General features: G+C 34.2%; 4 protein-coding genes and 1 non-coding gene across 7 annotated transcripts; 3 read left to right on the top strand and 2 right to left on the bottom strand.

Annotated features, from left to right (window-relative positions):
• Positions 1 to 34,884: 34,884 nt before the first annotated feature.
• LOC130625671 (dermonecrotic toxin LarSicTox-betaID1-like) lies at positions 34,885 to 39,950 on the top strand. Its single transcript, XM_057440771.1, has 6 exons — positions 34,885 to 35,043; positions 36,725 to 36,893; positions 37,174 to 37,283; positions 37,610 to 37,707; positions 38,480 to 38,774; positions 39,215 to 39,950. Exons 1-6 carry the CDS (start codon positions 34,986 to 34,988, stop codon positions 39,625 to 39,627), a joined length of 1,143 nt encoding a protein of 380 aa, XP_057296754.1. The 5' UTR covers positions 34,885 to 34,985; the 3' UTR covers positions 39,628 to 39,950.
• Positions 39,951 to 50,218: 10,268 nt separating this feature from the next.
• On the top strand, positions 50,219 to 54,146 carry LOC130625670 (uncharacterized). Of its 2 annotated transcripts, none has more exons than XM_057440769.1 (3): positions 50,219 to 50,513; positions 51,156 to 51,450; positions 53,528 to 54,146. In XM_057440769.1, the coding sequence occupies exons 1-3, from the start codon at positions 50,436 to 50,438 to the stop codon at positions 53,938 to 53,940; spliced, it is 786 nt and encodes a 261-aa protein (XP_057296752.1). In that variant the 5' UTR covers positions 50,219 to 50,435; the 3' UTR covers positions 53,941 to 54,146. The 2 variants fall into 2 exon arrangements, with proteins under 2 accessions (XP_057296752.1, XP_057296753.1); XM_057440770.1 differs by having other exon boundaries at positions 50,219 to 51,003; positions 53,528 to 54,142.
• A 1,539-nt stretch (positions 54,147 to 55,685) lies between these two features.
• Positions 55,686 to 60,845, bottom strand: LOC130626080 (uncharacterized). Its single transcript, XM_057441187.1, has 3 exons — positions 60,485 to 60,845; positions 57,864 to 58,072; positions 55,686 to 56,136 (listed from the first exon to the last, which is right to left on the bottom strand). Exons 1-3 carry the CDS (start codon positions 60,540 to 60,542, stop codon positions 56,029 to 56,031), a joined length of 375 nt encoding a protein of 124 aa, XP_057297170.1. The 5' UTR covers positions 60,543 to 60,845; the 3' UTR covers positions 55,686 to 56,028.
• On the top strand, positions 60,132 to 60,203 carry Trnap-cgg (transfer RNA proline (anticodon CGG)). Its single transcript has one exon. It is a non-coding gene; the product is annotated as a tRNA-Pro (tRNA).
• Positions 60,846 to 63,744: 2,899 nt separating the features above from the next.
• LOC130625735 (uncharacterized) lies at positions 63,745 to 68,546 on the bottom strand. 2 transcript variants are annotated; one of them, XM_057440838.1, is made up of 3 exons: positions 67,759 to 68,546; positions 64,535 to 64,746; positions 63,745 to 64,050 (listed from the first exon to the last, which is right to left on the bottom strand). In XM_057440838.1, the coding sequence occupies exons 2-3, from the start codon at positions 64,703 to 64,705 to the stop codon at positions 63,946 to 63,948; spliced, it is 276 nt and encodes a 91-aa protein (XP_057296821.1). In that variant the 5' UTR covers positions 64,706 to 64,746; positions 67,759 to 68,546; the 3' UTR covers positions 63,745 to 63,945. The 2 variants fall into 2 exon arrangements, with proteins under 2 accessions (XP_057296821.1, XP_057296820.1); XM_057440837.1 differs by lacking the exon at positions 67,759 to 68,546 and adding an exon at positions 65,712 to 67,300.
• Between the last annotated feature and the right edge of the window lie 683 nt (positions 68,547 to 69,229).

Here is a 69,229-nt window from a genome sequence, read left to right as displayed (position 1 = left end):
CCTCTTTTTTTCTTTCAGTTCGATTAACTGATAAATTTTTACAGGTGATTCTAAAATAATAATATCTCTCATGTTCAAAAAAAAATAAATAAACAAATTCTAAAAGATCAGCAAAGTACTGTCTCTTCCATTTTATTTTAAAGAATGTTGTCAAAATAAAAAAATATTTGAATTTTATAGTGGCCTAATTCGCACGTAATTACATAAAAACATGCATTTTTAAATTTTAAACTACAGGGCAAACAAAAGTAACGACTGTTGTTTTAAGTATATGGTAGTCATGGACGTAACATATCTATTTCAATCAAAAATATTTCGTGTGTTGTTAGCACCATACTACACCGTACGTTAGATGTCCCTATTTTGTCCAGACAACATTCTCAGACCCGTGCAGTTATTCCTAGCTTTGACCAGTCTTCTGCTACAGCTTCAGCAGCAACAAATACAGTGCCTCCACCTCACCTGCTTTACCACTACCAGCAGCCCTAACACAAAACAATGTTAAAAGTAGCACTAAAGTGAACTATACTACAACCAGTGTAACTTATGGAACCAATAATCCATCTTCTAATCTTGCTAGCTCTGGATATAGATTGTCTTTGGCCAATAAAAATCTGCAGCAAAACATTGTGGCAAGCGACAGGCTATGTTTCAAAAATACAAGAGGCCTGCACCAGCCAAAAAAAAGTAAAACAGTAGTATACAAAAGATATTGTATTGCTGCCATCACCAAAAACGAGTGCAGTACCGACTCACCGATCAAACTTAGAGAATTTGGACTTATACGTGGCTATCTAGTTAACAAATCTTGGGCTGAATTAAAGCTACAAGATGCAATTACTGAATCATTCGCTGAAGTCCCCTTAACGTGCAAATTTAGTTTTGTTAATTCGTGTTATGAACAGATAGTTTCCCCTAACATTGCACCAGGAGTGAAATATTATGCTGCTCGCGTTATTTATTTGTCAGGTCAAGCTGCTATTTATATCAAGCCAACTGTTAACTTAGTTGATCAAGAACCAGAATCTGAACATTAAATAATTATAACAATGACAATGACATCAGTTTAAACATGTCTGACATTGATGAGTTAGATATGGAGATGTTGAAACAATCCCCACTGCAAGAAAAAAACAAGGCAATGATATTTTACCTCAGCAGAAACCAACTTGCAGTAGGTAGGAGAAACTCATGCAACTTACAGATATCTTTCCTAATCATAGTGATGGAAAGATTCACTGTCTTTGCTTCACTCTGTTTCGTCTGCTAACCATAGTAATATTGGTAAAATTTCTTATCCAGCCAACCATACTGGTAATCACCCTGAGGATGTTATAAAAACTATCACTAGTAGAATGAAGAATGTTTAGTCCAATTGCATATCAGTACATTGTTGATGGCAATGTAGAAAATATGATGCAGAGAAAATATGTTTCTGTAGATGACTGTTCCCTTACAACTCAAGAATTTGGGAAAAAGTTTTGTTATGCTGAATATTAAAGTCTGTTCACAAGCTGCGAAGTTTCAAGGTATTAAGTAAGCTATGCAAATAATGTTTGTAAATTTAGGTTGTTTAAGCAGAGAATACGGATGAACTGGATCAGGATGAAGTACTCCAATTCTTTTGCATGAATGCTTAACAATGATATAAAAGTTTAATTTACTTTGTTTATTTTATCAAGCCTAAGTGTTGTGTGATTTGGAATTCAAAATCTATGTATTTTATGTCAGAAATTTTGTAAACCAGTCATTCTTCAGTAAAAAAATCCCTGATAGAACTTATATCTAAATAAACTCATAAAAATAGATTCTGCAAAGTTTCTAAACTTGATGTGACAATTAGGAATAATACTGCTAACATATTTGAACAATTTCTATTTATATAGTATTGCTGAATTTGCAAAATTTCCAAAAAGATGTAAAAACCTTTCTAACTTGTAAAAATTTCAGTCTCTTGTAGTCGTTTGTTTTTAGAATGAAACCAAAGATAGAGTTTTGCGTAGCATCATACTGCATGATGTTATTGGGAAAAGAAAAGTTGTTTGGATCAATTTAGAACATGCTTAGACACACCTGGATTTAGAACTGAGATGAAAATAAATCCAAACATTTTTAAAGAACTTTTTGTATTTAACGAAAGTTTGCTATATGGAGAAAAGGTGTTTGAAATGTTAGTTTTCGCTGATGAAAGAAACGAGAATGCCTCCACATTATGTCTCCCATCATTTGGAGTAGGAAAGATAAAGATTAATCTAGCTGATCAAAATGCAATCCATAGGCAAACTTGCACAAACGAGTTAAGCCTGTCAATTGAATTTGTAGACAAAGTGTCATTTCTATCTACTATTAATGCTGTTATTAACTCAAAAGGACGTTCCTTTAACTGTGTCTAAATATTTATAGAGGTGTTTTTAGAGAGGTGTTTTATGTTTTAAAATCTGTCAAGGTCTAGTTTTTTAGAAAATATGACTTGCCTATTGTCTTGTTTGTTTTCTTCTTCTTCATTTGTTTACCTTGTTCTTATTAAAATATTATTGTCAAGCATGAATTTACCTAAAAAGTTTCATTTACCTAAGATCTGAATTAACAATAAGGTTGGCAAACCTGGCGGAAGAACAATTCGTTAAAATACTATTAAAGTCATTATTGTCATATGGTAAAAACGCACTTGCAAAATCACGAAGCCAACATTTGTTGTGTTATAAGCAAAATCTGCATGTATTTGTTAATAACCCATTAAACCAAGATCGTCTGTTATGGATGAGAACCGCTCGGGGTGAATTTACTTTTTCCCTAACTTTCAAAAATGTTTTCAGAGAATCACTATCTTTGTGTTTGTTCCTTTTGGCACTCGGCACTTAATTTGACTAGATGTTTTCGCTCACACTGATTTGTTAACAATTCCCTACTGTTTATTTTCCCTCAATAATCTTACACTGGAAAATTTCGACGTACAATAACTCTCTTTCTGAAAACTCCTATCTTGGACAATTCCTAAATAGACAATTGCCACCTAGACAATTATCGCCTTTCCTCTACTCCTAATTATCAGCATGAAATATCAGCAAGAAAATAATTAATTGGATGCTATGTTGTAGCAAGTAGCTTTATAGGAAGTAGCGAAGAAATTTGGCAAATAAATGAACCTATTCGTCCAATGTTTTTTAAATAGTACATTACTAAGCTAAAAAAGGATAAAGTTGTAACCTAAATGTACAGACCTTCTTTTGCTGTCCTCATCCAACGTTTTTATACTAAAGCTATGGCTCAGAATCTCCGATGTTTTAGCTCTGTTATAGCTATATGGTTTCTTCAACTCTTTTTTCGTTCGCGTGTAGCAGTATACTTAGTTGTCAACATTTTATTTGAATAGAGAATGGTATTTTTAATTCATTTGGACGAATATATGCTCATTTTAACGCTGTTAAATTGAGACTAGCTAGCTCATGAAATAAGAGTTGATTGTAATAATTCAATGTTTTATTAGTAGAAATTGGTGAGAAATGGAAGGCTTCGTTCGTTCATAAGCAACAGGTTTTTCTAAAAAAGTAACTAGTTTTTTTAAGTTTTTTCTAGAAAAGGTTTTTTAACAAAACAGTTTTTACAAATTCGTTTTCTTTGAAGTACCGATACTATTTTTCAACCAAAATGAATGTGTTTTTTAAAATCCTCATCTGTAGCTTGATGAAACTAGTCAGTGTCCCGTGGAAATATCCATTGGTTTGGCCGTCCTTTAAACAGTTTTCGTGTTTCTGTAACACGACTTTTTTTCACGCACAAACAGACAGACGGTAAGTCGTCCACGTATTACTTCCTGAATATAAAGGAGATATAGTATTCAACATGTGTTAGACCTATGTACGTTCCCAAGCCTTGTGGAGATAATGATGTGCTATTCTCCATAAAGCACAAGTGTAGTAGCCTGTAGTAGAGCGTAGTAGAATGTATTTCTCTGTAGTAAAGCGTATTTCTCTGTAGTAGAGTGTAGTAGCCTGTAGTAGCTTGTAGTAGAGTGTAGTAGCTTGTAGTAGAGTGTAGTAGAGCGTATTTCTCTGTAGTAGAGCGTATTTCTCTGTAGTAAAGCGAATTTCTCTGTAGTAGAGTGTAGTAGCGTGTAGTAGAGCGCAGTAGAGCGTATTTCTCTGTAGTAGAGTGTAGTAGCCTGTAGTAGCTTGTAGTAGAGTGTAGTAGCGTGTAGTAGAGCGTAGTAGAATGTATTTCTCTGTAGTAAAGCGTATTTCTCTGTAGTAGAGTGTATTAGCCTGTAGTAGCTTGTAGTAGAGTGTAGTAGCGTGTAGTAGAGCGTAGTAGAATGTATTTCTCTGTAGTAAAGCGTATTTCTCTGTAGTAGAGTGTAGTAGCGTGTAGTAGAGCGTAGTAGCGTGTAGTAGAGCGTAGTAGAATGTATTTCTCTGTAGTAAAGCGTATTTCTCTGTAGTAGAGTGTAGTAGCCTGTAGTAGCCTGTAGTAGAGTGTAGTAGCGCGTAGTAGAGCGTAGTAGAATGTATTTCTCTGTAGTAAAGCGTATTTCTCTGTAGTAGAGTGTAGTAGCCTGTAGTAGCTTGTAGTAGAGTGTAGTAGCGTGTAGTAGAGCGTAGTAGAATGTATTTCTCTGTAGTAAAGCGTATTTCTCTGTAGTAGAGTGTAGTAGCGTGTAGTAGAGCGTAGTAGCGTGTAGTAGAGCGTAGTAGAATGTATTTCTCTGTAGTAAAGCGTATTTCTCTGTAGTAGAGTGTAGTAACCTGTAGTAGCTTGTAGTAGAGTGTAGTAGAGTGTAGTAGCGTGTAGTAGAGCGTAGTAGAATGTATTTCTCTGTAGTAAAGCGTATTTCTCTGTAGTAGAGTGTAGTAGCCTGTAGTAGCCTGAAGTAGAGTGTAGTAGCGCGTAGTAGAGCGTAGTAGAATGTATTTCTCTGTAGTAAAGCGTATTTCTCTGTAGTAGAGTGTAGTAGAGCGTAGTAGCGTGTAGTAGAGCGTAGTAGAATGTATTTCTTTGTAGTAAAGCGTATTTCTCTGTAGTAGAGTGTAGTAGCCTGTAGTAGCTTGTAGTAGAGTGTAGTAGCGTGTAGTAGAGCGTAGTAGAATGTATTTCTCTGTAGTAAAGCGTATTTCTCTGTAGTAGAGTGTAGTAGCCTGTGGTAGCCTGTAGTAGAGTGTAGTAGCGCGTAGTAGAGCGTAGTAGAATGTATTTCTCTGTAGTAAAGCGTATTTCTCTGTAGTAGAGTGTAGTAGCGTGTAGTAGAGCGTAGTAGCGTGTAGTAGAGCGTAGTAGAATGTATTTTTCTGTAGTAAAGCGTATTTCTCTGTAGTAGAGTGTAGTAGCCTGTAGTAGCTTGTAGTAGAGTGTAGTAGCGTGTAGTAGAGCGTAGTAGAATGTATTTTTCTGTAGTAAAGCGTATTTCTCTGTAGTAGAGTGTAGTAGCGTGTAGTAGAGCGTAGTAGCGTGTAGTAGAGCGTACACTCTACTACAAGCTACTACACTCTACTACAACCTACTACACTCTACTACAAGCTACTACGCTCTACTACAGGCTACTACACTCTACTACAGAGAAATACGCTTTACTACAGAGAAATACATTCTACTACGCTCTACTACACGCTACTACACTCTACTACAAGCTACTACAGGCTACTACACTCTACTACAGAGAAATACGCTTTACTACAGAGAAATACATTCTACTACGCTCTACTACACGCTACTACGCTCTACTACACGCTACTACACTCTACTACAGAGAAATACGCTTTACTACAGAGAAATACATTCTACTACGCTCTACTACACGCTACTACACTCTACTACAAGCTACTACAGGCTACTACACTCTACTACAGAGAAATACGCTTTACTACAGAGAAATACATTCTACTACGCTCTACTACACGCTACTACGCTCTACTACACGCTACTACACTCTACTACAGAGAAATACGCTTTACTACAGAGAAATACATTCTACTACGCTCTACTACGCGCTACTACACTCTACTACAGGCTACTACAGGCTACTACACTCTACTACAGAGAAATACGCTTTACTACAGAGAAATACATTCTACTACGCTCTACTACACGCTACTACACTCTACTACAAGCTACTACAGGTTACTACACTCTACTACAGAGAAATACGCTTTACTACAGAGAAATACATTCTACTACGCTCTACTACACGCTACTACGCTCTACTACACGCTACCACACTCTACTACAGAGAAATACGCTTTACTACAGAGAAATACATTCTACTACGCTCTACTACACGCTACTACACTCTACTACAAGCTACTACAGGCTACTACACTCTACTACAGAGAAATACGCTCTACTACGCTCTACTACACGCTACTACACTCAACTACAGAGAAATACGCTCTACTACAGAGAAATACGCTCTACTACACTCTACTACAAGCTACTACACTCTACTACAAGCTACTACAGGCTACTACACTCTACTACAGAGAAATACGCTTTACTACAGAGAAATACATTCTACTACGCTCTACTACAGGCTACTACACTTTACTACAGGTTACTACAGGCTACTACACTCTACTACAGAGAAATACGCTTTACTACAGAGAAATACATTCTACTACGCTCTACTACACGCTACTACGCTCTACTACACGCTACTACACTCTACTACAGAGAAATACGCTTTACTACAGAGAAACACATTCTACTACGCTCTACTACACGCTACTACACTCTACTACAAGCTACTACAGGCTACTACACTCTACTACAGAGAAATACGCTTTACTACAGAGAAATACATTCTACTACGCTCTACTACACGCTACTACGCTCTACTACACGCTACTACACTCTACTACAGAGAAATACGCTTTACTACAGAGAAATACATTCTACTACGCTCTACTACACGCTACTACGCTCTACTACACGCTACTACACTCTACTACAGAGAAATACGCTTTACTACAGACAAATACATTCTACTACGCTCTACTACACGCTACTACACTCTACTACAAGCTACTACAGGCTACTACACTCTACTACAGAGAAATACGCTTTACTACAGAGAAATACAATCTACTACGCTCTACTACACGCTACTACGCTCTACTACACGCTACTACACTCTACTACAGAGAAATACGCTTTACTACAGAGAAATACATTCTACTACGCTCTACTACGCGCTACTACACTCTACTACAGGCTACTACAGGCTACTACACTCTACTACAGAGAAATACGCTTTACTACAGAGAAATACATTCTACTACGCTCTACTACACGCTACTACGCTCTACTACACGCTACTACACTCTACTACAGAGAAATACGCTTTACTACAGAGAAATACATTCTACTACGCTCTACTACACGCTACTACGCTCTACTACAGGCTACTACACTCTACTACAGAGAAATACGCTTTACTACAGAGAAATACATTCTACTACGCTCTACTACACGCTACTACACTCTACTACAAGCTACTACAGGCTACTACACTCTACTACAGAGAAATACGCTTTACTACAGAGAAATACATTCTACTACGCTCTACTACACGCTACTACGCTCTACTACACGCTACTACACTCTACTGCAGAGAAATACGCTTTACTACAGAAAAATACATTCTACTACGCTCTACTACACGCTACTACACTCTACTACAAGCTACTACAGGCTACTACACTCTACTACAGAGAAATACGCTTTACTACAGAGAAATACATTCTACTACGCTCTACTACACGCTACTACGCTCTATTACACGCTACTACACTCTACTACAGAGAAATACGCTTTACTACAGAGAAATACATTCTACTACGCTCTACTACACGCTACTACACTCTACTACAAGCTACTACAGGCTACTACACTCTACTACAGAGAAATACGCTCTACTACAGAGAAATACATTCTACTACGCTCTACTACACGCTACTACACTCTACTACAAGCTACTACAGGCTACTACACTCTACTACAGAGAAATACGCTTTACTACAGAGAAATACATTCTACTACGCTCTACTACACGCTACTACGCTCTACTACACGCTACTACACTCTACTACAGAGAAATACGCTTTACTACAGAGAAATACATTCTACTACGCTCTACTACACGCTACTACACTCTACTACAAGCTACTACAGGCTACTACACTCTACTACAGAGAAGTACGCTCTACTACAGAGAAATACATTCTACTACGCTCTACTACACGCTACTACACTCTACTACAAGCTACTACAGGCTACTACACTCTACTACAGAGAAATACGCTTTACTACAGAGAAATACATTCTACTACGCTCTACTACACGCTACTACGCTCTACTACACGCTACTACACTCTACTACAGAGAAATACGCTTTACTACAGAGAAATACATTCTACTACGCTCTACTACACGCTACTACGCTCTACTACAGGCTACTACACTCTACTACAGAGAAATACGCTTTACTACAGAGAAATACATTCTACTACGCTCTACTACACGCTACTACACTCTACTACAAGCTACTACAGGCTACTACACTCTACTACAGAGAAATACGCTTTACTACAGAGAAATACATTCTACTACGCTCTACTACACGCTACTACGCTCTACTACACGCTACTACACTCTACTACAGAGAAATACGCTTTACTACAGAAAAATACATTCTACTACGCTCTACTACACGCTACTACACTCTACTACAAGCTACTACAGGCTACTACACTCTACTACAGAGAAATACGCTTTACTACAGAGAAATACATTCTACTACGCTCTACTACACGCTACTACGCTCTACTACACGCTACTACACTCTACTACAGAGAAATACGCTTTACTACAGAGAAATACATTCTACTACGCTCTACTACACGCTACTACACTCTACTACAAGCTACTACAGGCTACTACACTCTACTACAGAGAAATACGCTCTACTACAGAGAAATACATTCTACTACGCTCTACTACACGCTACTACACTCTACTACAAGCTACTACAGGCTACTACACTCTACTACAGAGAAATACGCTTTACTACAGAGAAATACATTCTACTACGCTCTACTACACGCTACTACGCTCTACTACACGCTACTACACTCTACTACAGAGAAATACGCTTTACTACAGAGAAATACATTCTACTACGCTCTACTACACGCTACTACACTCTACTACAAGCTACTACAGGCTACTACACTCTACTACAGAGAAGTACGCTCTACTACAGAGAAATACATTCTACTACGCTCTACTACACGCTACTACACTCTACTACAAGCTACTACAGGCTACTACACTCTACTACAGAGAAATACGCTTTACTACAGAGAAATACATTCTACTACGCTCTACTACACGCTACTACGCTCTACTACACGCTACTACACTCTACTACAGAGAAATACGCTTTACTACAGAGAAATACATTCTACTACGCTCTACTACGCGCTACTACACTCTACTACAGGCTACTACAGGCTACTACACTCTACTACAGAGAAATACGCTTTACTACAGAGAAATACATTCTACTACGCTCTACTACACGCTACTACACTCTACTACAAGCTACTACAGGTTACTACACTCTACTACAGAGAAATACGCTTTACTACAGAGAAATACATTCTACTACGCTCTACTACACGCTACTACGCTCTACTACACGCTACTACACTCTACTACAGAGAAATACGCTTTACTACAGAGAAATACATTCTACTACGCTCTACTACACGCTACTACACTCTACTACAAGCTACTACAGGCTACTACACTCTACTACAGAGAAATACGCTTTACTACAGAGAAATACATTCTACTACGCTCTACTACGCGCTACTACACTCTACTACAGGCTACTACAGGCTACTACACTCTACTACAGAGAAATACGCTTTACTACAGAGAAATACATTCTACTACGCTCTACTACACGCTACTACGCTCTACTACACGCTACTACACTCTACTACAGAGAAATACGCTTTACTACAGAGAAATACATTCTACTACGCTCTACTACACGCTACTACACTCTACTACAAGCTACTACAGGCTACTACACTCTACTACAGAGAAATACGCTTTACTACAGAGAAATACATTCTACTACGCTCTACTACACGCTACTACACTCTACTACAAGCTACTACAGGCTACTACACTTTACTACAGAGAAATACGCTCCACTACGCTCTACTACACGCTACCACACTCTACTACAGAGAAATTCGCTTTACTACAGAGAAATACGCTCTACTACAGAGAAATACGCTCTACTACACTCTACTACAAGCTACTACACTCTACTACAAGCTACTACAGGCTACTACACTCTACTACAGAGAAATACGCTTTACTACAGAGAAATACATTCTACTACGCTCTACTACAGGCTACTACACTTGTGCTTTATGGAGAATAGCACATCATTATCTCCACAAGGCTTGGGAACGTACATAGGTCTAACACATGTTGAATACTATATCTCCTTTATATTCAGGAAGTAATACGTGGACGACTTACCAGACAGACGGAATACGGCTATTATCAAAGAGACTAGTCGTTAACCCATGGAATAATTCCACGGGGTCGTCTATTCTTTATATACCACATTTTGTGTTTCCGTAACAGGACGGGGTCACCCTTTTGAACACACAGACAAAAACGGCTAGTGTAAAAGAGATGTGAAATCTTCAGATTCATACGGCAAGATGCAGGGGCGGATCTAGGAATTTTTTTTGGTTAGGCAAAATTTCATAGATTTTTTGGCAAAGTAATGTCAAGGGTTGTGGTGTTGTACGAGGTAAATCGGCCGTTTTGTGTTTTTGCTGTAAAAGGAACTAAAATTTTCCCAAAAGTAAGGTTTTTAGTTATTAAGAATCCTTCTAGATTAGAAACGAAAGTTTCTTTATAGCCAAACAAATAACAGTAACCCCCGTAGTTTTACCACTTTATCCTTGTTAAAACATGCGGATGGAAAATGCGTCCGGTTAGCAAATTCGATTTGAAACAGGGTTAGCGTTTCCATAATTTCTTTGAATCACATACTGGTATTAAGTATCTTAGCATCTTTTTTCGTTTTACGCCCATAATACGAGAACAAGTAATAAGTTGGGGATTTGCTTCATTTCAAAACATGCAATAAGTCTAATAACTAACAATACAACAAAAAATTACATTACAAGACAATTTTAGGAATAGATAGTCAACAGTAGTGCAACGTAGAAATATTGTTTGGAAAATTATAGTCTGTGTTAAGAACCTGCAAATGCACAAAGAAAACCAGCATATAAAAGAATGAAAGATTTCCAGTTAGACTTACAGTGTAAGATCGCAACATATAATAAACGTGTACAAAAAGTATATAGTAATCACCTCTTCATGAAGTTAATACAGTTTAGCATTAGGGTTACTGGTGTAGTTTTGCACCAATTTCTATTAAGCATTAATTTTAATGCTATGAAATTCCCACAAGAGAAAGGCAGTTTATGAAGCCAGAAAAGAGTTAGAAATTAGAAAAATAACATCAAAACATTTAACATGTCTCATATTATTTACCCTTACATGTCCCTGTCAACTATGTTTAAAAAATATTTTAATACTGTAAAATCTTTAAGAAAGTTTTAGTAACTATAAGGCAATTATGAAGATTCTCATATAAAAAGCAACATATATACAAATCCTACTCATACCCATAAGTTGACATGACATTTTGTTAGTTTACAGTCTGTAACAGAACGTTTTTTAACATGCAATTCTTGTTTCGATCTGTATATGTTTTACGTGAAAATCATTTCTATGATTTACTTGAATATTCACAAGTTATTTTGATTGATTTTTTTCACCAACTTTGTGGATTATACCAGATATATATCCATTGTTTACAGTTTTCCAATATTATAAGGATTCAGAACAAATCTTCTGTGTTATTTACTTGAATATTCATCATAGGTACCAGGGTGACATCAAAATACAAGTTATTTTGATTGATTTTTTTCACCTTCTTAGTTCCTCTTATGAAACACAACTTTGTGGATTATACCAGATATATATCTATTGTTTACAGTTTTCCAATATTATAAGGATTCAGAACAAATCTTCTGTGTTATTTACTTGAATATTCATCATAGGTACCAGGGTGACATCAAAATACAAGTTATTTTGATTGATTTTTTTCACCTTCTTAGTTCCTCTTATGAAACACAACTTTGTGGATTATACCAGATATATATCCATTGTTTACAGTTTTCCAATATTATAAGGATTAACAAATCTGTGTTCTTTTAATTGATGGTGATTTTCGTTGTTAGAAGAATATTCATCTTAGGTACCAGGGTGACATCAAAATATCTTATCCTAAAACAAAATTATATACGTTGTATTGCTCAGCAAGATGAGAATAAGAAATATTATAAAACAAACTTGGACTATTCTTAGATTAGGTATTGCTTCATTCTTTTGTTTTTAGCAATTTTATTACAATTAAAAGTAACATGGGAAAGTCAAAGAGATCTTCTCGTGTTCTTAAAAGTTTTAAAATGAGCAGTGGGATGTTGCATATAAAATGCACTGTTTAAAAGTTCCCACAAAGTCAAAGTTCTTAGGGACAATCACAATAAAAAAGTATATGCTAAGCGTATAAATTTGGCGGTGGGACGAGGTAGAATCCTTTGCCGTTTAATTATATCTCATACTGTATACATCGATTTCTTAGAGAACAGAAAGTATTAATAACTTTTAGTGTCTACCTGCTTAGCAGGGACACATGGCCGAGTGCTTATGGTTTCAAGGACTGACAACATTCAAAGATTACCTTTTCTGATTTGATGTTTAGGGGAGGGAAAGGGGATCTGCAGATCTATTAACATTTAGCTTGGACTTTTGCGTTCATGAAAGAGCTGTCCCTTAGTTATCTTACAAGAATGTATTCTCTCCCTAACAGAAACAAAGATACACAGTTGCATAAACGGCTACACAAAGCCTACACGAAGCCAGTGACCCTTAAGACATTAAAGAAAAAAAACTAACAAAATTCCAACTAATACACATACAGGTAGCTAGTAATACTCTATACCGAATTTAACATACACATCAAAACATCTCTCGACCGCCAAGACAGTGTTGACATAAATTGCCTCAGTTAGCTATCTCGTTTAGCATTGGGCTTTTATGTTTATAAACAATGCATTTGATCAAGGCCAAGTTGAAACCTTTTGTTTTGATAAGAAAAAGATTTAAATTACACGTTTTGTAAGAACATCTGGTGGTTTACCACTTTTAAGAATAGTTCTTGACACAAAAGTGCCTAAAATTCAGGAGCAGCTAAAACTAAAATATTTCAAGTATTACTGAATTTATTGTCTCTTGCAGAGGAAGATAAAGGTTTGGTTTGAGACAACAACACGGCACACGTGGCCAAAATACTTCTCTCCAGCATTTCCAATCCTTTCAATATCTGAAAAGGTTTCCAAATTCAAAACTTCTTTATTTAACTTAGGTGGCATACAATTGCTTTAATATTCTAGACATTTGAAGTGCTCCCTGCAATTGGACCTGATCCAGGTAAACCATGTTGAAAAAAAAACATCCACTTCATGTAACCGTACCCGTGGTCGTTTTAGGCGTTTAAACTTTAAAACCCACGGACGTTTTAGGCGTTTTTTCTTCACATTCCAGAATTTCATTCATTGGAACTTGAAAACCCGCGGACGTTTTAGGCGTTTTTTCTTCCATCTGTGATTTTCATTCATTCGGAACTTTAAAACCCGCGGACGTTTTAGGCGAATAGACATTTTGCCTAAGATCGCCCCGGGTTTGCTTATTTGAGTAAAATAAAACACGCACGCCGCGCATCGTCATAGTCGAAATCGGCGGATGCCAAAAATAAATTGATAAAAATAATTTAGTTTTTTTTATAGATTATTCTATCTATAGAGAATTTTTTTTCTAGTTCACAAAACTAGGCTTAGGCAATTGCCTAGGCTGCCTAACCCTAGATCCGCCCCTGTTCGCCTCACATGTCGATTAAAATTTTGTTATAATTTTAAAATATCCTGATTGGTTAAAATCCTCACGAATTCAAGCTGATTGGTTTAAAAAACAATCAGTAACGGAAATAACTGTGATTAATTTCAGAAACAATGCTGTATCGAATTCGCATTTTTGTACAAAAAATGCTGCAAACGCTGGCAGGTTACATTTAGAAGTGTTTTTATTTTTATTTTTTGGCTGCAAAGACAAACGTGAGTGACTACAGTGGTATCAAATATGCATCTACCATACACGACGCTAAAGAAACTCAATTCCGTCCAATATTTTATGTAATATGAAAGACGTAAATGTAATACTTAATTTGAATAAAAGAAACAAGAATATTTGATGTTTTTAATTTACAAGCCTTTTACAATTTACAAGTAAGAATAAGATGTTGTCTATCAACAACTTGTTTATGGATTGATTTTAAAGCTGTTTTTACCATTAGAGGGCGTTAAATAATGAACCAATGGTGTTCCCATTTGCATTTATGACGCCAAATGTGTTTTCCTTATATCTTACTCTAACACACGATTTAACTAATGGAATTTCGTGAGAGAACTCAAAAAAACATCACATAGTTAATAGTATTGAGGAATCTGTAGATCGCAATCCTAGTAAGCAGGACTTTTTATTAAAGTGAATGCAATTAACACAAAAAGCAACATGTACATTGCATACCAGCCGTATCTCCAAATTTTGGATTTCCTTGATGGAAAGGTCCCTGAACAACTTTCATAGGGGACATTTCTTATCAGTTTATTTATTTGAGTTTATACTTAGCTAGCTTTTTTTCAATATTCTTAGTAATATTCTCAGTCATATTCTGAGTTGGGTAATTTCTCAGTATATTCTAGCGATATTCATCAGTTTCTCAGATCACAGTTCTTTACACAAACCAAGGAAGCAGGATGGAATATATATAAAAAATTTAAAGTCGGTAAATAACACTTTAACGGTAGTGTCTGCTAAAAATGTAAAATTTGAGTATCCAACAGCATAGTGGGAAAGGAAACAAAACCTGTCTTTAAAGTTCGCCAGCTTCATCTTTTGTCGACATAAAGAGAAATATATTCTTGGCCAAGTTGAAAAACAGCTCTCAACTTTTCAAATGACTTGCTCACAAAAAAGATTGGGTAAATAATTTAATATACGTAGTTAGGCATTTGACGTAGACATTTGTATAGAAAAACCCAAACGAGCAAGGCGAGTAAAAACACTTCACCCCAGATTCTTAGTGGATGCTTTCCACACTTATTTTCCAGCATTATTTTAATTGTATTGTAAAAATAATTTAGTATTTTTTAAGAACATCTAAGTTTTAACTTACCTGACCACAATTAACATTTCTCCCATATGGCAAAAGGTGTTTTTGGAAGATACCAAAATTTTTAAGAGAATGGCATACCCCAAGCATAGATGTATAAACTGGATCTTTCGTCGATCCGGGCTCGGTAACTATTTTTATTTACTTTAAGTGTGCCTGCGAGCCTTTGATAAGCCATTAATTTCCTCGCACATCATCGTCAGACAATAAATCATGGCCACACTTCTTATAGTGCTTATTATGCCGGAAAATTTATTTTAGCTGGTCGCGCCTTTTTTGTTGTTGCTTGTGGTACCGCGTGTTTCACGAGCCGTCGTTTAACAGGCCTAGATGTGTAGTACAGTCTGTTCTGCGCTTAGATCAAAATCTTTGTCCCTGTCAAAATGATTTGAGCTTAAGAAAACGTTCTTTGGAAGCTTTTTCCTGCTGATTGCCCTAACCCAAGGAGCTCTTACGCTTGGTTCAGTAAGGGGCAGTTCACATGGAGGCGGGCTGGCTCGGTTAGCCGGGGTGATTTTCATCTCGTGTTCATATGAAGTTTTTTACATCTCGGCCAGCTGGGATGGGAAAGTTGTTTACATTTCACAAAACTTTAAATAATTGATGATAATTTTTTTAAATCTATTGTTAATTTCATCTCGCCTAGGCGGGCTGGCTCGCCTTTCATATAAACACATTTTTATTTTTTATGCGTTTCTTAAGAACAGCGAGATCCCGCCTGACCGAGATCTCGGTACAAACAGCCCGCCTAACCGAGCCAGCCCGCCTCCATATGAACAGCCCCTAAGGAGCGAGAAAAACTTTTGTCTTTGTTCTTTTTACTTTTATTCTCACAACTAACGGCAGCACACCAAGACATTTTAAAATCACGGAATGAAAAACATATCTGTTTCAGTAAACATTGTGTAGAAAATCTCCCGCGCAAATTTTGCCCTAAGGCCTATTCTCACGATCGATTTTGAAACAAGTTTACTCAGCATGCGAAACGAAGAAAACTTTGTTATGTTCGTTTCATTTAGAAAACTGTTAAAAATTAATTTCCTATTTTTGGAAAAAAAATAATAAACAGTATCCTTATAGTTTTATTTTTGTTTGATTCTTGTTTTTGTTTCATTAATTTGTTGTTGTTTTTTTGACACGCATGAAGTCATTACAAAGAACACAGGTCTTTAAAAATTTTCCAGGGTTGGTTAAGTTTGTGCTTGGATTAAAAAAAACATCAGTATATTTTGTTGTGATTTTTTCTGTTCAAATTTCTGCGTCATGCGGTACATATTATACCACCCTTGTATTCGTTTTAAAGATCACAAATAAAAAATAGCGTTCGTTGAAGGTAAGCAAGGAGGAAAGTTTGAACTTTATTAAACTAGCCATAGTTACCACTAATGCGCCCCGAATTGCTAATAACGATTTAAAAAATACAAATTTAGAACTGGATCGAAATTTAAAATGGAAAATGGTGGAAATTTGATGTTACATGATAATTGCATGATAACGGCTATGATAACAGAATTGCAGAACGGAATCGGATAGAGGCTTGTGGATAAGCTTATTGCCCAGGGGAAAAATTATAAATAAGAAGCCTTGCGGCTTAAATATTTCTGTCATTAGCCTGGAAGATTCTGAAATTCGAAATAGACCTTGAGTAAACAAATCATGAGTACCCTAATTCTCAATTATTGTTGTAACTAACCTAAAATACTAATATAAAATATATATAGTATATATTTTAAAATAATAGGTAAAACTTTAACTGGATATTTTTATAACTGATCTGAAAAATTCTGGAAATTTAAGGATACAGGATTGTTATGTATGAACTTGACGATTCGGATATAATAACTTCTAAAAAAAGTTCAATTTCTATGAATTATTACTCCATTAATTTACCAATAAAATCCTTCAAAATTCACTTTCTTGTTGAAGAATTTTCGAAAATGCTGATAGTGCAGTTGATCTGAAAAAGAAAGTACATTTAAAAATGAGAAACAAGAATACAATTTTACCAAGAACTGAATTAATACCAGGTTGTGTAATTATTGTCTCCCTCTTTGATTTGAAGTAAGAATTAAGAAGCAAGAAAAAAAATACATATCAATAATTTATTTATTTATTTATTTATTTATTTATTTATTTATTTATTTATTTATTTATTTATTTATTTATTTATTTATTTATTTATTTATTTATTTATTTATTTATTTATTTATTTTTTTATTTTTTTATTTATTTATTTTTTTATTTATTTATTTATTTATTTATTTATTTATTTATTTATTTATTTATTTATTTATTTATTTATTTATTTATTTATTTATTTATTTATTTATTTATTTATTTATTTATTTATTTATTTATTTATTTATTTATTTATTTATTTATTTATTTATTTATTTATTTATTTATTTATTTATTTATTTATTTATTTATTTATTTATTTATTTATTTATTTATTTATTTATTTATTTATTTATTTATTTATTTATTTATTTATTTATTTATTTAAAATTGGATCCAGTATAGTTACAAGGTACTATTTTACACCAACTATCAAATTAAAACATGTAAATACTAAGTGATAAAAATACAAATAAAATACTAAAATAAATCATCGATTGATCCCCGAATGAGCAGCACAGAGTTTACATTGGCAGTATATTTCAACGTGCCTGATAACAGATTTGAATTCTTTTAGATCTGTCACATTTTTGACACACGCAGGTAGGTAATTCCAGGCTAGGCTAGCGCGAAATTGAAAAGAATTCTGCCCGATACTGCTTTTAGAAGGTGGAATGACCAGTACAGTACCACGCTTAAGACTGTAAGTAGTCTCCTTCTTTCGAAAAATACCCCACATTAGTTCAGGGTTCAATCCATGCGTGTGATGCACAAGGTATATTATAACATAAATATATGTATAAAAATTTACTCAAGCTGGCTTTCGATATCATTGTAAAACAAGTAATATTATTAATAATAATGAATATTTCAAGTGGCATGCCCAGAAAAATCGCTTTGCTTTTAGACACCATTTACAATTCTTTCCACTGAGGGTCACTGAAGATTTGTACATATTGTGGTAGTAATAATTTTAAACAGATAGGTAAAAAATAATTTATTGTTTATTAAAATTATGTAGGAAAAATTAGATTAGGATTATAAGACCTTAGCTTGAAATGTTTACTAGAAGCCTCCTTGAATTTCTACAAACTCTGCAACGTTCTAACTCAGAAGGAAGACGGAATTTAAAGAATGTCCTAAAAAATCTGAACCCATTTGGATGTATCGTTAACATATAGTCTGAAGCAACTTTTGCAATTTCAAATTGAATTCAACAAGTTGAAACAAAAAAGGGTAAGAAGTCTTAGAAAATTGTTTTGTGATACTTTGGGTGAGGTCAAAAAAGTTTTTTAAGCAAATAAGGGTCCATTTCTTTCAGCAAAATATCTGGCTATTAGGCACTCAAGGAGAACTGATAATTAGCCAGTAACAGAATGGTTAGCCGATGCAGTAAGATTATATATAGGGTGCGTACAGTATATAATTAGCAGTTCATTCAGGTAATTATACGATAGAAATCTTTTTGACTTAAATTTTCCACATTTCTTCGTTATCGATCACCGCATACCCATCTATATTCATATAGATCCACTTCAATTAAAACAGTATATCATATATAGCAGTAGTAAGTCATGTTATTTAACAACACACTATTCTGATTTCAAGAAAAAAACATGAAAAAGTGAATAACACAGAGAAGCCTGTAACAACAATTATACTGTGGGTAGCGTATAGTTATACTGCAACGGCTAACTATCATGTTATTGGCTAATTCAGTTCAACTTGACTATTCGGTCCAAACAACAATAAATTTTTGCCATGCTTCCACAACTTTTCTGAAGAAGTTATAAAAAATCCTGGGACAAATATCCTTTTACCTAATAGAAGTAACCTCACAAAGGTTCCTTTGGAAGTTATTTTAGCCCCATTCTTCCCAAAAGAATAGGAGTAGGGTGTCCAACCCCTCATGATAAAAAAGAGGGTGCTGAAAAACCGGCAGTGCCCGCATATATAAGCGCGAATTTGGACAACTTTTTGAATTAAGTTGGCGGTTATCCTCCGAAACTTAGCACACTTTTTTAAAATCGCCCGGATCATTCCCAAAATGCAATTCGTCGCGGACGACAGCTGAAAGAAGGCGCTTTTTCGGGCATTGGTCGGGTCTATGCAGGTTTTTTCGGGGAAATACTTGAATTTTTTTCAAAACGGCGAGCTTGCCCGAAAACGTCCGCACTTTTTATGGCGTATGCAGCCTATCGGCATCCTTGTTGATAAAATTACGCAAAGCAGGATAAAGGTTTTTTGTTGCTGGCGACTTAAGAAAAAAAGGGACTGTAATCAAAGCACTATTTTTTGTAGCTAGATAGCTGGTTAGCTTTATAGCTAGTAGAAGTAATTTTGTGACTATTATAGAAGGGGTATGTCAGCACCAATCAAAAAGAGATCCAAATCATCAACAAAATTAAGATAGCTAGCCAATTATATATTATATAAGCTTCATAGCTGTTCCGCTTATATAATTCATACCTAATAAAACACAAGAATTTAAAAATAATAGTATTTAGCTCCCTAGCTACAACAGTAAAGCTACTACGACAAACCAGAACAGGAAGGGAAGACCAACAAAATGTAAGCAGTTTTAGTCATGGCCGTATATACACGGACTGTTCTGTTCTCGATTGACTTTTTTATCGCAATCAAATCTTTAGAGACAATAGACATCATAATGTACCTTAACATTAGATAACAAACTTAACAAATAATATAGGCAAATATTCACACAGCATTAATAAAACGTTCACGAAATATATTAACGGCACAAGAAAACTTTCCAGTTATAAATTTTGAAATTGCGGCCTTTGGATCAATGCAAGGAGCCGTTCTGAGTTTAATTTAAGAAATAAGTAATCCTTTTACTTACTTACTGTTAAAAGGTTTAGCAACAACGTGGTTTAGACAAACAAATTTTTTTTGAAGATAAATTCACGTGGGCTGAAGCGATATTTAAGTACATTAAACGAGGCAAACAAAACTCCATATTACAAACTCCATATTAACTTAATAAAAGGATCTCGGTTAACATTTTTTTCGTATTTAAATCTTTGGAGACAACAAGGAAACCGAGACAAAAACGTTTTGCACGATGAGTGTATTCTTCGTTATGGTGGTGTTATATAAGAGCTGGGTTGAATGATCGACTAGAAGAAGAAAAAGTAATTCAGTTAACAACACTTCAACTTTGATAAAACACACAAGAAAAGAAGAGCTCCCATATCTTCTTGATTCTCCGCCACGTTTTAACACACAAGAAGAATGAAAAAAATACGCCACCGCGTGTTTTGACATACAACATTGGTCGCACAGCATTTGTTATATCACAACCTTACGCAATCAGTTTTTAATTTTGTAAATAAAAGCACGTTATTATCTTTTCAGTGTTATGCGTATACGTTTCTCCCTAATTTAAATATATCTCCATAAAGTTTGGCTAACCTTGACAAAGTTGTAGATCTCGCAGAGGAACCGCAGGAGTAGAACCACGGCAAAACTAATACGTTGTCCGTTTACAGCTGCTACCGTAATAATAGTCACAAAGTTTTATAACAATTTAGCAAGCAATTCAGAAAATACTAAAATTCAAATTTGTCTTCGACGCTCCTTCTCATACAATAAGGTTAATAAGAAATCGACGTTTCCGATGCCAAGTATTCTAGCCTGTATACCATCAATTTAGCGGCGTCCTCACTTTACGCTCTATTTATACATAAATATGTCTAATGAAAAAATAGTTTAATCATCGATTCGATTAAAAAACAGATTTAAGTTATATTTTATTCAAACGGCTTCTAAACTATTTTCTACCCTCTGTTGTTTGAACTAAAACAAATGATTGCAAGAGTTTTGTTTATCATTCGCAATAAAAACAATTTGATAATCTCCTTGAAAAACTTCTGTATGACAATTCGGAAAAAGTTATTTAACATTTTTGCGTTAAAACGGATCAGAGCGGAGGATAATTTTCAACACATTTCGTCCAATCGCTGTAACAAACTGCTATATTGACGAAGTCTTCCCCACTAACCCTCTGTCAATATTCTTTTTTCGTACATAATTTCTTTCGCCTTGCGTAGCAGACAAAAATTTACATCGTTTCACTTATTATTTATTATCTTCTCTGAATTGTTTTAGTTCGTTGCTACCAGCTGTAGTATATTCGGCATAATAAATGCTCAAATTAACCAAAGAGTTTATAAGAAAATTGCAAACAGAGAAAATCATGCGGATATGTGCAAGAATCTAGTTGTTTTTCTTGGAATTAAAGCTAAAATGAGTATACAATTCCTAGAACAGAGAGAGAAATGTTTTCAACAAAAAAATGTGGAAATAAAGAGCGCTTTTTAAGGCGCCGTTTACACGGCAATATGTTTACCTTTAAACATTTTCAACTGGTGTTTCATCGTGTATACTCTGATTTTGAAGAGTTCTAAACAAAATTGATGACATGTTTTTCATAATTTTAAAATTTTGATTCTCTGGCTTTTAGATAATATTAAACACCTTTGAATTGGTGTGTGTATACCTAATCCGACATGTTTTGTGGTATTAATGTTACTTCAAAGTTTTCTTAATTACCACTATTTTACTATTAAGCCTCGGTTTTAAGCAATTAGTACAAAATAAAAAAAATCTGTTTTAACAGGTTGTTTGTATGTATCTGAAGAGTTCACATCTCTTTTACAATAGCCGTATTTTGTGTGTGTGTTCAAAAGGATTACCGCGTCCTGTTACGGAAACACAAAATGTGATATATAAAGAACGAGCGATCCCGTGGATTTTTCCACGGGTTAACGACTAGTCTTTTTGATAATAGCCGTATTCCGTCTGTCTGTTTGTGCGCGAAAAAAAGTTGTGTTACGGAAACACGAAAACGAAGTTTAAAGGACGGCCAAACCCGTTGATTTTTCCACGGGACACTGACTAGTTTCATCAAGCTACAGATGAGGATTTTAAAAATCACATTCATTTTGTTAAAAAAGGTTGAAAAATAGTATCGGTACTTCAAAGAAAACGAATTCGGAAAAACTGTTTTGTTAAAAAACTTTTTCTAAAAAAAACTTAAAAAAACTAGTTACTTTTTTAGAAAAACCTGTTGCTTATGAACGAACCAAGACTTCCATTTCTCACCAATTTCTATTAATAAAACATTGAATTATTATAATCAACTCTTATTTCATTCGCTAGCTAGTCTCAATTTAACAGCATTAAAATGAGCATATATTCGTCCAAATGAATTACAAATACCATTCTCTATTCAAATAAAATGTTGACAACTAAGTATACTGCTACGCGCGAACGAAAAAAGAGTTGAAAAAGCCATATAGCTATAACACAGCAAAAACATCAGACATAGCTTTAGTATAAAGAAGTTGGATCAGGACAGCAAAAGAAGGTCTGTACATTTAGGTTACAACTTTATCCTTTTTTAGCTTAGTAATGTACTATTTAAAAAACATTGGACAAATAGGTTCATTTATTTGCCAAATTTCTTCACTACTTCCTATAAAGCTACTTGCTACAACATAGCATCCAATTAATTATTTTCTTGCTGATATTTCTTGCTGATATTTCATGCTGATAATTAGGAGTAGAGGAAAGGCGATAATTGTCTAGGTGGCAATTGTCTATTTAGGAATTGTCCAAGATAGGAGTTTTCAGAAAGAGAGTTATTGTACGTCGAAATTATCCAGTGTAAGATTATTGAGGGAAAATAAACAGTGCGGAATTGTCAACAAATCAATGTGAACGAATACATTTAGTTAAAATAAGTGCCGAGTGCCAAAAGGGACAAACATAAAGATAGTGATTCTCTAAAAACATTTTTGAAAGTTAGGGAAAAGTAAATTCACCCTGGGGGGTTCTCATCCATAACAGACGATTTTGGTTTAATGGGTTATTAACAAATACATGCAGATTTTGCTTATAACACAACAGATGTTGGCTTCGTGATTTCGCAATTGCGTTTTTACCATATGACAATAATGACTTTAATAGTATTTTGACGAATTGTCGTAGCATTTCGAATTCTTCTATCAGGATCGCCAACCTTATTGTTAGTTCAGATCTCAGGTAAATGAAACTTTTTGGGTAATACATGCTTGATAATAATATTTTAATAAGAACAAGGTAAACAAATGAAGAAGAAGAAAACAAACAAGACAATAGGCAAGTCAAAATTTCTAAAAAAAGCAGACCTTGACAGACTTTAAAACATAAAACACCTCTCTAAAAACACCTCTATAATATTTAGACACAGTTAAAGGAACGTCCTTTTGAGTTAATAATAGCATTAATAATAGACAGAAATGACACTTTGTCTACAAATTCAATTGACAGGCTTAACTCGTTTGTGCAAGTTTGCCTATGGATAGCATTTTGATCAGTTAGATTAATCTTTATCTTTCCTAGTCCAAATGATGGGAGACATAATGCAACTATTGCGAAAGGTAGAAAGTTTTCCAATGTGTTCTTGGTGACACCAACAATTTTTTAAGAACTCGTATTGTCTGATTAACCAACCTAAATTTACAAACATTATTTGAATAGCTTACTTAATACCTTGAAACTTCGCCTACATTGCCATCAGCAATGTACTGATATGCAATTGGACTAAACATTCTTCATTCTACTAGTGATCCTCAGGATGATTACCAGTATGGTTAGCTAGATAAGTAAGTGTCATTAAAGTGTCATCTATGTCATCATAAGAAATTTTACCAATATTACTATGACTATTATTGCTTAACGCCAAAGCAGACGAAACAGAGTGAAGCAAAGACAGTGCATCTCTTCATCGCTACGATTAGGAAAGATATCTGTAAGTTGCATGAATTTCTTGACTACTGCAAGTTGGTTTCTGCTGAGGTAAAATATCATTGCCTTGTTTTTTTTCTTGCAGTGGGGATTGTTTTAACATCTCCGTATCTAACTCATCAATGTCAGACATGTTCAAACTGATGTCATTGTCATTGTTATAATTATTTTCATGTTCAGATTCTTGTTCTTGATCAATTAAGTTAACAGTTGGTTTGATATAAATAGCAGCTTGACCTGACAAATAAATAACGCGAACAGCACAATATTTCACACCTGGTGCAATGTTAGGGGAAACTATCTGTTCATAACACGATTTATGAAACTAAATTCGCACGTTAAGGGGACTTCAGCGAATGATTCAGTAATTGCATCTTTTAGCTTTAATTCAGTCCAAGAATTGTTAACCAGATAGCCATGTATAAGTCCAAATTCTCTAAGTTTGATCGTGCTTGGTGAGTCGGTACTGCACTCGTTTTTGGTGATGGCAGCAATACAATATCTTTATATACTACTGTTTTACTCTTTTTGGCTGGTGCAGGCCTCTTGTATTTTTGAAACATAGCCTGTCGCTTGCCACAATGTTTTGCTGCAGGTTTTCATTGGCCAAAGACAATCTAAATCCAGAGCTAGCAAGATTAGAAGATAGATTATTGGTTCGATAAGTTACACTGGTTGTAGGATATTTCACTTTAGGGCGACTTTTAACATTGTTTCGTGTTAGGGCTGCTGGTGGTGGTAAATCAGGTGAGGTGGAGGCACTGTATTTGTTGCTGCTGCAGCTGTAGCAGAAGACTGGTCAAAACTAGGAATAACTGCACGGGTCTGAGATCGTTGTCTGGACAAAATAGGGACATCTAACGTACGGTGTAGTATGGTGCTAACAACAGACGAAATATTTTTGGTTGAAAGAGATATGTTACGTCCATGAGTACCATATTCTTAAAACAACAATCGTTACCTTTGTTTGACCTGTATTAAAATGGCGGAGGAGGTGTATCAGCAATATAAGTTTTTTTCAAAGTGAAAAATTTAATAAAAATCATTACTAAGCAATGAGAGTATAAAATAAGACATCATAGAGTAATACTGCTTACAAGACAATATTTCAATAGCTGGGAATGTTTAATAAAGCTAGAAAAGTAGCTAGCTAGCACACTATACCGAGCAAACTATCAAGATAAGAACAAAAGAAAGAAACTCAACTTGTTTCCAAGTGGCCAGGTTTAATTTGCAGCTTTTTGCAAAGAATGACGTTGCATAAAATTGCCGCCCATGTCCTTTATAGACAAAATAATTTTGAACAAAATATCGAAAATGTTTTTTTTACAAAATATATATACATTACGTCTTAAATTATATCAGGTTGTTATTAGTGGGCATGTTTTATTACCTTATATGCTTTGGTTACTATAAAAGATATAAAAAGCCAGTAGGTTAACCGTCGGAGCCATTTTATCATTGAATGCACATTTACCCTGCCTAATTCAAGAAAATTCAAAGTGCAATAGATTCAGTAAAAAAAATAAAGTTATTGACTTGAAACTTGTTAAGGAGTACTTTTAAACCAATCTGATAAAATATAATTTTACACGAGGCATAAAAAATTTACAAAGCCATTTTGAGGAAGAGAAAAAGGTAGGAAGATTTTCTTAAACAGATTCTTGGCCTTTTTTAACACGCTATGAAGAAATTTCAGAAAATCGAGCGTTTAATCAGGCATATGGTTAAATCCAGGATGTACTGAAGATGGTGGTAGATATTTAACAGCTCACCACTGTGATATATTATCTCAAGAGTTTTGATACAAATTACAAAGCAGTGAACATAAAAAATAACAAAAAAGTCTAAACCGAGTATATAGTTTATATAGCGTCCCATAACTTCCTCAAAAATTAAAATATTGACTTGAGATTTGGTATGATATGGTTTTAGATTGGTTTGATGAAATTGAGCCAAAAAATAGTTCTTTTATCATCATACTTTCTGAGTTTCAGAATTTAACCCTTTTCAGAGACCCCGATAAAAGCTATTAAAAGCTATTCTAACCTCAGAAATAGGTCAGATAAGATTCAACCTAAAATTATGCCAGTAAACAAAAAATTTAGTTCCAAAGAATATCTCTTTCCTGCTATCTTTTTGTGATAGGATGCTCCTATGAGAATACTGAATTAATCTTCACGGTTAGCTAGTTTGGTATTTTAAATATTTTCCAAGCAGAATGATAACAATAAATAGATGTATATATCAATAAAAAATCGATTTTTGAACAGCAGCAGAATTTTGATGTGCTTTAAAAAGTGCGAAATTTATGAAACTAATTTTGGTCCAAAACCCCCAAAATAATTTCCTCAAAAAATTATTCCTGAACCATTTTTTTCTCAAGGTAGCAATACCTTGGTGTTGGTAAAGTCGTATACCAATTCTTTCTAAACTATTAAGGCGGTGATACATTAAATCGAGAAAACAGATCACACGTAGACTTGTTGATTTCAATTTTCAAACCAGCATAATGCTTTCGATAAAATTTTTGGATTATTTATGTTTTAAACAGAAAAAACCTTGCTTTTGTATATCTGTGTGTGCAAATTAAATGTGAGCTTGTTGAGTAAAAAATAAAAAAGGCGTTTTAAAAACATATCATTAAGAAAAGAAAAAGCAGAATTTATCACTAATGGGTGGCTTCTTGGAAATGTTAGGGCCACAAATGTAAAAGAAAAAAATACTTCTGAAGTAAATACTTTTCTGATGCCTTTTTCACCCAATATAACTGCAAGCAGTGAGTCCACCATATATGAATTCAGTTTCAGTTAAGTATTGTTTAAATACAGCAAAATCTTTGTCATCATATAAAAGCAGTAATGCAGACACAGATATGAACTCACGGTAAATGAGAATTCTAAAGTTCAGCCAAAATGAATAAAAAATGTAAATGTTAATATGAGGTTAAATTTCTGCCTAGCTACTTTCAATCAGGCACCTAGAATGATACGAACATTTGAAAATTATGTAGCCATATTTGCACCTTAGAGAACCAAAGTGCTATGTTCAGATGGGCAAATTATTTACAAATTTCCAAGTTCCCCTAGCTACAAGTTTTGCAACCCAGTGCTTGCTAGTCAACCAATTCAGTGAAATACACATAACTAAATTGCTTAAATTTCTTTAAGTAAACAGCAGCCTAAAAAAACATTATTGTATATTTATACATTTACACAAAACAATCAAGGGCAATATGCGAGAAGTTTGTGTGTTGCGAAGAGAGGAATCAAAACAAACTCGCCGCACGTATCTGTGACGTAAAACGCCGATCTTGCTTAGCTCTGCAAGGTTATATATAAAAATTTGGTACATTGAGACAAATCTCATTAAATATTACACACAGAAATACTGTGTATTGGAGGGTCACGTGACGAGGCCTCCTCCAGGGCCATGTTCGTATCGCCGTCCCGGGGTCAGAAAAGATACTAGATGCCCTGGGGACCAGGTTGAAAATACATGTTTTTATGTAATTACGTGCAAATTAGGCCACTATAAAATTCAAATATTTTTTTTGACAACATTCTTTAAAATAAAATGGAAGAGACAGTACTTTGCTGATCTTATAGAATTTTTTTTTTTTTTTTTTTTTTTGAACATGAGAGATATTTTTATCTTAGAATCGCCTGTAAAAATTTATCAGTTAATGGATCGAACTAAAAGCAAAAGGAGGCGTGAGAGTATTCCAGATTGGTCAGAATACGATATGGTGATGGTGCCAAATGAAACGGATGGTTTTGAACAACGTTCACAACTAACCGATCTGAACAATCCAGGTTACCGAAAAAGCAATATAAATGTGACGCGAGGTACAGAGTGGGGAGTTTATGAGTGAAAGATTACAGGACCAGATAGGAATAGAGTTGTGTACATTGGTAGCAACAGGAAATCAGTCCCTTCAGGAAAAAATTGATCTGTATTGTCGGAACGGATTGTCTAAAGAGAATTATTTAATGTCGCCTTGAAAAATGAATACTCGTTATGGGTACGTGTCAAATCTTCAACCAATCAACAAGAGGCAATTAATATGGAAAATGAATATAGCAGTTACTATACTTATGCTTGGAATAAACTGTACCGCGAAGATACTCAAGACGAAAGACTGTTGGAGCCCTTGAGTGGTCCGAATGGAGGAAAATTATGATGCCTGAAGCATCAGTTGGTTTTAGAAAACGTGAAAATCCTCGACGTTATCGAAAGACGCGTATAGATGTAGCAGCGGATTCTGAAAATTATGGAATTTATGAGTGGAAGGGAAAAGACAGGGAGAAGAAAAAGTTGTTTACATTGGTTGCACGCATGCACGTCAATCGCTTACCGATTCAATTAAAATATTTTAAATGGAAAGTGAGTCTAAAACCTTTATACAGAATGCTTTGACATGTGGATACTCTTTATGGGTGCGTGTCAAATCTACAACTACTGGAGAAAAGCCGATTAATATAAAGATTAAATATCTCGATCACTATAGCTTGCTATGCTTGGAATAGACCATATCGTGAAGATATCTCAGACAGAGAACTGTTTGACACCATTAGCTGGTTCGATTGGAAGGAGGTTATAGCGCCTTCTTATAGAGATGGTTTTCAAAGGCGTAATCAAGGTCCAAGTTTTATACAAATAGGTTCTGATAATTTACCAGGAGCTGAAGGGTCTGGAATTTATGAGTGGAAAGTTACACAATTAGGAAAGTATGACAGAGTTGTTTACGTTAGTCTCACTGTGAGATCTTTCCGGAAGAGAATCAGGCAGTACCGGCTACACGTCTTAATCGATGACGTTTTCCAGAATGGAGCTTCGTTAAGTGTACGTTACATGACATTAAATGGTTAACAGGTCATAAAGAGTAAACAAGAAAACAAAATCAGATTTTCGTTCCTTTTGCATAGATACATACGAATAGGCTTCTATACATAGTTCTGAAAAAGAAAAATATTCATTCCTTATATATCTTATTTTTATTATATATTTATTCAATAACATTCATACATTCACTGTTCGATTTTATCACACATTCGAATCATCACAAAATAGCGGAAATTGAAAACTAGGCCCGAGATATAGTAAAAAGGTATGTTTACGAGTTTCCGCGAATTTGATTCTTTAAATTTTTGTTGTCCTGAAGATCTGCAGGTAAGACCGCAGGGTACTGGATTTACCAATTTTCCAATTATTGCTGACGTGCACTAGAATTATACAAGGCATTGTGTCCGTTAATAAACGACTGGGAACTAGACAATTTTTATTAATTTTATGGCGCCGTAGATTAGTGGTTATAGCTCTCGTACTCTGTGCGGGAGACCGGGGTTCGATTCCTCTTGACGGCGATTCAACATGGGCGAGTGAATGTTACCATAGCCCCGGGTTAACCCAAGCCATGTGAGGGAAATTGGGAAGATGGCACACTGTGTGGGCCGTTGGATGTTGCCGGGAGTTGTCTAGTAGAGCGCGGGCTCTAATTGGGTCTGCGTAGCTCAAAATGAGCATTAAATACTCTAGGACTCTCCATCTACGCCATAGCCCCTCCTGGAAATAATAGACAGGGTATATCCCTCGATATTTGTGAGGCTAGCCATGTAAAATATGCACATTTATCTATTTATCTATCTATCAAAAAATATATAATTTTATCAAAATACATATAAAAATCTCGTTGTTTTTAGAAATGCGAACAATGAAATCCAATATGTATTGGTGGGTCCTCCCTTCAAAAAGACCTATGAAGCTGCAATGAAAATGAAAGTAACAAAGATTTTTGAATACTTGCTGAATGTTTTAGTTTTCTCTGAATAAAATTCTGTAACAATAGATCCTTAAATCTTTAGAATTTTTTCCTAGAGCTTAAAGGTTTTTTTTCAACATGGAAAAAAATGATAGTTTGCTCCGGCTACTAAAAATCTCTACGCTGTTGATAAATGATGTTTACATCAAAGTGCCGATTTACAACTTTTTAACATTATACACCTGGTTGACAAACATGCAACCTCACGTGTTTTACCTGTGACAAAACAAAAAAAAGTGAAAAGCCAACTACGACAAAACATCTCCTGAAATTTTTACAGTTAGCTAGCCTGAGTCAGTAACATCTATCCCTTATTTGCAGCTAATATATTTTGATAGAATCATTCTTCCAGCATTTCTGTGTTTTTCGTCCCACTAGTATTTTTTCTCCACTCTCCATCACCTTGTTTGATTATAAATTAACTCTGTCAAACTCTTTATTCAAATAGCGGATCCAATCAAATTCAGCATGTGATTAGCCTGGACCAAGGCTATTACCGAGCCGTCCCGTGTCAGAATATATCATAGGAGGCGTAAAAAAAGCCTGGGTACAAGGTTGTTAAATAACATGATGATTTGCTACCCTAAGCAAGTTGCTGGCCTAAAATGTTATCCAAGTATTATGTTATACTTTCTACCCAGTTAAAAGTTGTATAAAAAAGAAGTATCCCCATGGTAAAAAAACATGCTTCTCTACAAGTAATAATATTGTTTCTGTAGTGAAAAACTTAGGAAAGGAAGAGATGTAGCGTTTTTAAGAATTGAAGCGTCAGCAGCGGATGTAAACAATCCTTTTGCATGATTTGTTTACCTCTTTCTTGTAGGGTGTATAGCTTGAAATGCTGATAGAGAAAACGTATAGGATCATGTGGTTTTGACAAACGTTTAAAGAGATATAAAGGTTTAATAAAAAAATTTCTGACGTCACCAAAGACCCGCTAAAATACAAAGAATACCTGAAACGCTGACGAAGAAAATATATAGGATCATATTTTTTTGTCGAACAGTTAGAAATTTTGAGAGACTTTTTGATGACGTAACAGACAGCTTATCTATTCTAAAACGGGTAAGTTCAACCAGCTCTATCAAATTGGTCCCATTTTGATGTCAGGTGGTCCTTAGTTACCCACGCAGAGGTGACATCAGTTATTTCCAACCGTCTCCCATGTTTTTTGCCCAAAACTTGTAAGCATTTTATTTATTTTAATAAGCTATTGACATTAAATTAGTTTATTGACGTCGTGCCGTAACGCCAGGAAAAATTATAAGTGTTAACCAGACTACAAAGTTTGTCAATTATTATCTGAAACTTCAGTCCAGGTGCTAAAAAAATTGTACACCAAGCCGTATGTTTTTTTAACTCTGTAACGTGTACGGCTATTTAAGCTGGATAGTCCTGTTTTGATCGGCCTCATCTTTGAAAAGTTCTTTGTCGCCACCCCATAAAGGAAAACAATTGAAATAGTATTCTTTACTGATGTCAATCTTCAAAGCGATGCTATAGCTGGCTTGCTGCAGTTGTTTCTCTTTTTAGATGGTCAACTCTACTTTTGTTCTATTACAGTCAGCGAAAGTGGATAACAAAACGAACATTCCTAATTTGATGCACTGAGCCTATTTAGCAGAATACTCACGTTTATTTTGTATGATCAATGCCTAATCAAGCTCGACAAAAACATAATCAGATAAAGTCGGAAATGCAGGCTGCTTGCAAACCGTGACATACGGACTGTGATGGGTGCGAAGACATTTATTTTGAGATTAAAAGATTTTGTCGAAATCGAAGTTAGTAAACAGTTATTTCGTAGTACATCTAAATTTGGATAAAGGAATCTAAGTTTGGCGAATGACGTTTTTGCTGCAATTGCCTAAATTAAATAAAAAAACATCTAGCAGTTTTTTTTTCATTACAAACTTCAGCTATACTTAAATAGAAAATTAAAGAAACAAAGATGATTTTCCTTTTTTTTTTAAACATGGCCGAAAAGGTCAATTGCTAAATACTCTGCAGCCAACAGGATGTAAAGTCGCTACTTTTGCGCACACGTAGGTCAGGTAAAAGGCGTTTAAAAATTTCCTAATGGCATTCACTAGCGTCAAGAAATACGAAAAAACTGGTCGTTCTGACGTGCAAATATTGGATTTAACACAATGACCCAATATATGAAGTCCTAAGTCCGCTATAACCATTGACAAGTTTAAAATGGGTGACTCCCACATAGCATCTTATCATATCTTGTAGCTGCAAACTTCGAAATAAGTTGTGTTGTGTCATTGCATTTTGTCCATAATTTTTTTGGGTATAAAAATATAACAAGGAAAATTATAACCATCCTGACACTCAAAGAACCATCGTCTACCTTTTTCCCCGTGGTGCTAGCCTTAACCAAGTAATAAAATCTAGCTTACTTCCCGCCAAAAAACAAGTTAATTTCATATAAAAAAAAAGTTTGAAAAGTTGCCTAGGAATTGTGCTCATTTTTTCGAAAAATATTGATTAGTTCTAAAGAATTGGACTTTGAAGTATCACAAATTACGCATGACATCATAAACTAGTTCTGAGTGGGGTGTTCCATTTGACATGTTGGGTTGAAAATGTTTTCTGGTTGTTTAGTTACCAGTGCTGGAAAAGAATTCATATAGCACTGATATGAAAAATAGTATTTGAATGCATTTAACTAGTTGTTAAAAACAATCAATTGTGAATTTAAATTCGCGCGAAGCGCCCATGAATTAAAATTTATTCTTATATACAGTATATGTAAATGTTAGATACTACAAATAAATATAGTAGTTTTAAAATTCGCAATTAGGATAAGATTATTACCAATTCAAAATGTGTTTGTTCAGTTATGCATACGAATTGGATATAAAAATTATTTCTTCAATTAAAATTATATTTGCTAATAAATATTAAAAACATTGAAACGAAAATAACAATTTATATTAATGATAAGCACTGCTCGCGTTAATTAAATTATTATGTAAAAAACCCCAACTAAAACAACCCTTTTTCATTTTTGCATTTTTAAATTGTGTTACTGTCGTATTATAGCCAACTCAACTTTTTGTGTGTGTTGACCTGTTTTTATATACACCGATTGGGAGTTTTACCATTTAGAAAATTGCAAAAGCAATGCGCTGTCATTTCAACGAAAATACGCAATGTTGAATTGAAAAGATAGTGTCAAACTCAAGAAAACAGAATGTAAGAACAACATAGTCATTCTTTCCCTTTCTTTTAACCCTCTTTGACATAAGGTCTTGAAGTGGCCGCAGCATATTCAAATTCAATTATAGGAAATATTTGCCCAGTTCTCATGAAACTTAACTAATATTTTTATGACTACCGTCTTTTTCAAAAAAGTTGATTCCACCAGTTGATGGCGTCATGAATTAGGATACATTGCTCAGACTCACCATAGCAAACGCACTAAAATGGAAAAATGTTATAAATCCTGATCTAATAACTTAAAAATTGTTTACGTTATTAATTTAAACATTCTTCACCTGTTAAATTCGTTTTCCCGATTTTTCTCTGATTTTTAAAATTCCAGTCAGATTTTTTGAAATTTTGCTAGTACTTATCCGTTTTATTTGCAAAAACCAGAAGTTATGTTAGAAACCATTTATATCAATACTAAAAAAGGAATGGTATTGTACTGTACGTAACGTTTCTTCGAATTTCAATGCTGATGATGTCACATAGCTATGCTGACGCAAGCAGAAAAATAAATACACTAATTTATTCTCTTTATCTTACACTACAATTGTGTATATATATCGTAGAAATCACTTTGACAGAATTTGTTGGCAAACGGAAACTATATTCACTTCCTACATGGTTTTTTTATAAGCGTGTTACGCTATCAGAAAATTCATAATAAAATTAAATAAAAGTTTCAGAATATTCTAAGACTATGCTCATCTTGGAATTTTCCGTGCGCCCGAGAAGTATGTTCATTTAGTATCTATTTTTAAAATTTCAATGCTTATGGCGTTGTTAGCGTTAGGCTTCCCGTATCATACTCATAGTAAGTGTGCACAACAAATTTAGGACAAGCAAATCTAGCAGATGATCGGAAACTCTGATATGTTGACACTGAAGCATATAAATTGATAATTATACCAATAGGAAGACACAGCACGTTTAGCTTTCATATGTGGGAAATGTGCAAAGGAGAGTGAGGGAGGAGCGCGTGTGCGAACAGTGTGAGTTGGGACGGCGAGCAGTACGGTCAGAAACAAGGGAAAGAGGATTTATGTTACTATATTGCAAATTTATTTGTGGTTTTAAAGTGAAATCCCACACATATAATATGCAATTTCATTAAAACGACACTACCGGTACGCATCCTTGAATGAATACATAACACTACACTAAAACTTGTATATTTTCAAAAAAAGAGAGTTGCGGCACTTCAAAGGAGGTATGTTTGGGGAATAAAATAATTAAAACCTAATAACGGAAAGGAGAAAAATGAAATAATATTTAAGATTATTTTAAATTAAATGTATATAAAATAACATTTAATTAAAAAAAATGTGTTTGTTTGAAATCAATTAAAACAGTGCCAGGTGGAATAACATTTACTTGATTCGGTATTATTTCTTTATTGCATCGGTCTAATTAGAATCAAAGTAAAAGAAGTTACAAAATCATGGTAATTACATATCTAACACAACCCCCGTTAAAACTATAAATTCTCTAATATTTTAAGATTATAACATTTACTATGCGGGGGTTACGATTTTACCAGTTCAAAAACATATAAATAGGCTATTTTTATTTCACTTTACTCTATCCTTGAAACAGTATTGCAAGGAGAGAAAAATCAAAATAAAGATGAAGGCTGCAGCATTTTTTATTTTTGGAGTTCTTTACGTGGTTAACCACATCAACGGTAAGAATTAAACTTTAATGTCAAGATTGCTATTCAAATGTCAGAGTTTGCATTGTATTTGCGAAATTAAACTTCTGCAGAAAAAAAATTACTTTTTAACTAGCGAAATTATTGTTGAGAAAAACTAATTTTATGTTGATTAATAGCTTAAATCGGCAGTTAAGGTGGCAGTAACCCTTTTTAGCTGTCCAAATAGCTGAATTATTTACTCAGTGTTTTATTTATACCATTTTTTTTTACTATTTCGTACAAATATAGGCCTTAATACATAATAAAATGATTTTAACTTAACACTAAAATTGGTGAGTCAGCGGAAATTTCTATTTAAAAATGTGTCATAAACAAGAAAAAAATGGCTTCTACGAGCTCCAACTTTTTACAATCTCGTTATTTTTCATCCGATTCTGTTTTTAAATGAACCTCGGGTTAACCATGTTAAAACGATGTGCGGATTTTTTTTGTTTATTCTTATTTTTTAACAATAGCCTTTTGGTTTTTTTCAAAAGATTTTTTGTCAGCATCCCCTGCTGCATTGAACACTGTTGAAAGAAAAATATTACGAATAAAAAGATTTCCGCACACCGTATCATGGCTGCATGGTTCACCAAGCATGTCTGGAAAACTTTAAAGTAAAACGAAAATGCTATCGAAAGTTAAAGCTCGTGCAGTGTAGCATAATGAAGATCGTCTTAAATTTCTACATAATGCGCCATCTTTGTTGTTATTAACGTTTCTCTTTAATTATTACGTCATTTCTTTCTGTACAATTTCGCAAGCACGTACACTTAAACTATATTCGGTGGAACTAATTAATTAATTATTCCTGAATTTTATTATAAAGAGGAATTGTTGAGGCTGAATATTTTTGGTGAAAGATAACCATAAAATCGTAACAAATGTGTTATAACAGAAAAAATATGGATATATAGTCTGAAAATAAGCATTCGTAACTGATGATGTGAAAAAGAAAATTCCGATTTTTAAAAGGGTTACTGCCACCTTAAATAGTGCATAAAAACGACATCATTTTATCGCTTAATCTGCGACATATATTTCTCAATTTTAATAAAAGTTTTTAACAACTTATTGAGATGTTCATATCATCCAGTTGCAATAAGAAAAAAATTAAAATTAAAGAATGCGAAAACAAAATAGTAAAAATAGTTTGATTTTTCTTTATCTATCCCAACAAAAGGTGAATTTATTTATTTCATTCACCAGAGAGAATATAACGCAGTAATTCAATGCATTGATGTGTTTTTTTTTAAGCATTCAAACATTGTTGATAACTTTAAAAGTCAACAAGAAGCTAAAACAGTTATACTGTATCTATAACTTACCCAAGTAAAGTTAATTTAACACCTCCAGACTTTAAAGCACGGAAAGGCAAAAAAAAATGTCTGTAGTGAATATTCAACTTTTATTGCCCATTTTTTTGAGCATGCAAAAAAGAATCTGTCGCAAAAACAAGGATGCGGAACAAAAATTTTGTAGACACGAATATGAACGATTTTTTTAAAAAACAAAACAAAGTATCTTAACTTAGTGGGTTGAAACATAGCACGTGCTTAGCTTTCTGAATAACTCTCTGCCTGCTCATAATCAAAACTTTGTTAATACACACAGTATTGTCTTTCAGCTGCAATACAACTTAATTAATACAATAACCATTTCGTCATAGCGGAAGGTTTTTACAACATCGCTCATATGACAAACAATAAACCAGCTGTTAAATGGGCAATGGAAAACGGTGCCAATGCTGTGGAAGTTGATCTGCAATTTAAAACTGATGGAACACCGTACGAATTCTTTCATGTGAATCCATGCGACTGTTCGTGTATGTGTGCCGAGTAAGTTTTAGTGTTTCAAAACATTCAACATTTAAATCCAGTATGACAAGTGATTTGAGAACCAGATACTATAATCCTGATTCCCGAAAATTAAAATGTAGTATATTTCCGTTGGTATTAAAACACTTCTGCATTGGATTTGAAATATAAAATTATTAAATATATCTCATGACTTATAAATAATAAACTACCACAACACAAAAAGATATAATTTGGGATACGTGCAAAATAATTTCACAAAGGTTTAAGGTTTTAAACGCCACATCTTCCGCAACTTTAGAGGCGGTTGCAACATTGCTTTCCCGAACAGTGTTTGCGCTCAACTTGAAAAGACATCGACTCGTCCATGTGATGCAAAAACTGAAGTGAAAGAACTGCTACGATATATCGGTAAGTCAAACTTCTATTATACCAAAGAGATTCAACACTTTTGACTATTCACTATTGACATAACATTGCTACATGCGCAAGAATGTCACTCATAATAATATTATTCGCTGATTGACAGTAAGACAACGAAGAAATACATTGATGATTGTTGTGTGAGTTGCATAAAACTAGTCGCAAATTTATCTGGCCGAGAATTTCAAGAGAATACTTCCCCCTCTGTTGGAGCTACCATCTTGGCTCACAGACGGAAAGTCGCGTATTATAACATTTATAAACATCAATGAAATCATTACATTTTTTTGCAATCCGATTGGATATTTTTTTAGCTGGACAAAGAAAAATGGTCATGGTCATGATTGATAGCAAGCTTACAGATCAAAGCAAAAATATGAACGCTGCAACACAAAGACGTGCTGCCAGGGAGGTAAGGATAATTTAGTTTTACTGACAAAAGGTTGTCAAATTTCTTGATTTGAACGTTTCAGGTGGAGATGCACATCAAAATTGAGATCTTGCCTCAAAATTTTTAATATATCCCTAAGTTGTGTTTTCAACAACTTGTTTTATGGTGTTAGAACGTTTTTTTTTTAGCAACGACACTGTTGTTCTGTTGTTAGGGCATTTAAAAAAGGAAGGAAGAGTTATTTAAAAATTTTATTACGTTTTAGAGTGCGGTGCTTATCCAACGGGGACTAAAACATAAAATGTATTAGCTTTAGTTAGCTGGGAATTATCTGTTGTTTCGCCAAAAAAAGTCACGATTTACTAATTTGAAATCTCACGAAACATAATCTTACGCATGAAAAGTCAACACAATTTTTTTCTGCCGGCGAAGCTGAAAAAACTCCCCTTGCAAAAGCAGTGTTGGTGCTAAAAGATAAGCAAGAAAAACAGCTCAACACGGTTACGATCACAAAACTTGTTGACTAAAGGTTAAAACCACAATCTGCTACACGAGAAACATTCCAAGAACAAGCTATGCAATATGCGGTATACTAAGGAGAGCTACTTTCATATAAATTCTTCCACAAGATCTCGGCAATCAAATATTTCGCTGTATTTATTTATTTTCCCATTAAATTAAACATCAGCTATGCTTTTTCTGTCTAATAACATTAAACCTATATTTAATTTTGGACAGAAACATAAAAATGTTGCTTTTATTAAGATGTCGTGTTTATTTATAAAATATTCAGGTTCTTCGTTTGTTGGATTCAGAGCTCTTCGGTAGAGGTTTCCGAGGAGAGGTGATCGTTGGTGCTCCAGGATTTGACTCCATGCCATACATCACAGAAATTTCTAAAACAAATTCAAGACATCGCAGTAAGATCCATTTCACTATTGACATGGAAACATTAGCTGACACCAAAAATAAATTGAATACCTTGAGCAACAAGAATGTTGTCTACAACAAAGGCTTGACGGCTTGTTCACCTACTTCCCCTGTCACCAAATACCAATCACGAATTGCAGCAATGAACAAACATGCAGGTAACTCGTTAGATGCAGAAATCGTTTAAGAGATTGTATATCTCTCTAAAATGACTTTTTAATTTGTTTTGGTATCGTTAGATGCAGAAATCGTTTAAGAGATTGTATAGCTCTCTAAAATGACTTTTTAATTTGTTTTGGTATCGTTAGATGCAGAAATCGTTTAAGAGATTGTATAGCTCTCTAAGATGACTTTTTAATTTGTTTTGGTATTGTTAGAATTCTTTCCGAACTAAAGTTAAAGGGTGTAAGAAATTAAGTTTCAAGCATTTTATACTTTTTAGTTTCCTCTAAGTACATGCGATGGCAATTCCTGGGTTTATTTTGATGCTGAAATAGACTGTGCAAAAATTTCTCCACTGTAATAGATAACATTGATACTTTTAAGAAAGAAGTCTATTGTTTTAATACGATTGTCATTATTATTATTATTTTTACAGGTGTTTTTGGTATGACCTATACCTGGTCCGTAGATCGCAGCGATACCTTGGAATGGTATTCAAATTACTTCAACGGTATCATCACCAATTATCCTGGCTCACTTGCTAAAATTGTTAAGGACAAAAACATCAGATTGGCAACTCATTCTGACAAGATTCCTGCTGCGACATCAAGCACACCGCTTACCAACACCGACAACTACGAATCTTGCAACTGCGATTACTACTCTGGTGGTTGCAAAATTGAAAAAGCAGCACCAAGAGGGTATGCGTGTCAATGCACATACGAAGGTGCTTGGACATGTCATGGCTGGGTGGTTTTGTGCAGTGATAAAGACAGCAGCAAATGCCGCAATCCAGACAAATCGATTGAGTCGTGTCGAGAAGGACGTGGAGACTGTGGAGCTTACTAAAATTTGGATGAACATATTTTTCTAAAAGGGATTGATTGTTTTATTATCTGCTACCCTTAGAGAAACTTGAATAGCTGTTTGTTTTTGTTTTTGTTTTTACTTATTGTAGCATCACCTTAAACAGGCGAATAAATGTTTAAGTTTGAAATATGGCTATTTCAATTTCTAGCAAATTAAGTCATCATATTTATATATAATTAAACCAATGCCTACCTTTCTTCAGCTGGACCAAACAATTATTTATTTTTTTGACTCATAACATTTACTTTGTAATACATTGACGTTGATCATGGCAGGAATAATAAATTAACACAAAAATTTGACGTTGCGATGTCCTTGTTGGCTCTCGGTATTGAGTTTGATATCAGTGACGGAAGAATCTGCTGCACTGACGAGACACTTCATCAAAACACAAAAACTAAATTAAGTGAATGATCCGAATTCTACCTTAATGATTCTCTAGTTAAAACATCTTTGTTTCTTGTTCCCGTATTTTAAGTGAAAAGCATCGAGTATTTGACTTCGAGGAAATTTGGCTCATTGGTTAACGACTCCTCAAATCCAAATCCATCCTGCTTAAACTTCAGTACGCACATTATCTCCAGTCAGCGTTGATTCTTTCAGAAAGAATCACCAGTTAGTTGATGCAAGATTAGTTCTTTTGTCATTTTTTTTATGTCCCATTTAGAATGTCAGCAGTGATATCTCTTATGACGGTTAATGACAAACCGCATGTGAAAGCATGCTCTGCGTTAAAAGCAGCACCACAAACGCACACTGTTGGTAACCTTTGGAGAAAACTTTTAATTCTTATTGACAATGATGTCAGTTAAATGGCTGATGCGTTCTCTAGAGATGCGACTTTACTTTTTTGAAAGAAAACACAGAAATTATTGAGATTCGAATAGAGGGGGTCAACTGCACTTCATAGAACTTTTTCCGTTCAGTTTGATTGTATTATTTTTTGTAGCTGACAGATCATTGTTATGCTCGAAACTCAAATTGCTAACACGAAGCTGTTTCTCGTGTATGAAAATAAGCTATACTTCCTGAGTTTCAAAATATTGGCATTGTAAACGAATTTTCGAAGAGAATAACGGACTTTTACTCAATCATCACCATCTGACCACGGTAGCTTAACCGTTATAAACTTTTATCGTCTGTAATTTATAAGTCATAATACATGTGAACACGAATTATAAGAAATAGGAAAAAGTAAAAATTATTCCGATACCTGAGAACAACGATGAATACCTTTTATTAATCAGCCTCGTTTTCAGTGCCCTTTGCCTCTTTTCTCCAGTATTATAGTAGCAGAACAGCTCCTAGGATTGAGATTATCCCCCGTGTGTTGTAAGTATTCAAACCGCTCAGCTTTTCTTATTGGTGCTGAGAACGCCTGATTGATTTATATACAACCTTGTCCCCAGACCATATTGTATATTTTCTGACATTGCCATCTTGATTTTAAAAAAATATTTTTGAAAACAATGCAAGAGAAATTCTTAAATAACTTGAGGATAAATCTACGAGTTTGCCCATCCTTTATTTACCCTATCTCGTGTGTCTCGCTACTGTGGTTACCATTTTGCGTGACAGACAGACGTATACGGGTATTATAATATAGATGCACTCGCACGCACTAAATTGATGGTGAGGGAATATGCCATCGAAGTATTGTCACTTTCTGTTTTCATATGCCGAGCACCGCATAACTGCACGAGAAAATTCTATCAATGTTTGTAGGTCATGAACACAGAAAGGTTTAGCATCAAGGGGGTGGCTTTTTTAACACTTCCAGAGTTGCTTAAGTGCATCATCGTATGTTTTGGAAATGGAGATAAAAAAGCAACTTGGGTACGAAATTACTCTGCACTTGTCAACACTTGTCCAAAGTCATTTAGTGACTCGCCAACTTTCATTTATACTCGTCTACACCCGTCTGCATTCGTGTACACTCATCTAAGGACCCATCTATGTACTAAAAACAGATTTAAGATAACAAATACAGAGAAGGAAAAAACCTTAATTATGCTTTAAGGTCAGTTCCCGCTAGGCGTGTAACTGGCGTCTAACTAATCACTATCTGTATGAAAAACGCCTCAATTAAATGGTGATTTTAAATAATACCTGCCAAAATTTACACTAGAAGCATTTTTGGTGTCAAAACCTATTTTTGTCTCTACTTTGTGCGGAATATAACGCAGAAGTATGAACAAAGAATGCTAAAATATGTCGGCTTTCTATCATATCAGCATAAACGCCGATTAGCCACCTAAAAATATATCACACTAGGCGCTAAAACGCATAAAAATCACTCTCAGCAAAATTAACGCTAGTTAGATGCCTAGTCTATGAAGCTTGATAGACCTGTAATTGAAGTCGTTTTTGAATTTATTCAACCGTTTGGAAAATGTGTAAATATACTGAATTATAAAGCATATTCAGCACTGAATCATGTAAATAAGACTGGCTATTTCACAACAGACTGGTAGATGTTTTGTGTACATACGAATGCGGTTTTTGCAAAGTTTTTACGAGAACATTTCTTTTTTACAGATAAAATCATCGCTTTTTTTTCTTACTCTCCGGAAACTTTTAATATAAAAGTATCCTTAGTTTTTATTGAAAGACATTTTTACTTGTCATGCTATCTAACGACAGGAAAAACAAACAGGTCAGCCTTTCCGGTGCTTAAATTCAACTCCGGTATTATAAATATTTAATCAGTAGCCATATCAACAGCTGTTCGCCTCTCCTAAGAAACCTTTCCAAAGTGCTGCGATTTTAAACAAAACAGGAAGCTTGGAAAACCTTGTAGATAGATAGATTTGCATATTTTACATAACTAGCAATGGCTAAAAATGGAGAAATCCAGATCCTACTTCTTTGTTTTTTTTTATTTTTGACTTGTTTTGAACCTTTCGTATATCTTTTTCAACATCAAAATCTGTGATCGCTGTTTTATCGGCATTCTTGAGGGAAACACGTGTAGCTACTGTCTTGCATAGTAAAACAGGTATAAAGTTCTTATTGTGTTGACATGGTTTCAAATCAATGGCTGCTTTTTGTCTCACCCTTATTTCAGTGAAAGAACAATTACATTCTCTCTGTAGAAGGAACATAATAAGAGAAAAATGCTAAGAAGAAAACTTATTTAAAGGAGGGTGGTGGTTAGTGTTTCCGTAAGATTAAGTTGGCCTCATAAAACGGTTTTTGAAAACTCGAACCTTTGAAATACCAGAAAATAGTTTAAAATTCAAAAATAAATTATTGTAGGGAGTAAGTCTTGACTTCTTTCGGCACTGATATCTCTCACTTAAGTACCTGTATTCTGTCTGCATATGTGTCCACAAGAAAAAAATTACAACCACACCGAAAAGCAACTGTGATATATTTGTATCCACTATGTTAAGATAGGATAATTTCCATGAAGTAGGGGGACACCTTAATTTTTTTCACACATACCCTATTTGACTAAGCTATTTTCTGAATACGTGCAAAAGAAAGAGTTTATTTATAATTAAAAAATTGTAACTGTTACGACCAATTATTTTCTCCACCCGGCGCTAATTTATTAGATCATCCTCAGCATGTTTTGTATTTTTCAGAGAAAAAGTTTGTTTGTAATCGTTCACTGATCAGTGAACATGAGATTATACAACAATGGCCATACCAAAAACAATTCTTTACTCCCTCTCTTTGAAACTGTCTTGAAAGGAAAGAAAATTCAAGAAAGATGAAAGTTGCAGCATTTTTTATCTACGTTGTCTTTTATGTGATTCGTTACACCAATGGTAAGGATTGTATTTATTTCTATTGTCTTTTTACTTCATTTTAATCCATTTTTCTTATAAATTGGACTTATCTGTACTATTTCGTCATAGCGGAAGGTTTTTACAACATTGCACATATGACAAACAATGAACCAGCTGTGTTATGGGCAATGGAAAAAGGTGCCAATGCTGTCGAAGTTGATTTGCAATTTAAGCCCGATGGAACACCAAAGAATTTTTTTCATGGAGGTTGGTGTGACTGTTCCTGCCTGTGCGGTTGGTGAGTTAAAACATCTGGTAATTTTAGAACCTGATTTTCTTGTTTTTGTAAGAATTCTTTAACAGAACATTTTTTTAAAATGAAACACGATAAATGCTTAGCGTGTTTGCTAATACGTAAATTCGCAATGAAATACCCTTCCAGGGCAAACAATGTTATCCTAAAAATTTTTTTTTAATTCAGTACCAAGAAAGCATCGCTCCCAAAAAAAACGTAAAATTAAATTTTTGCTGCGACATTTTTCGCCAAACAGATTGGAAAATCTTAGTACAGTGGAACCTCTAATAGCGGCCACTTTGGGGGACCCAGCTTAGTGGCCGTTGCATTAGAGGTGACCGATGTATGGAGGTTTTATATGAATATCCCTTTTTTGTCAAAACGTCTGGTCGGGAGAGGGGCTCAAAGAATGATTCATGATCAAAGCAAGGGGACATGTGAAAGCGTTAAAATGGCTAGAGCAAGTTACGAAAAAGATCCTTTCACATGCTACTGATCTCGGTACAAAATTTCAAAAAAAATAATTGTTTATTTTTCCTTTCATTTGCATGCATAAAGATATTTTTTGACCGTTACTAGAGGTGAAATTAGACATTGGGACAATAGAAAGTGGCCGTTTGGCCGTTGATTGGAGGTGACCGATGTATGGAAGGTTTTTTATAAGAGTTTGACCATGAATTTGACAGGGATTTTCTTTTCTGGCCGCTTATCAGGAGGTGACCGATGTATGGAGTTGACCGTTAATAGAGGTTCCACTGTTTTATGATTGGTTGGCAAGGAAAACCAACGATTGATGTTCTTTGTGTGGTGGAGCTTCAAACTATAGTTGACCCTCGTTTTAGCGAACCCTAAGGGGATCGAGCAATTAAGTTCGGTATAATTAAGGGATTCGTGAAAAGCGAACTTTTCAGAAACGGGTTTAAATCTGATAAATTTAGTTGGTTTAATACCAGATTCAATTTCTTTTCAATTTAACCTTAAATATTTCACCGAGGTTCACCCTCTTTCTCTTAGCAGCCGACATTTTGTAAACAAAAAATATATAAACAAACAATTAAATAAAATTCAAAGATTGAATTTCGAATGCCGCTGATTCAATTTTGGTGATTCGAAACATTTAGATTCCAAAATGTGGTACTATTCGCTATTTCGAGGGTAAATCAGGCGATTCGATGTAATGAGAATTTCGTTAAAAGTGAGTTCGTTAAATAGAAGTATTTTATGAGAGCTTTGTTAGCAAAAATCAAGGGGCCGAGACATTTTTTTCGATATAATGAGGAATTCGCTAAAAACCATGTTCGCTAAAACGAAGGTCAACTGTACAACCAATTGTATTCATAATTTATTGGAAAAGTGGCTTTTGAGGCTTTTTTCGAAGCCTGCCTCCTCTTCATTTACGAGATCTGAATTTAATTTTCGCTCTGTATACACATTAAAGTAGCTAGTGCCTTATTGTCTTGTAGTTGCAGGATGGCTTATACAAACTGCACTGAAGAAGCCATTTTCGGTATTGTTTGCGCGTGTGAAATACTTTTGCTAATCTATTTACACATTCAAGTTCATATGTATTTGAAATAAGTTTATTTTGAGGCAGCGTTAAAGTGTCTTTCCACCTTTCTTTCGAACACGATTCTTGTCATAAATACCTATCTACTTTTTCCGTTTTCCTAAGGCTACCTAGCTGGCTGTAAAAATAGACCTGTCGACATTTACTGATACAGCTGTATTTGATACTGATGTTAACTTCCTGGCAGCAAAGTGAATAAATTCAAACCCCTAATGTAACTAGGTGTTGCTAATAAATTTCTTGATGAATTTTTGGAAGTTTCTTGGATCCTTATTTACCATTCATGACACTGGTTGTCTAACGTAAGAAGTAAGATGATTTCACAAACCGTTTTAAATAGGCTATGACTATGAGTATTACAAATTGATAGCGGAAGGGTGGTACATCTATATTTTTTGCTTATGATTAAAAGGTTAAAACAATTACATGAACTTATTTACTAATAGTAAAAATGCCGAATAACTGTTTTACCAATGATGCAAGTATTGGTAGGCTGTGCTTGGGTTTATGTTTGTTTGTTTGTTTGTTTGTTTGTTTGTTTGTTTTAAAGTTGTGGTTAGTTATTGTTTTTAGAAAAGTCTTACGCTCCACTGAATGTGCAATGAAGTTTAACTGTACTGCAGAGCTCCAGTGGTTTTCACGGGTAGTAGAGTTAAAAAAGATTTTTAAACATGTTTTTAGTGGTATAAATTTAGGTTGAATATTTAAGCACAGCGCTTTACAATGGCACTTGTCATTTCTTTTAACTGGGTGAGGCATTTAGTTCCAGCCTAGCATATGTTTTGTTTATACACTCTGCTTGATATCAACCGTGGTAATCGTTTTTAATGTTTTTGCACGTGTAGCTTTGTCACTGGCTAGACTCAGAAATACAGAATTATAAGCATAGTAGAAAAAAATTGGTTCCAGTTCATTAAACCGGTCTGGAAACATATCATACCAAATTTCTTTATTTTGATGTTTGTTTTTATATGTTACTTACGCTGTAATGATATTAATGGTTTTATATGTCACTCAAGCTGAGATTTATTTTCAATCTATTAACCCTTAAAGTTATATCTTTTTAAGAAGACATGCCGGAATGCAACGTTTCTTCCTGCGAGAACCTCGTAACCAGGGCTTGGTCGTTGTTTTATTTTGTTTATGTTTCTTCGTCACGCCCCCAGCAAGCCCTGGGGAAGAGGGTGTTCCCTCGAAAGATTTTTCCCTTGTAGTAAATAATTTCAGTCTCAAAATTATTCAAAATCTGTTTAAAGAATTTCTCGCTGAGAGCCTCAAACCTCAATTTTCCGTATTTTTTTCAGAGCAAAGTTAGTTATGCACATGATGGTTTCCAGAGGGTGTGTTGTATGTGGTCAATTCAGACAGAGGAAATATTATGACATAAAAATGTTTTATTCAGTATTACTTGGGTTTTTTTTCAGAGACAAATTAAATCAAAATTTCCACTATTAGTATCAGACATAGTCGGCTCATTTTACTGAAATGTTTAGTTTAAAAGACTGTAGTAAGCGTGGTCAGTGCATAAAACTAACAGGCGGGGCTTCCTGGAAAAGAAAAGGACTCCTTCCTTTTACTACGATTATGGTTTGTAGCGTGGACAAACTTATATTTCTAGGTGGAGATTTAAATGGCTATGTGGGAAAATTTTCTTCTCGACTTGAGGATCATCGTGGTGGTTTTGGATATGGTGGGATAGAAGGAACTTATATAGCTACTCGATTTTGCGTAACCACTGAGCAATCAATCGTAAACACTTTCTTTGCATATGCTGATTCAATGTAAATTTAAAAACAAAATAGGCACACAAGAACATTCCTTTTGCATGGTATTCTAAAATTGATGTGTCAGGTTAATAAACTACTACCTCATCAAAATGACAGCTGATACCAGAATCATTGAAAATAGGTTCAAATCAGTTCCGCCTGTCTGTTTTTTATAGTGAGTTAGTTCGCGGAACCGTACAGTAGAGGAGCCGGAGAAGGGTGTTTGGCCAGTGACTCTTGTATGTTGTATGTTATACGCCTAAATCGGTGGTTTGATTGCCGCGATCCTCCGAATCTTACCTTTTCAGCCTACTTCGACAACCCGTAGACATACGTTTAAAGTTAAGGAGACGTCAATGTCACCAATGTCATTTCCCTACCCCGAATTCCCAAGATACTTTAAGTTTGCGTAGCGACAACTGACAACTATTTTTTAATTTCCTTGTTTACCATAAGCAGTAGCATAGGCGAAAGAGAGATTAATTAATTACAAAACTCCTATCTTCTTTGTGCTTAAAGTTTTTCAGTCATTGTTTATAAAAACAGAAGCAAAATAAACGCACCATATTTTTTTGATAAAAAGTTTAAATAATTTAACGAATCGTACATATAGATATATTTAGTTTGTTCAGTCTACATATTTGGTTAATTACAGGTTTTCCCAGACTATTGCTGTTTAGTCCGAAAATAAACTTAGGTAAACAACATTTTTAGAACGTCTCCAAACTAGATTTTAACATTTACACATTTTGGGCAGCCGTGAAACTATCTAGAATCTCTATAATAATAGCCGTCGTCTGTCTGTCTCTGCGCGGACCCCCCGCAAAGTTAGAAAATGATGTTACGGAAACACGAATATCAAATGCGATATATTTTTATCCACTTTGTGGCGACGGGTAAATATAAAGGACGGGCGAACCTGTGGATTTTTCCACGGGCAACGACTAGTCTTGGACATAATATGTATGGACTTTTCAATTTTCCACTTTCTCCTAACGTAAAGTTTAAACTTTTGGCAGCCAGCCACTCTTTCGACTCTAGCACTGACTGATGTTCCAGATTATATTGACCGCAGTTAGAAAACAAAGCTCCCTGAAGCTATACATAAGATGAATTGTGGAAAATAAAAATCATAACATAGATTTTGTCGAGAAAATTATGAAGGTAGCTTGATCACTCCCCATCTCATATGTTATGTTTAGGTTGCCAAAATTTATTGAAATTGATATACTTATGATGTGGAGTAATTAACATGTAGAAAAGGAGACAAAAAATTAAAAAGAGATTTTTCTTGCTTCATCAACCTCCAAAATAGCCATCTTATCGTCTTAGGTGAATCTCAAAACCGTACAGTGCTTATTGATAGAATATAATATAAAATAGAGATTGTTAATTGGCTTATCGCCGAAGTGTCGTAGTGGCCTTGACTCCATTTAAAACTAGCTCAACTGAGACACGATGTACAACATAAAGTAATAACGCTTGATATTTCTACAGACATAAAAAAGTCCACTGACTTACCCTAACCAAATAGACCCGACACTACGATGCCATTGCATTTTGAAAAAGTACGCCATGTTTTTATGAATTTAAATGTGTAATCGTGACATGGTACAATTTTAGGGGCAGTTGCCACAGTGTTTACCCGGAGAGTGTCTGTGTCCAACTTGAGAAGACGTCATCAAGACCTTGCAACGCAAGTAGTGATGTAAAAAAATTGCTAAACCTTATCGGTATGTTTGAGTTACATTATTTTCCCAAAAGAAACTTGTTAAATATTAATATAATATCCACATAAAATCTTGTTGAAATGTGCAGGAATAAAATTCGTCGCAATTTTGCTCTGAACTAGGTAATCTTAAAGATTACAGGAATATAGTCATGAGTTGAGCTTGAGAATAGCGTTGTTTAAGCTTTACTTAAAGATGATATGCGATAATATAGCAGAAAACAACTCAGCTGCTTTCTCCAGTGAATGTCCAGAATTTTCCTTATTGAATAAAGTGCGTTACCCAAGTCTGCGACTCCTCAAAGCAACATAGCAAAACAGTAGACACAGATCAGCAAACCAGGAGGTAGGCTCTCTTGAAAACTCTGTCTATATAACCTTTAACTCACTCATCAACATTTTTTTTACTTGTGGCGTTAATTCGACTTCAGCAGGCGTTTTAAGCCCAATGGAAACACTGGTGAGTCATTAGCGCATTTACTCTAACACAAAACAGATTGATATGCGCTTCATAAACTATGTTTGTGATTGTTATTTTATTATGCGGAATACGTTTTCAGTTCAGAAATTGACACCGGGTTAAGCGTCTTGTACAAGTAAACCGCGTTACACATACCCTTTTCGAAAAAACTTTGGCTTTGGTTTAAATAAAAACACCGGAAACAGTCCGTTGATAATACTGGGCTGAGTGCTTATTACAGGTAAACAATTTCGCACATTAGTATAAGCGCAATATCCTTTATCGCAACTTCCGTTTAATAAAAATAAAATACAAGAAACGGCCCATCGTTACCCCGCCTAGCTAAGAAATCACTCAGCGATTTTATTAGCGTTTCCATGACAGTAATATTAGGTGTAGCTAACTAACTGCATTTAGCATAAAAATAACTGATTAAGAATTTTTTTTTTAGCAAAACAATATTTTGCTACTTTTAGCCAGGAGGTAGTTAATAAAAAGAAAAAGCTAGCTAGATAGCCACAACTCTAACATAGAAATAAATAATATTATAACAAACAGAATTAATATTTGAAGAAATAGGAACAAATAAGGCTAGCTATAGCTAGCTGGCTTCAGCATAATGCCGCCTTGAAATCTACGTTTGTAGACAAAATCTTAAAATTGGTTTGTTTAAGATTTATACATGGCTAGAGAACGTGATGATACATTCATCTTAACATGCGGAAATATACAGAAAAAAAAGTATTTCTATAGATACCAAGTATTTAGAAGAAAAAGAGGTCAAAAGGAGACCTACAGACTTGATACAATTACTCTTAAATTAAAGAGCTTTTTTGATCGGGGTTCGAAATTAAGTTGCGTGCAGTCAAAACAAAATCTGTAAAGATCGGGTACTGTGGGAATTCCCGAAATAAAGCTGCACCTCTTTTGAACACACAGAATACGGGTGTTATTATAGAGATTTATAATACGACATTCGAAAATAGAATATTTTAAAGCATTCATTTCCCGCCACACCCGTCTTTTGAGATAATTTAAAAAAACAGAGTGCTTTTTCAAATAAAAAAGCGAAGGAGTGACAAAATAACTCCGATATTCGATATCAAATATCTAAGATTATTTGACAGAGCAATTTGCTCACGGGTGGAAACATCTCATATTATCTTTATATATATTAAGAAAAAAGAGTATTAAAAGTAATAATCGGATATCTTTTTAGCTCTACAAAGTGACATGGCTATGTTGATGATTGATAGCAAAATTGATGGTGAGAAAATGAACGCTTCAACACAAAAATCTGCAGCCAGAAAGGTATGAACAACTCGACAAGTTCTACATTTTAGAATAACATTGCTGGTTGGAAGTGCTAAGCAGAAAAGAAGAGATTAGATAACTTTTATTTTTTGAGGGATAGCTTGAAACTGCAATCTCGCTGTACAGTAGAAGTATTCTACCAAATGACCATGCCAAAAACTTGAAAATAAAAAAATGTTTTAAATACCAAGCATAGACGGTAAAAAATCAAAAGATAAAATATAAGAGAAGCTTTTCGTAAAAACTATTTACATCATCAGTCTCTATGTACAACAAAATTCTTTCAATAAAATTAACCTGCTTTTAAATTTTTAACCCTTCATAATTATTCGACTTGGGTGTACTTAAAAGCACGATTAATTACGTAAATTTAGGTAATCCCATTGCGAAAAAGTGACAATGATTGGTGATCTACTTGATCATTTAATTCCGGTCTGCGTAAAGTAATAGAGAAAGCCTTCTTTTATATTTTAACTTAATTTTAATGGTTTGTTATTCTTTTAAAAAATATTATTTTATTTTCGATTAGAGCATTAGCTATTCATAAAGTTTTAAAATTGGCTGGCTTGTTTACATGTTTACATCTCATTAGTAACATTGACGATCGTGTTTTATGTATTTTATTTATACAATCTTTAGCTTATTCGTATTTTGGATTTGGAGTTATTCGATAAAGGCTTCAGAGGAGAGGTTATTGTCAGTGCTTCTGAGTTTCCGTGCATGCCATACATCACAGAAATTTCTAAAACAACATCAACACGTCGCAACAGGACCCATTTCACTATTGATTTTGAAACATTAGCTGACACCAAGAACAGATTGGACACCTTGAGCAACAAGAATGTTGTCTACAACAAAGGCTTGACGGCTTGTTCACCTATTTCCCCTGTCACTAAATACCAATCACGAATTGCAGCAATGAACAAGCACGCAGGTTAGATGCAGCATTTATTTTTAAATTTTTAAATTGTTCTAGTATCGTTAGTATTTCTTCCGAACTGAAGTAAAATAGTGTAAAAAATGGAGCAAATTAAGTTTGAAATATTTTATAGTTTTTAGTTCCTCTAACTACATGCCACAGCAATTCATGGGTTATTTTCATTTTAAAAGTACAATGTAAGTAAGTAAGTAAATACATTTATTTGTTAAGTTAGATTACAAAAAATAAACTTTTTAAAAAAAATAAATTGTCTAGAGTATAAATAATGCAATAATCTAACCTAACAGGAGAGCTAGTCAAATAGATAAATCTAATCAAGAACTAGCCCCCCTGTCAACAAAAAAAAATAAGATAGACATATATATATATACGTGGTAGAAATAAATTAGAAGACAAAGACAAAACAAACAAAAAAACACAAGAAAAACAAACAAAAAATCAATAAATGAAATAAGATAAACAAAAATTAAACAAAATTAAATAAAAAAATATAGCTATATATATACAAAAAATGAATAACTAATTAAACTTAAATTTAAATTTAAGTGTAGCAAATAAATTATTAGTTTATATATATTCCTTATAAGTATTTACTTAACAATTGATTTGTAATTATTTTTTTGCACTGGTTTTTGGATAGTGATGACAGCTTTTTATCACTGTGTTGGTTATTAATTGTATTCCAGCAACGGATTGATTGATATTTTATACTATAAATTCCATACCGAGTGGTACTAACATTTGGAAGTATTAGGTTATTGTTTGATGCATTTCTAGTATTATGGGTATGAGTATTTGCAACCAGAGTGAAAATGCCTTGCAGAGGTTTAGCAAATTTTTATAATAATGATCATACGCAAATAAAAAGTCTTTCAGCTTAATTGTGTCAGGAAAAGTAAGTATTTTGGATTTATTAAATAATAGAGAAGTAGGGCTGTTTGCAGGTTTGAAGTTCAGAATTTTAATTGCTTTATTTTGAAGGGAGATAATTCTATTCAGGTAGGTGCTTTTGTTATGTCCCCATATTTGACATCCATAAGTTAGATGTGATGAGAAGATAGCATGATATATATTAGTTAAAATATTATAGGAAACATAGTGTCTTATTTTAGATAATATCCCAATGGATCTGTCCAGAGTGATCCCTAAATATTTAATAGATTCAGAAGGTAAAATTTTATGGCCGTTGATTTTTATTTTGATATCATAGTCAATAGATTTGTTTGGATGGGTAAAAAGGATGATTTCTGTTTTACTAGCATTTAGGGATATTTTGTTGGCCCGGAGCCAGTTGCAAAGGAATCTTAGATCAAGGTTTAATTGCTTCCTTATTGATTTTAAATTATCACTAATTGTCAGTAAGTTAGTATCATCTGCAAAATGGTGGATTGTTGAGTATTTAATTGCATTGTTTAGATCATTAATATAAATTAGAAATAGTAAAGGTCCAAGTACAGACCCTTGGGGTACTCCTATTGTTATATTTTGGACATTTGAATCAAAACCATTTATTGAAACATATTGTTTTCTGTTACTAAGGTATGATCTGAACCAGGAGTTAGATAGTCTTCTAATTCCATAATTTTCAAGTTTTTTTAACTTTGTATGATCAACAGTGTCAAATGCCTTTTGCAGGTCAATGAATGTGCCACATGCAAAGTTGTTGAAATCTAAAGTTTCTCTTATTTTCTCTGTAATACTGAAGAGTGCATTATTAGTGGAATGATTTTGTCGAAAACCAAATTGTAGATCATAAATACAATTGTGATAGTCTAAAAAATTGTATAATCTGGAGTGCATGAGTTTTTCAAAAATTTTATTAATATTAGAGAGTGATATTGGGCGGTGATTGTTAAATTCTAGACTAGATCCTTTATTTTTATATATAGGTATAATTTTTGCAATTTTTAAGTTATCTGGATAGATGCCAGACGAAAATGATAGATTTATTATCTCGCATAGGGGTGTTGATATATTGAGTATAACGATTTCTCCGCTGTAACATATCACCTAGATACTTTTGAGAAAGAAGTCTTATATTTTGATACAATTATATATATTGTTTCTACAGGTGTTTTTGGTATGACTTATACCTGGTCAGTAGACCGCAGCTATACCTTGGAATGGTATTCAAACTACTTCACCGGTATCATTACCAACTATCCTGGCTTACTCGCTAAAGTTGTTAAGGATAAAAAAATCAGATTAGCAACACATTCTGACAAGATTCCTGCTGCAACATCCAGCACACCGCTCACCAACACCGACAAATACGAATCTTGCAATTGCGATTACTACCCTGGAGGTTGCAAAATCGAAAAAGCAGCACCAAAAGGGTATGCGTGTCAATGCACATACCAAGGTGCTTGGACATGTCATGGCTGGGTGGTTTTGTGCAGTGATAAAGACAGTAGAAAATGCCGATTTCCAGACACATCAATTGAGTCGTGTCGAGAAGGACGCGGAGACTGTGGAGCTTATTAAAATTCAAATGACTATATTCTTCTGAAAGGGATTGATTATTGTATTACCTTAGATTGTGAAGCTTACACAGCTTAAGTATATTCTTATTAAAGAGATTGATTATTGTATTTACTGCTTTCACTAGTATATTTAAAGGTAGTTAAATAGCTTGCTAATACTAATTTTGTTTCTACTTAAATACATCAGCGGTGTAAGGAATATCTAAATGGAACAGGACCCATTTCACTATTGATTTTGAAACATTAGCTGACACCAAGAACAGATTGGACAGCTTAAGCAACAAGAATGTTGTTTACAACAAAGGCAGGTCAGCTTGTACGGCTCTTCCCACTATCACCAAATACCAATCACGAATTGAAGCAATGAATAAACACGCAGGTTAGATGCAGCAATAATTTATGAGATTAAAGGAATTTTCAAATTGTTTTGGTATCGTTAGAATTCATTCCGGACTAAGAGTGTAAAAAAAAGTGAAAAAATTGATTTTGAAGTATTTTTTAATTTCCTTTAACTATCAGCGAAAGCCATTCCTGGGTTGTTTTTATTATGCTAAAAATACAATGTGCAACGATTTTTCTTCCACTGTAACATATGATTTTGATACTTTTAAGAAAGAAGTCTATTGTCTTGAAACAACTATCATTATCAATTCTACAGGTGTTTTTGGTATGACCTATACCTGGACCGCAGACCGCAGCCATTCCTTGGAATGGTATTCAAACTACTTCAACGGTATCATTACCAACTACCCTGGCTCACTCGCTAAAATTGTTAGAGATAAAAACATCAGATTGGCAACACCTTCTGACACGATTCCTCCTGCTACATCCAGCACACCACTCACTAAAGCGGACAACTATGAATCTTGAGAGTGCCGTTACAACCGTGGATGCTTTATCAAAAAGGCTGCACCACAAGGGTATGCGTGTCAATGCACAGTCACTTTTTTTACATGTCATGGCTGGGTGGTTTTGTGCAGTGATATGGATAGCGTCGTATGTCGACACCCAGACACATCAGTTGCGTCGTGTCGAGAAGGACGCGGAGACTGTGAAGCATACACATCTTAAATGCTGGATTACTATATATTTAATAAAGAGATTAATTGTTGTATTATTTGCTTTCCCTTGTAAATTTAAAGAAAGTTAAATAGCAAGCGAATGCTAGTTATGTTTATATACATCATTGTAGTAACATTGTAAACAAAGGAGATTTAAAACAAGTTCAAATATTCATATCTTATGTTCTGATAAACGTAGACGACAAAATCACAGTAATGAAATAAATTGAGCTTACGCAAGGGTGTCTATATTCACAGGTTTAACAAATATCTCTAACAAACACTTGAGTCACTCACCGATTGTACTCTCCATATCATTTCTCTAGTTCGAGCAAAAATGTTAGTCGCTTGACGGTTTAAAGCTTTGATAATTTTGATTTAAAACATCGATTTGGTTAACAGTTTCCATTGAAACATCCTTAATCAACTTTATCATCTGTTTATCTTTGTAAGTACTTGGAGTAACTCAGTCGCATTGTCATCAGCAAAGAAGTTTTAAAAACAAATATTTTTTTCGCGGTTTTCACCATGTTAGTTACATTTCTATATTTATTCCCTTGCTATGAACTGTCCATGTCGATATTATTATTCTCGTCGTCGCCCAAATATTAGCTACGTGTTTAAAACAAACGACGTAACTTTAGGTTCCTTTAATTTGACAACAACAAAAAATAGAGTACAAAAACACAGGCAGTGTGACGTGTTACAAAAAAGCTTTAAAAACATATTAACGGAAAAATAAAATATACAACATAGAATGATTAGTTCCATTTCATTTTATGTTCAAGGAGATACCATTGCAAATTTTACCAATCATAACATTTGCGCAAGTGCAAGCCGACGTTTTTATTACCATTTCTGATATTTTGCAAGTTTTTGTCTTCTTTGCTCTAAAAATATCGTTGTACCCAAATAATCCAAGGTTGATTCATACTACTTCTTGGATTAATAGTCATCCGATATTCTTTTTCAGTTTGCCAAATAGTTCAATATGACTTATGATACAAAGAAACGTGCTTCTGTCGTATTTAGTTTTGTGTCACAATAAGCGACAGGATTATTGCAGCTAAGAATAGTAGATAATTTCGCTTTAAATTTCCAGACGAGTTACACAAATGATCCTCGCAACATTTAAACTAAAATAAAATAAGAAAAATGACATTTATATTCAACTCTTTCTAGGTTTCACTTTAGGCGTACCTTGCCTAAGCTATTCTAATGAATTGTATTTACTTGTGGCGGAACTTAATTTTGCTATTTTTCTGAAGAACTAAAGTAAGACTTTTTCCACCAATTGACATTTTAGAATTAATTTGTGGAAACGAATTTAGTACAACTATTTTATAAACATACAGAATATACAATTTTGTTTATACGAATATACTCTATCAGGTTAAAATTTGACAAAAACTTTAGAATATGCTCATCTTGATATGTGCTTGCTTCAAAAATGGAATATAAGCAAAAAAGTTTCATTTGAAGTGATATTCCCCGCAAGACCTACTTGCCTGTCTGTCAGTTAAATCATGCTGCCTATTGTCATATTGATTTTCACACCAATTTGGTGCAAAAATTACTGGTATTTTTACATCTTACAATCTTAATCGTGCTAAAAATATGCTGAGAGTGTATCAGGATGATTTTTGGCCAAAAATTACAACACTAAAAAACCACCATTCTTTTAAAAATGGCGGTTAAATAAATCACTTTTTTAGATATTTTGCAAGTATATGTTGAATTGCAAATTTTGTATTCCTTATGCATGTCTTGTCCAGAGCGGTTGTATAACTAGAAAACAATATTTTTAGATTCAAAAATATCGCGAAATCTAGGAAAACAATTTTCGTGTATGCCAATTTTTCGGGAGAAATAACTTTTGGTCTTTTACGAAAACTAGGTATTGGTATTGATTATTATATGTTAGCGTGTCATCAATGGTGCAATTCGATGAAAGAGATATCAAGGAATTTTTTTATCTTATTAAAAAACTCCAGAAACAACAATTCACGAGAATTAACTTTCGCGAATTATACTCCAGGTCTAACTTTTGCGATTTCGACCAGAATCTCGAAATTTCCTTCTCTAAAAGTGACTGATCATGCAAACAGATGAAAAAAATGTTGACTTGATAACGAGTTTTCTGGGTAGATGAGAGAATTTTGCATCTAAAGTGGTGTGTAAATACAATCAATAATTTAATTTTTCTTCAATTTGATAAGACCCATTTGAAAAGACTTATTTCAGATAGATATTTTAAAGTCATTACGATAGACACGCATTGATGCTGATCATAGAGTCTGATAACATTCATAAACAACTTTTATCTCTCCAAATTTTTCTTTCTCCTTAACCTAATAAAACTGACTTCTTTAACAAAGATTATCATCTATTTTATCCGCGTTTCCAACGCTGTTTACTTTTTGTGAGAAACTTTGATAGTTGTTGAGAGAACAGGGAGGACGTAACCTTTTATTGTCTTTAACCGACTGATAGCCTTGTGGTAGAGCGTTCGCTTTCAGTGCGGGAGGTCTTGGGTTCAAACCCCGGCCGAGTCATGCCAGAGACTATAAAAGTGTGAATCTATCCTTTCTGCTTAGCGCTCAGCATGAGAATAGGATTGATATCTTAGGCGGTTGTCCAGTTGAGCGATTGATGTGCTTGCACGACTTTCGTAGCTCAAATGGGAGCTTTAAATGCGCTAGGACCCCCTTCGCAGGACCCTCGTTGATAGCAGTACCAATAGGAACTGAAGAGGCTATCCTGGGTAAATAATAATAATAAAAAAGGCTGTAACATAAGAAATCAAGGTTTAGTGTAAACAGACCTATAGAAAGTAAAATTATTCAAAGCTTGATTAACTCACTGTACATCCACTGGTGGAACCGCAAACACCCACTGGGTTGCATTGAGTAGACTTTTTACAGCCCTTTTCGTAAAATTTGTGATCTTCGTATATCTCTGTTTCGGACACGAAACACTTTGAACCATCTCTACATGTTGCTTTACGTTGATTGGTAATGCAATCTTCCATAGAATTACGACTGAAGCAGTAATTACATTCCAGGCTGGCCACTAAACGAGACATATTTTTTACCAGCACAGTTTAAATGGTACCGAAAACACATGCAAATAGGTACATGGGGAATACAGTTTTGATTTGATTGCCAAAGAACGTAATTTTTTAAACTCAATCGTCACTGCTCAGAGAAAGACGCGATTGCACATCTTAGTAATTCGTTTTATGTTGTTATGGTCCGAGAAACAAGATCGGTGTACAAAAAAACACAAAATATCGCCTACAATAATACGCTGTGTCAGTGTGTTTGTGAGGACAATTTTGACATTTCTTCTATATCTTTGATGTCACTGAAAAGCTTATGTCTCAAATGTTAAATACAACGGGTATACAATTTTTTTTAAAAAAAAATTCGTGTTTTGGCGGGTCTTTGCTGATGTCAGTAAAATTTTAAAACCCTTCTAACTCCTTCGGCGTTCACATATGACCTTTTGCATTATTTTGATCAGCGTTTCAACCTCTACATATTACAGGCAACAGATACATTAAATTTTGCTAATTATTTTTTTTTGTATATGCACTGCTGACGTCAGCAAAACATCTAAAAAACCTTTGTTTCCATTGGTCTTCTGATTAAGTGAATTTTTCCACAGGCCTTATCGACTAGTAGATTATTATTACACTTGCTGCGTAGAAAAGTGGAATGAAATGTCGTGAGTGTACTGTCCATTTTTGCTTTGTCCGTCCTCTTTATGTGTTTGTGTAATGGTTTCATTGTCTTTAATTGTCGTTAAATTATATTCCTTTTAAAAAAATTTTGATTGGCACACGTCAATCAAAACTTTTGTCGACGAATTTTTATTGCAATAAGTGCGGAGCGCAAGATGATTGTGACACAAGCTGGTGAAGGTATAATTTTCCTTTTGTAAAAAACAAATTAAAATATGACAAAACTGAAAAGTGGAGATATGATATGAAACTAGTTTGACGTCGGTGCCTAAAACAACTCTTCTTATCTGTGTATTAATAAATCATATTGCAAGCAATTTCGTAATTGTGTTCCATTCATTGCTTCCAAGGAAAACAATGTGTTTTTTTTAACGTATGTCATGAAAAACGGCAAAAGTCTTTATTGTAATTTCTCTTCCTGTCACAACTACCACTTCCTTGTATGACTAAGACAGGTTTCCGAAGAAATAAACTCATTTCTCTCTCAAAATATTTAGATAAACAAATTATATACTGTATAAACTAAACGATCATTCATCATTATCATCATATTTCCCCGCTAATAGCAGCTCTCCATGAATCATGAAAGTTTTTTAATAACAAGAAGAAACAATGCATTTGGTTTGAACGGAAGGTATTAGCTATTTTGAACTTGTAAAGATGGGAAAAGGATTACGTTTGCGGCAAGGTAAATCCTTTTATTAATTAGTTATAAATTATCTTGCAAGCAATTTCGTACATGTGTTTCATCTATTGCTTACAATTTTTACTTAAAACTGTACACGTATGCCATGAAAAAACCACAAAAGTTTTAACTGTTGTAATTTTCTTTTTCTGTGACAAAAACCACTTCTAAGTATTGGAAGGTTTTTAAAATATTTATTTAGTAGGGAAATCTGTGTTCGCCAGACACTCATGTACCCCCTAAATTAACATTACTTTTAATTGATACAATAATTAAGGACTCCTTAAGTTGACATCCCGGTATTAATTATATATTACAAAAGGAGGTGCTGAGGAGGAGGGTGTTAAGATGTCTAGGGAGAGTGGTAATTTGCTACTACAGGATGTGAACATCCTCAAGCGCGGAAGAGCTGCTGTGACGATAAAGGTTTTTTTCTTACCAGTCTTTATGAATTCTCAATAGCTTATATTTTCCTTTGAGTTAAGTACATTATTGGTTTTAAAAGTCTTTTTTTGTTTTTACAAAACTTTTGTATATTGTTAAAAAGCATTCCTACGGCTCATTGAGAACTTCTCATAGCGTTTGAAGTTATTATTGTTGATGATTGACTATGAATTTTCTTACTATAATGTTTATATTTTTTAACACGGGAAAGCCCCCTTATGCTGTGATAAAACTTTAACAAATGAGACACTTAACTAGGCCTGTTGGTCTAGTGGTATGATTCTCGCTTCGGGTGCGAGAGGTCCCGGGTTCGACTCCCGGACAGGCCCTTCATCAAACCCGGACAGGCCCCAACAATATTTTTAAATTGTCGAAGAATTAGTGATACAGCTTCTGTTTTTTACAACCAAAAAGTCTCGGTTGGTTTTCCACTTAAAAAGTTGAAAATTTGGCAGACGTTTCTCAGACATATGCTTCTAAAATGACATTCTTAACCGCTCTAATACTGGCCTTACTGGTTCCTCCTGAAAACAATTGATAAGGTAATATCCCCAGGGAGGAAATCACACGCACACAAACACACACGTGATCGTGAGAGAGAAAAGTATACCTGTTAAAAATATTTGTACGATAAAAAAAAGAAATACGTAATATTTCACTTTCGCCATCTTTGTTTACAACTCTTCGTCAACGGTGACCAAATGAAATTCCCTAGCAAACTATTCGTTAGATGCATTTATTATCGGAATATACTCATGCTCTCCATCTTATATACACACTTCTTTGCAGAGGTTTTATTTTTTTGAATAACCTGATGGGAAATAATTATCGTTGCTAATTAATTATATTGTCAGCCAAGCATTGTAGATTAATAAATTAAGAATTTATTTCCTAGTAAAGCTTATCTCCTGCGAAAAATAAAGTTGTCTGTGAATCTTTTTATTTTTTTAAAAATTCTCGATCGGTTCTAAAGATTATTTGGATTGAAAGTTTTGATAATTATGCTAATTAATGCATGACATCATGTATTAGATAAAATTAGATGCTGTTATAAGAGTTCATTAAAGCATGTGGTGATGTAAATATGCTTTCACGTTTTGATATTTTGAACATAGTTACATGCAAGAATATAAATATTTAGTTACCCTGATTATAATTCATACCAGCAATTGTTTCTGAGAATTTAATAGATGACGTCATAATTCTGCATAATTAGACTTAGATCTCGCAAACCAATAAAGATTTTCAAAAACTTAAAAAAATTCTTAGACAACTTTTTAAGCTCTTTCATATAAAACCAATTTATATTTTTGCAAGAGATAAGCTTTCTTAGGAAATGACAAACTCTTAATTTATTAATCTATAATATTTTTTAGCGCATGTCGTAAACAATATAATTTAGCAAATTTCATGTTAACTTAGCGCAGTGATTTTTTTTATTTTAACTCAAAAATATTTAAAATTAGTTTGGTGCCTTGTTCATAACAGTTTAGATAGTTAAAAGAAACAGAAACATGCCAACATTTACTTTGCAGGTAGTTATGTATAGCTAGCTGACTATAAACATAACACAAGAGGTTCAGCTTATTAAGATAATATATCCCAAAACCATGCCAGAAGGGATGAAATAAACATTATTTCTAACAGCAAAGAAAACAATGCACAATGAAGTAGTTAAAGCCCTGATAAATATCTTCGTCAATCTGTGCAACAAGAATATTGAACTAATTAAATTTTATTGAAGATATTATTTCGGTTTGTCTGTTCAGTATTCATATTACTGTGGAAAGTTTATCATTTCTTAAAACATGATAGTTTAGTAGGTGACGTTTCGGGAGATCCTTCTCCTATCATCGGGCAAAGTAAAATGATGCTGAGCATGTGTTTATATAATTGCAGAGGATCGAAATTCATAAAAATTAACCAATCAGAAACAAGCTGATAATTACAGTTAATTACGGTAATTAACATTTTCGGACCTAGATGTATTTCGGACCTAGATGTATCTATATGTACCTAAATGTATCTGTTTAATAAGAACTTCTACACTCAAACAGGTGGAGTTGCCATGGGAGGCCCTGCATCATCAGTAGTCGCAAAAATATACATGCAAGCACGGGAGACAACAGCATTAGTCACATCAGACAGACGTCCAAAGGTTTGGAAAAGATTTGGAGAGGAAAGAAGAAATTCGACGTGTAAGAAATGCGTTAATCGCAAATGGATACAGTCATAAAGTCATCATGCAAGTAGAAAATAAAATGAGGAGAAGATGCAACAGAGACAACAAAGAAACATCAGAGGAATTTATCGCATCAGCATTCCTACCCTTCGTACCAGGTACCATCCTTCGTCGTGTTTTGAGACAACACAAGATCAAATGTATTCTTAACTCTAAAGACACCCGAAGAAGCACTTTGCCAAACCAAAAGACAAAATAAACCTGGAAGAACAATGCAATGTTGTTTACGAAATCCCGTGTAAAGATTGAGATGTAGTGTATATAGGCGAAACAAAAAGAAAGTTTAAGCAACGAGTACAAGAACATATGTGCGCAGTGAGAAACGGAGATGTGAAGAAAAACGAAATTGCGGACCACAGCTGGAGCAGAAGTCATCAGTTTAATTGGGATGAGAAGAAAATCATTGACAGAGAATCCAGAACAACGGCTGGAGCAGAAGTCATCAGTTTAATTGGGATGAGAAGAAAATCAAGGAAAAAGGAAGATTAAAGAAACCATCAACAGTGTAGAACGTAACAAACACATAAACAGCATCTCGTATCAACTTCCTGAGATTTGGTTACCAGCCCTACAGAAAAAGTAGTTCCTACATCTACAATCCCGGTCAAAAATGATGGTAGTAAACCCTTTTTACACGTGTAGCAAGAGCAAGATAAGTACAAAGCTTCCTTTTTCCCCAGTATCAATGTTCAAAAGTTGTGCAACACGTTTCCAAACATTGATATTGGGGGAGAGGGGAGAGGAAAGGATTATACTGCACTTTTTGTAGGTTACTGCCAATATATTTTGACTGGGATTGTCTCTCCAATTTTAGACTTCAATTTTTTCGCCAATATTTTGCAGTAATTTTTTTGACTTAATTTTTAAATTAATTCTAAAGGTGGATACTATATATATGCTTTGAAGTATGTACCAACTTGCTTCTTTGGCACTATGCTAAAATTGGAAACAATAGAAATGCTAAAACAATGGGGCAGTTTTCGATAATCGCGAGACATTATAATATTCCGTGAAAAGTTGAAGTTAATGAAACGTTATTGTTACTAATTTTTATGGGTATTAATTTTAACGCACTTGTGCCAAAAAAAATTATTTGCGCGCAAAATTTGGTACAGAAGCAACGCGCAAAATGTTTTGGGTGAAAAGTACTACGCGCAAAAAAAACATATATACGCCTCTTCAAGAAAGAGAGGGTACATGTATGTTTCGTCAAAAATTCAGAAAATTAGTACAATAAGGTAGTGCTTAGCTCTGTAAGATAAGATCAAACTGAAAAAAGACCTTGTTTATGTTTGTTTTGCATGTAAGGTTGGCACTAGTGCAAAAGCACAAAGGTGCCAGAACAAAATATTAAGTTTTTAAAGATATTTAGCTGTAATATGTACTCAACTCTACCCTATTTCATGGCCAGAAAGATAAAAATAGTTGTTGACTGCACTTTATGACAAAAGTCAGGTATGACGATCGAGATACAAAACAGAAACTGAGGGCGATGGTATTCAATGGATATTTTAGTTCTCTTTAACACTTAAGTAAAAGTTGAAGCCTACACCCTTGTCAATTTTTATCACATTATAACTTTTCATATCATGGTTGTGTAAACTGCACATGTGCAATAACTTTGTACACATGCGTATTACTTTCTTCTCGGGTAAATCGTGTTTACATGAATATTTTGAGGGCAAAACGGTATTTTGTTTCGGTTTTTTAGACCAGCTTCCAAGATCTAAATGAAACCAACACCGAAATCAGTCTCATTGTGCTAGAAATTATGTAAATAGAAATTCACGTAAAGACTGCAACAGAATTGTTTTTTATAAAAAAATGTTTTACAGAACGACTAACATAAGACATATAAACACAACACCAAGCCATGTTCTAGTTTGAAGTACGGATGACGAATTGCAATAGTCAACATCTTTACAGCATTTGTACTAAAAAAAAATAATTTGTATGAATCAAGTGTTGTATTATACCTAAAAGAAACCTTGTCCTCGTGCTTCTTTGTTTTTTCCGTCATGATAAAGTTTTTTTAAATTTTATTTCAATGTAGATAGCTGAAGAAAGCCAACCTTGTTGCCAGGGCGTTTTTTTCTTTCTGATGAATTTAATAGCGTGTTGGCCGTTCCGTCATAACGGCCCAAGGACCACAAGACTGTGGGGTCGGGATTGGAAGAAGGCCAGGGGATGCAGTTGATCTTACAAATTAAATCAATTGCTTAAAAGTTACTGAGAGAAAACTTTGCAAATTACTGCAAATTTTTTTCTTTAGAAAAAAGCAATTTTAAGCCTCGCCGATATAATTCAAACATTTTATCGCCAAACTCTCATAGGCATTTACCCAACACTCTTTTAATGCTAGGCAAAATGGCACCAAGAAGGAACAATACAACAATGTCGAGCAAATTAGATATTTACCTGACAAAATGATTCCACTGTGCCACATAACGTATAACTGTCACATTTCTCTTTTTTAACGCAACCTTTCAACGCCATCTCTAAGTTACCATACGTAGATGTTGAAGCCGAGTAGCATATGTCATCTCCACCGCAGGTGATTTTTGAAGATTTGGAAACACACTCATCCATAGAGCCCTTACTGTAGCAGTATTTACACTTCAAGCAGTCCACTGGAAGAGAAAAATATCTCTTCACGATTGGGTTGAACCTCCTCAAAAAGATTAGTGGCAGATGTGAAGTAAAAATCTTGTCGTAGAATTACTGCAACAACTTATTTACGACGATTGCGTAAAAGCACAAGTTGTAGAAAAGTTCTAATAAAAAAACTACCTATATTTTTAATTAACCCTGTTCGCCATTTATACTGTTAAATTAGCCAAAATGATATTTGATTTTAATTTGCCGACCTTATATTTCACCTTCACTCGCAGAAAACTGAGAAATTTGAATCCTAGGAATGTGTAATAACAGGGAGTGTTTATATAAAATGGTCAGGCGAAAAATTCTGGGCGAGGTTACCGCGCCAACTTACAGAAATGAAATTTCTGTATGCTGGTTTCTGTGCGCAGTAGTGTGAATTTTACGAAGTACATCAAGGCAATTTTTTGTTTGGCTTAAACAATTACAAAGCAATTTTTTTTCCGCTCAAAAATGGAAAATAATAGTACATCTCTTGTTGGATAAAATCCTTCATTTGAACAACTGTTTTACAATACAACAATTAATATATAATACATAGTTTTTAATGTCCTCTATATTCTCTTATGGAAGCCCATACAGGACATTTTATACTTCATTTTTAGTTTCCACTTCAACAATGCTAAACTTATAATTACACAAGACAAGTTCAAAAAATTCAAGAAAAATCTGTCTAATTAAAAACGCACATCAGAAGGATCACCGAGGCTGGGTAATATGCTTACAATATGCTTAAAAGAAAATGCTCTGCCTAAGCCGTAATGTGCTTACAAAGCGTTGAGCAGATAAAATAATATACCATGGAAAAACTTCTCTTTAAAAACTTCTTCGTGTCTGCCATAAATAATCCCCAGGAGAACAAAGTTGGAAGAAGAAGGCAATTGTATGTGAAAAGAAGTCTCTACTATGTTTTGATTTAAACATATATCATCCTTACCTCGAACGAAGAAGAGAAAGAAACAGCATAACCACGTTTGTATAGCAAAGCGCGCCATTTATTTTTGCAATTAAACAGACGCAACACGAGTATTTACATTAATTTGTTTACCTAAATATTTTTTTTATTTGTTTATTGAAGAGTAAGGGAAGATACTTAACAGCTTTCAACAAACATAAGTTACATTTAAGAAGAATGAAAAATATTTACTATAGGTCATCATCATATATTCATCAAGCAAACAATAACAGTTCGAGTCAATCCTTCCGCGATTGCAAAAGATTAAATTTCAAGTCTTTTTGGCCTAATAGACGATTCCTGATTTCATAATTTTATAATTTTGATATTTTGACTTCCATCTTCAGCATCATTAAATTGGTGCGTGAATAAATTTTTAACTAGGGGCCGTTCACATGGAGGCGGGCTGGCTCGGCTAGCCGGGGTGATTTTCATATAAAGTTTTTTACATCTCGGTCAGCCGGGATGGAAAAGTTGTTTACGTTTCACAAAAGATTCATAAACAATGAAGACAAAAGAATATATTTCAAAACTTAAATAATTGATGAGAATTTTTTTAAATCTATTGTTAATTTAATCTCGCCTAGGCGGACTAGCTCGCCTGTCATATGAACACATTTTTATTTTTCTATGCGTTTCTTAAGAACAGCGAGATCCCGCCTGACCAAGATCTCGGTACAAACAATCGAGATCTCGGCAAGGCGGGCTGGCTCAATTATCATATGAATACATTTTTATTTTTTCATGTGTTTCTTAATAGCAGCTAGATCCCGCTCAGCCGAGACAGCCCGGTCAACCGAGCCAGCCCGCCTCCATATGAACAGCCCCTTAACCTGACATGCGAAAATGCTGCTTTTAGCGGTATTGATTATACACTCAAAGTCTTCCTAATCTTCGACTTCCACTAATAAGCTCCGTTTTCAAGCAGAGGTCAATTATCACATAATTGAAAAACCTGGTTGAAGATGTTCTTTGTTTGATGACGTTTCGGTTGAGGATTTCAAATATCACATTTATTTTGCGTAACGAAGTCGAGAAATAGCAGTTGTACATCAAGACATCAAAACATTACAAAAAGAAATTAAATTTTTTTTTATTCCTATAGCAAACGAGATAAGAACCTTTTGGATTTTTGGTTACGGATAATGTAGAAGAACGATCTTCAGCATACGTAGGTCAAGAAAAAATTGTTAGTGTTCAAATAGTTTCAATGTTAATGTAAGCGAATAATAAGGGTATGATTTTCCCCAACTTTCTTAATCATAAATACTTTGTAGCTAAAAGAGCGGCACTTTACTGCATTTGTATTGCTAAGAAACGCGGGGAATATGGCATCTATCCAGAATGTTATTCAGTTCTAGAAGCTACCAATTAACTTTGCAAATGTCATTCTTAGTTATGTTATTGTTGTGCTTGATTTTCTAATAAATCACTTCGTAATCCCATCGTAATTTTTACCCCTACATCACATTCTGTAACCCTTCGTGTTTTCACTACGTCTCTGTTTAGGTAAGAAGAACGTTTTAAGTAATCGTTTTATTTTAAATTTTGTCAATTTTATTACGAAAATCGGCTCACTCAGTCCAGGAAATTTAGAAGAAAGATATATTAAATATTTTTTGCTTTAAAAGTAAGGCAGTTTTTGAAATAAGCTCACCTTTTGCAATCTACCACGGAATCAAAAAGGAAGCAGTTCTTTCTGTATAACGTTAAAAATACTGAAGTTTGTTCGTATTTAGTAGAAAAAAGTTTGGGGCTATGCCTAAAAATGCCTAAAAGACCCAGAAAGTTTTTTTCTCGTTAATGTAATGGAAACACACCTAAAAATTGTAGTTATACTAGAGGCTTTAAAATCCCAATCTTTTTCAAGGCACAATCATTCTGGGCACCATTTTGTAAACTCTCCCTTCGACTTGCCATTCTTATTATTATTATATTTATACAGGATACAGCCACTTCGTTGATGGAAACACTGTTATTAATGTGGGTCCTGTGTTAGGAATGTGTACATTAAGTATATATCACCTACCCAATTTCCCTCATATGGCATGGGTTGATCCGTAGCTGTGGTAAAGATACTTGCTAAACATGCCCATGCTGTGGACCAAACCACGGACCTTGTGATTACGAAGCGAAATCCATAACCACAAGGCCGTGTGCCACGAGTCACCGACCTCTCAAATAATACACTCAACTCTTATCGCGTAGCAAGAAAGAATTTTTGATTAGATTTGGCCGAGATCAATTTTTAATGCGATTTACATGAATTTGTGATGTGAATGGGGGATTTAGTTTTGCCAAAAAACAAAACCGGACATAAAACTAATCATGTTTACTAATAGTTTATTTCTGCGTATTGTTTGCCTGACTTTGTGTAATTTGTGTAATTTGTGTAATTTTTGTAGTTTGTGTAATTTGTGTAATTTGTGTAATTGGAATTGATAAGGTTTAAATTGATAGCAAGTAAGAAAATCAAACAATACCGAACACAAACAAAATATTCACACAGCAAATAATTATTTGATTCAACAGAAAATGAAGTATTCAATGGATGAGTGTATACGAACCTTTGAAGCCATTCAACTTTTGATTTGATATAATGTAATTCAAAAATTTTGGCTCCAATTGTTGCTTACATCGAATATAAATACTATTCAAGTTGCTTCGCAATCTTGCATATTTTAGCACAGTTGCTAACACATTGGTTGCTTATAAAAAACAAATATCACAAACTAGTCGGTTGCCCGTGTAACAATCCACGGGTTCGACCGTCCTTTTATAATGCATTGCGTGCGTCTCGCTACTTGCGGTACCTTTTCGTGACAGACAGACAGACGTATACGGGTATATAACATAGATACAGAACTCGCAAATAGAAGAATCTATTGACCTCAATAACAAATAACGTTGTCAAAGCCGAACAAAATTGATAAGAAGTATGAATAATGAATATGGGAAAAAGAAATATCAAGTTTCTTTTTCCCATAATGCATATCTTTAAAACGTTTTTAACCTCAAAAATTTCACCTCAAAAATTTCTTTCGCCGTAAAACTTTAAACTGTCTGAAAAAAAGAAGCTATAATTAAGATTTTCAGTTTTTAATAACTTAAAGGCAAGAGTATTGGGTACAGCCTCGTCCCTACGGTTTTGATATAAAAAGGAACAGCGTCTTCTCTCACGTCAAAAAGGCAAAAATCTCTAGCGAGGAGAGCTTAGCGGAAATTGCTATGAACTTTAACAATAAATTATTACTATTATTAATATGTACTTCTAGGGAATTTATATATTCGAGAAAATACTTTTTGTAAAAAAAATTAAAAATTAAATTCCTCACAGTGTCATAATTTATCACATATTTAGCCCGTATTTAAAGCTCGTATTCTTTCTTCTTAAAATGGTTGCGCGCGGTTTTTTTTGGTTCTGCTACAAAATCATTTTAATGTGATCAGGTCACACGAAATAGTACAATCGACGTGAATTTTAATCATTCTACAAGTCA

This window comes from Hydractinia symbiolongicarpus, chromosome 14 (assembly GCF_029227915.1).
Source record: "Hydractinia symbiolongicarpus strain clone_291-10 chromosome 14, HSymV2.1, whole genome shotgun sequence".
NCBI classification, from domain to species: Eukaryota; Metazoa; Cnidaria; class Hydrozoa; order Anthoathecata; family Hydractiniidae; genus Hydractinia; species Hydractinia symbiolongicarpus.
The sequence above is the reverse complement of the archived record's forward strand: the minus strand, read 5'-3'. Positions and strand labels throughout refer to the sequence as shown.

What these genes read in the sequence shown, in the direction of transcription:
- LOC130625670 (XM_057440769.1), top strand. Translation starts at nt 50,436, where the DNA reads ATGGCTATGTTGATGATTGATAGCAAAATTGATGGTGAGAAAATGAAC. An exon ending in AAAAATCTGCAGCCAGAAAG is followed by an intron (nt 50,514 to 51,155) that starts GTATGAACAACT and finishes TACAATCTTTAG; the next exon opens with CTTATTCGTATTTTGGATTT. An exon ending in AGCAATGAACAAGCACGCAG is followed by an intron (nt 51,451 to 53,527) that starts GTTAGATGCAGC and finishes TTGTTTCTACAG; the next exon opens with GTGTTTTTGGTATGACTTAT.
- LOC130625735 (XM_057440837.1), bottom strand. Translation starts at nt 65,769, where the DNA reads ATGGCGCGCTTTGCTATACAAACGTGGTTATGCTGTTTCTTTCTCTTC. An exon ending in CTTTCTCTTCTTCGTTCGAG is followed by an intron (nt 64,747 to 65,711) that starts GTAAGGATGATA and finishes TTTCTCTTCCAG; the next exon opens with TGGACTGCTTGAAGTGTAAA. An exon ending in CAGTGGAATCATTTTGTCAG is followed by an intron (nt 64,051 to 64,534) that starts GTAAATATCTAA and finishes ATTTTTTTTTAG; the next exon opens with TACAAATGCTGTAAAGATGT.
- LOC130625671 (XM_057440771.1), top strand. Translation starts at nt 34,986, where the DNA reads ATGAAGGCTGCAGCATTTTTTATTTTTGGAGTTCTTTACGTGGTTAAC. An exon ending in AGAACTGCTACGATATATCG is followed by an intron (nt 37,284 to 37,609) that starts GTAAGTCAAACT and finishes ATATTTTTTTAG; the next exon opens with CTGGACAAAGAAAAATGGTC. An exon ending in AGCAATGAACAAACATGCAG is followed by an intron (nt 38,775 to 39,214) that starts GTAACTCGTTAG and finishes TTATTTTTACAG; the next exon opens with GTGTTTTTGGTATGACCTAT.
- LOC130626080 (XM_057441187.1), bottom strand. Translation starts at nt 60,542, where the DNA reads ATGGCGAAAGTGAAATATTACGTATTTCTTTTTTTTATCGTACAAATA. An exon ending in CGTACAAATATTTTTAACAG is followed by an intron (nt 58,073 to 60,484) that starts GTATACTTTTCT and finishes TGTCTCGTTTAG; the next exon opens with TGGCCAGCCTGGAATGTAAT. An exon ending in GTTCCACCAGTGGATGTACA is followed by an intron (nt 56,137 to 57,863) that starts GTGAGTTAATCA and finishes ATTTTATTTTAG; the next exon opens with TTTAAATGTTGCGAGGATCA.